At 41.5% G+C, this 72,089-nt stretch overlaps 2 protein-coding genes and 1 long non-coding RNA gene across 3 annotated transcripts; all 3 read left to right on the forward strand.

Moving 5' to 3' along the window:
• The first annotated feature begins 34,874 nt into the window (after positions 1-34,874).
• Positions 34,875-38,276, forward strand: LOC148700179 (uncharacterized). The gene is made up of 5 exons (XM_089926328.1): positions 34,875-34,966; positions 35,051-35,126; positions 35,228-37,683; positions 37,763-38,062; positions 38,152-38,276. The coding sequence occupies exons 3-5, from the start codon at positions 35,249-35,251 to the stop codon at positions 38,243-38,245; spliced, it is 2,829 nt and encodes a 942-aa protein (XP_089782454.1). The 5' UTR covers positions 34,875-34,966; positions 35,051-35,126; positions 35,228-35,248; the 3' UTR covers positions 38,246-38,276.
• A 4,186-nt stretch (positions 38,277-42,462) lies between these two features.
• Positions 42,463-43,225, forward strand: LOC120108217 (uncharacterized). Its single transcript, XR_005509678.2, has 2 exons — positions 42,463-42,738; positions 42,840-43,225. It is a non-coding gene; the product is annotated as an uncharacterized LOC120108217 (long non-coding RNA).
• A 6,047-nt stretch (positions 43,226-49,272) lies between these two features.
• On the forward strand, positions 49,273-52,769 carry LOC103719521 (tetraspanin-7-like). Its single transcript, XM_008808814.5, has 2 exons — positions 49,273-49,829; positions 52,215-52,769. Exons 1-2 carry the CDS (start codon positions 49,329-49,331, stop codon positions 52,530-52,532), a joined length of 819 nt encoding a protein of 272 aa, XP_008807036.3. The 5' UTR covers positions 49,273-49,328; the 3' UTR covers positions 52,533-52,769.
• The last annotated feature ends 19,320 nt before the right edge of the window (positions 52,770-72,089 follow it).

Below are 72,089 nucleotides of genomic sequence, written 5' to 3' on the forward strand. Positions count from 1 at the left end.
AGCCATGTAGATCTCTTCCTTTAAATCACCATGAAGAAATGCAGTTTTAACATCTAATTGCTCTAGCTCAAGGTCCAAACTAGCTGTCAAACCCAAGGCAATTCTGATAGAACTCATCTTCACAACCGGAGAAAAAATCTCATCAAAGTCAATGCCTCTCTTCTGACCAAAGCCTTTAACAACCAACCGGGCTTTGTGTTTCACTAGCTTTCCATTGCCATCCTTTTTCAACTTGAACACCCATTTGTTCTTCAATGCTTTTCTGCCTCTAGGAAGCTCCACAAGCTGATAAGTGTCATTTTTCAGCAAAGAGTTCATCTCTTCTTGCATAGCTCTTATCCAACTAACCTTATCTTCATGAGATTGTGCTTCTTGAAAACTCTCCGGCTCCCCCTCACTAGTAAACATAATGTATGCTCTCTAGCAGATCTTCTGACCTGAGGTTCTGCACTTTCTTGTTGAGTAGACTGCTCCCCCTGCTCACTAACCTCATCTTCAAGCATCTCATCATTATCCATATCCATTTCTGACATATCATTGCCACTAGTTTCCGGTACCTCATCTCTGCTAGATTCATATTGTACCTCTCTCCCATCTGCAGTATGCTGCAAAGGTGTTGGAATAGGTACAAAATCGATAGCATCTTCTACCACATCCTTAGATTTCTCGGCCATTTCAGCATCTTCAAAGGTTTGACCTTCATGAAAGACCACATTTCTACTTCTAATAATTTTTCTCTTCACTGGATCCCATAATATGTATCCAAACTCTTCATTGCCATAACCAACAAAGATACAAGAAAGTGTCTTATCATCAAGCTTCAATCTTTGCTCCCTAGGTACATGTGCAAAGGCTTTGCACCCAAATACCTTCAAATGCGAATAGGAGACATCCTTTTCACTCCATATTCTCTCTGGAATATCAAAGCCCAAAGGAACTGAGGGAGATCTATTTATTAAGTAACAAGCAATGAGAACGGTTTCACCCCAAAATGTCTTAGGTAACTTAGCCATCTTTAGCATGCATCTGACTCTCTCTACAATGGTGCAGTTCATCCTCTCTGCCACCCCATTATGTTGCGGTGTATCTGGAACAGTTTTTTCATGCCTAATACCATGCCCAGAGCAGTAACTTTTGAACTCTTTTGATGTGTACTCTCCTCCGTTATCACTACGGAGACACTTCAATGGTTTTTCTATCTCTCTTTCGACCATGACATGAAACTGTTGAAATAACTGAAGCACTTGATCTTTTGTCTTCAACAAATACACCCATACCTTCCTTGATGCATCATCAATAAATGTGACAAAATACCTATTGCCACCCAAGGACTCCACCTCAATGGGTCCACAAACATCAGAGTAAACCAACTCAAGAGGATTAGATTTCTTTGAAGAAGATTTAGCAAAAGAAACTCTATGTTGCTTACCAAAAAGACAATGATCACAAGGGTTTAGAGTTTTACCTTTGGGAAAGGGAATGAGAGACATCTTTGCTAAAATTTGCAATCCCTTCTCACTCATGTGAGCTAACCTCTTGTGCCACAAGCTTGGAGACGACTCATCTTCGGTGACATATAAATCATCTCTACACACCTTCATATGTATCTTGTAAAGAGTGCAACAACGCTTTGCTCTAGCTACCACAAGTGACCCTTTAGTAAGCTTCCATCTTCCATCACCAAAGCAATTCACATAACCTTGCCTATCCAAGACACTCACAGAAATAAGATTAAGGCGCAAATCAGGAACATGGCGTACATCCTTCAAGATCAAAGTACACTCGGCATTGGTTTTAATGCAAACATCACCAATTCCCACAATCTTCGAATAACTCTCATTGCCCATCTTCACATTTCCAAAGTCTCCTCCCTTATATGAAGTGAAGAACTTCTTATAAGGAGTAGAATGGTAGGAAGCTCCAGTATCAACAACCCACTCAACTTCTTCACCAACATGCATACATTCATCCTCTTCATAAGAAAAAACTACTACTTCTTCACTTGAGCAAGTAGCCGTTGTATTCTTGTCATCTCCTTTCTTTTGTGTATTATTCTCTTTTTGTTGTGCTTTCTATGCATAGCAATTTCTTTTCATATGCCTCACTTTACCACAATGATAACATTTACCTTTTTCACCAAACTTTCCTCTAGACTGAGATCTTCTCTTAAATTTACCGTGAGCTTTGTGTTCTCTACTCTTGCTTCTACCCCTGTTCTCCATGACAAGAGCTTGTGCATTATCTGTACCCGCTGACTTTCTTCTTGTTTCTTCATTGAACAAGCTACTAGTCACTTGATTCATTGACAATTCACCACCCAGAGCAGAGTTACTAACTGTGACAACCAAGGTCTCCCAACTATCTGGAAAAGAACTCAAAAGCAACAAAGCTTGCAACTCATCTTCAAGCACCATTTTCATTGTACTCAATTGATTCACAACACTTTGAAATTCATTCAAGTGATCAGCAACGGGGTAACCCTCTTTAAACTTCATATTCACAAGCTTTCTGATTAAAAAGGCTTTGTTCCCAGCGGTCTTTTGCTCATATCTAGCCTCTAGCTTCTTCCACAACTCATGAGCATCGGTTTTATTAGACACATGATGAAAAACACTATCATCCAACCATTGCCTAATTGTCCCAATAGCCTTTCTATGCAACTTTTGCCAAGCTTTATCATCCAAGTCTTTAGGCCTAGCCGTTTCACCCTCCACGGGCTCATACAAATCTTTGCAATAAAGAATGTCTTCCATTTTTGGTTTCCAAATCAACCAATTTATGTTTGTAAGCTTAATCATGGTACTAGAAGAACCTTCCATCTCAAACCACACAAGTCAACCACAAGCCACACAACCTGGAACTGATACCACTTGTAGAGAAAATACAATCTTGTAGGGAAAATATTCCTTCACTTTGTGAGATCACAAACACAACCAAATATCGCCAACTATGTGTAAGTTTATGAATACAAAGTCTATGAAAGCTAGTCACCACAAATACCAATGCTAGGTAAGCAAAATGTATGGACTGATTTTAAGTGGCAAAACATCAAACACATAGAAGGCATACACAAGAGACACAAGATTTAATGTGGTTCGGCATATAGCCTACATCCACGGGTCATGCTCCGATCAAACTTTCACTATAATAAACAAATTACAGTGATTTCTACTCAAGTATCAACATATATCACTTGAGCCAACACAATCCAAAAAGAGGAGAAAGACAAGGGTTACCTCATGAGCATGAACAAGCCAACTCCAACATAAAATCTTCCAAACAACTTGTTGGAAGAAACTACACCCTTGAAAATACAAGCTTCAATGAGTATCAATGGACATAGGAGTAGGACACACAAGCTCTCCCCCAAACCCTAGCCGTTTTCCCTCACCAAGAGCTCTTTTTTATTTTCGTGCTTCTATTTTTATACCCAGAAAAAACAGCACCCAGGCTTTAAAGTTGGGCTTAAAATGACTTAAGAGGTTCCATGGGCTTGGACCAAAAGAAAGGGCCCAAACCACATAACACTAAGCTTTGGTGAAGAAGCGAGACCGCACCTGCCAAGTTTACCCGTCAAGCTTCTAACAATAGGGTTTGATGCGCTACTGTTGGAGTTTGGAGTGAGACCGCGCCTGCCAAGTTTACCCGCCAAACTTCTGACAGTACAGTTTGACACGCTGCTGTTGGGGTTTGGAATGAGACCGTGCCTACCAAGTTTATCCGTCAAGCTTCTGATGGTATGGTTTGATGCGCTGTTGCTAGAGTTTGGAGTGGAACCACGCATGCCAAGTTTATCCAATAAGCTTCTAAGGGTACGGTTTAATACGCTGCTGCTAGGGTTTGGAGCGACACCGCACCTGCTAAGTTTACTTGCCAAGCTTCTGATGGTATGGTTTGACGCACTGCTGGGGTTTGGAGTTCACCGACATGGAGGAACAGGAGCACTGAAAGCGGGTGCTCAGGAAGCTTAACTCCCTCAACAAGAGCACTGGTGCTTAGGGAGCTTGGCTCCCTCATCTCCGGAGGAACAAAAACTGCTAGTCGATGACCCCAAGATCTGTCTCCAAGATCTGCATTCAGCTCCCTTTCTTCTCAACGGCCGGATCAAGATCAAACAGTCATGATAACCACTCCAACCCCAGACCCACATCAGGAAATCCCATATCCGAATCAGAGAAATCCCAAAATAGCCCCAAAAGGGAAAGGGAAAAGAAAAAAAATAGAAGATCGAGAATGTAAGGATCTGTCATTGGAGGCACCGAAGAGGAGCAGCGTCGACTGGAGAGGCACCACCACTCGTCTTCCTTAAGGAAAAGGAAGGAGCACGAAGAGGAGAGGAGGAGACGAATTCCAGTTGAGTCAGGGGTTGGTAGGGAAGCAGACAGATGGTTTGAATATAAAGAGGACAGAATAGTTCGTGAGAGAGAAAGAGGAAGAGTTTTGTATGGTTTTAATATAGAGAGGACAATTTAATGAAAGAGAGAGAGTGAATGGGTTAAAACAATTTAATAGAAGGCCACGGAACACAAAAAAAAGTTGAATAGAGAGTAAAAGCGTCCACGACAATCCAATAATTATTTATTTATTTATTTAGAGTGAAACAAAAAAATAATAGAAAAATAACAAAAAAATTATAGAAAAATAACAAAAAAATAATTAAAGAGAAAAAGGATAAAGAAACAAAGCTAAGATTTTATCAGGATCTCGATGAAAAGAAAGGAACTTTGAAAGCTGCTGAGGTCGAAACCTCAGCTATCCCCCCAAACGAGGTAGGAGAAACAGAGGATCTGCGAGTGACGAGGACGACCACAGGAAGGGCGGAAAAGAGGACAACAGTAGATTACGTGATTGGTGGCTTTGATACCATATTGAAAAAAAGAAGAATGAGAGAAGAAAGTTGTGTTTCTGCCTATCTGTTACAATATACAGGAGCAATATTTATATACACTAGGAGGCTGACAAAGTTTGGTAAGGCCGACTAAGTTTGGCACAATCAATCACAAATCAATCAAGATGAAGTTTGGTAAGGCTAGGGATGACAATCGGGTCAGGTCAGACATAAATAGATCGGGTCAGATGTAGGTCGGGTCAGAAAATCATAAATCTGAACCCAACTTGTTTATTAAACAGGTCAGAAATTACAATCTGAACCCGACCTGTTTATTAAACAGGTAACCCGACCCGACCCGTTTAACATGTTTAATAAACTGCCCAACCTGACCCCACCTACCTGACCCGACCCGACCTGTTTAACAATTGTCCTCCCTAAAATTGACCCATAGAAAGAAGAGTCAGTCAAAATACAAGCCAATTTATTTTCCTTGTTTATGGCCTCCCCTACATTTCTGTCTCTCTCTCTCTCTCTCTCTTCATTCAGTTGCAGTCTGCCTCACGTACCGCCCGTCGTCGGAGGACATGGGAGAGCGAGATGGGTCCACAGCTTCACCGATCGAAGAAAAAGAGCATGTTGAAGTTGCAACCGGCGGCCGCCATGGCTCCTCCTTCGTAGCCGTCGGGCTCCGATCGGTTCGGCAACGGCGGCATCTGGACGTAACGAATTTAAGGCAACTGTAAGCAGAGTAGAAAATCGCCTTCAAGGTTGTAAAGCTCAACTGTTAACTTTTGCTGTGTGAATCCGGCTCCGAACTCGAAGCCCCCGCGGAGATCACGCCTCGGGAACCCAGACGCCATGGCTTCGCAAAGATCACGGACTAAGGGATGATCCGGATCCTTGGAGGAGATCTAGAGTTAGGGCTTCATTATTTCATACCTCTCAGTCTTCGGATTCAGCCGTAGAGAAGCTCACGAGGAGGACGCGGCACTGCCATGGGACTGTGGGAGCGGCCGACGGCGACTTCGTGGGCGACGTACTCGTGGGTGCCGACGAAGGAGTAGAACCGGGCGGCGACCGGCTCGGTGATGAATCAGCGGGAGGGAAGGGAGGGGGCTGGCTTGCGGGGGCGGAAGAGGCGGTCGGGGAGGCAGGAGGGGTCGTCAGCACCGTCGGAGGGGTCGGAGGCGGTGGGCTCGAGGGTGGGGGAGGAGGTGGACTAGAGAGAGCCGGAGACTCGGAGAGGTCGAAGCGTCAAACCCAAAAAAAAAAAAGGAAACAGGTGCCCTAATGACCTGTGGGTTGTGGCCTGTGGGGAGATTATTTTAAACGGGTGACGGTTCTTGTGGGTTGTGGGCTGTGGCCCTTTTCCAACCCAACCCATATATTAAACAGGTTATTAAACGGGTTATACAGGTTAAACGGGTCAGATATCTTAAACCTGTATCCGACCCAATTAATAAGCAGGTTAAACGGGTTAACTTGTTTATGACCCGAACCTGTTTAGGCCAAACCCAAACCTGTTTATAGCGGGTCGAATACGGGTCGGGTCATATTTTGCCACCCTTAAGCAAGGCTGACTAAGTTTGGCATAATCAATCAATCAATGGATTCTAGTAGTACTTTTGTAAGCTCAATTAGGAAAGGACTTGTTGCCTTTTTCTAATAAATGTTTGTACGTAATAAAATCCATTATTTCAGAAAGAATTTCAACTTATAAATTAGAGATTCATCTGGTTCATTCATGTATTCATTAAAAAATAAAAATCAAAATTATAAAAATCAAAAGAGATTACTCATCAAGTTGAGTACACATGGGTCTATATATAGGGAAGCAAAATAGGCATTGTGAAATAAGGCTTGGACCTTTAGTTCTATGGTTGAAACTTTTGTGTTGCTTTGGCTATTCAATTTAGCTGTGTGATAATTTTAAGATTGGAAATGGAACGTCAAAAATCTTAACAAAAAGAAATAAAAGAAAACAATGGGTAAATAATATCATAACTCTTGGTTACAATATAAGTAACTTTGACAGCCATAATTCCTGCATAGCTCTTAGCCATGGTTCAACTAGCATATGTGGAGCATATGGTGGCATGCTATACCATCGCATAATGTGTTTTGTGACTTGCAGGTCCAAAATGTGAACAAATATTGTTGTTTTTTTCACAAAAAAAAGAACAAAAAGTATTGCAGCCTAACTTTATTTCTTGTCCATTGCATCCTAGTAGCATTAGAAACTAAATGCTTGTGATAACTCAAAAAACATGAGGCGCCACAATGTTGTGTACTTGAGGTTATTATGTGAAGAATCACATCAGTGCAACTATGACAGGGCACTACAATTGTCATGCCAACATATAGCATCAAATCAAGATTGATAAAATACCAATATTACATCAATGAAATGGTGGTTGAAAAGCTACACGCATGCTTAAGTGCTACATGAAAGCAACATAAAAGTGCCATACAAGATTAACATTATATTGTTAGGAAATTAAGATTAATATTACTTCAAATCAAGTATCCACTTGGCAATTTTTTTAGCATTTACAATCATTTAATTATGGCAAGTGGAGAGTAGATGATATAGATACCACCATTCTTCTCTATTGATGTTTATATGAATCCTTTTTCTAATGACTTTTCTATTGCATGATTTGTAAGTAGGTCTTCAACTTGCCTTTACTAGAATATAGTTAATGAGTGCCAATGAGAATAAAGAATTGTACCAACTTTTTGTGAGAAGGAAAAAGTACAAACTCAGACTTTTTTTTTTTTTTTTTTCAATTCAAAAGCTGCGGCATTCAGAATCTAATGTGATCATGCCAGTATTTTTGCACAAGATCTACTTTGAGATGTTTTTTCTTTAAAAAAAAAAATTGCCCATTCTACTTTGTTGAGAAACTACTAATCACATATAGGTGTCCTCTCAAGGTATTTCTCTTACACAAATACTCAACATCAAATAACAAATACTATAAAATAGTAAATCATGATTGGCATCATGTATTTTACTTAATAGTTATTAATTCAATGTATCATAATAAAATATGTACGCATATATATTTATATGTATATTTATATGAATATGTATGTCTAGTACATTCTATTGTGGGAAAAATTTCATCTTCTTTCACTTTAGTACATGCTCAAACATTTTTTATTTTTTTACCCAATTCACAAAACTTCAAAGAAAATATAATTCTATCTACATTGTATTGGATTTGATGAAATTATCTCTTCCAATAATTTAAACACATTTCTTTTCCAGCTGTACAAGGATGCGGGGAGCAAGCTTTTGGTCACTTGAGCAAAATGGTGAAACCTTATGACCAAGCATGTTACAGCTACGAGGATGTATGCAACAAGCTATAGAACAAGGGGCGACCCTTCCCTAAAATTTCTAAGCACCTAGATCTTGGTACTAAATTTGAATTTACTATTAATTCGATAATCTAATACTCTTAGTTCACTGATATAAATATAAATTTGTTAGGCTTTCTCGAATCAAAACTTACCTCAAGGAAAAAAAAGGTTTACGAATATCAACTGAGCTACTTTGGACTTTTCCCTATTTAGGAAAGATAAATATTTGGTATTACTTTTTTTCCTATCTTTCATTTTTAAAAGTAAAAAAATAGAAAATTCGATGCAAAAAAGATATTTAGAGTATGATCCCGGAGGCATCTTTAGAGTTGCCGACCAGAAAAAATCCTAGTGGGCTTGGTCTTCAGGAGGTCGTCGCCTTCGTTCATCTCCGAAGTATGCTTATGAAGACATCTTTAGGGTTGCCTACTAGAGAAAATCCAAGCAGGCTTGATCTTCAAGAGGTCGTCGTCTTCGTTCATATTTGGAGTATGCTTCCGGAGGCATCTCTAGGGTTGCCTACCGAGAAAATTCGAGAATGTTTGGTTTAAAGCGACCCAGGCATCCCCAGGGTGTCTCCCTTATTGGATCCCAGGTGTCCCTAGGTTGTCCCAAGTCGAGTTCGCTTGTCGTCGTCATCCGATTTGAAAGATAGAATTACAATTAAAACATTTGTTATTAGAGATAAGTTCGGGCTACAATGGACCTCACTAATAATAGGCACGAGGGTTGCCGAAGTTCCAAGCCCGTAGGATCGGGGCACCATTGAAGTGGCCTAACCTGCATGCCAAAGACCTCTAGTTGTTGGATCTCGAGCTGCTTTGAAGGCTCGGGTTCGGTGAAGAGCGTCTCGTACTTGATTTTGATGTTTGAGGTGGAGAATTTGGACCATAGAGCATGCTCTGGGATAACTCCATTAGGACTGGTGAGCATGGGATCGGTTCAGCTACCCCTAGGGCCGATGACCCATCCACGTGCAGGGTTCATGGCCGTTCGGTGGTCGTCTTTTTGAGAAGCTAAGTTATTCGAGACACTTGGGGCATCAGCAGGCCCGACATCGATGGTGTTGATGACTCTTGTTGTCAGGCGATTGTCAAACGACTCCGAAGGCAGGGGGTCAGAGACTGAAGCGGGCGCTTCTTGATCCCGCCAAGGGCGCACGTATCGGTCTAGCCGTCTGCACCGAATGAGTGCTTCTGTGGAGTGATTGATTAAAACCCTATTTGATTTTGATGAGCTCAAAGCATTTGAGTATATCTTTTGTTTACTAATGAATTCAATCGAGTGTTTCAGTGAAAATCTTGTCTAAGTGTTTCTAGATTTGGTTCAAGGTATTTTGGATAAGTTAAGAAGTCAATTTGAACCAAAGTCTGAGACTCGAGTCGACTCCAGAATATTACGAGTCGACTCCAAGCGTATCAGAAGCACTGGCACAGGCTCGAGTCGACTCTGGTACACTACGAGTCGACTCCGACTGAGAACAGACAGACGAACAGAAAGACTCAACTCAAAACCTGTCAGCGAGTCGACTCCTGAAGTGCGCGAGTCGACTCCGATGCTTACCGAGTCGACTCCGGAGTAGTATGAGTCAACTCCAGGGAGTTACAGACACAAAGTCAGAGAGCAATTTTTGACCCTGAGAGGCGAGTCGACTCCGATGGTTGGCAGGTCGACTCCAAAGAAAGCTAGAGTCGACTCTCAATGTTATACTAGGCAAAAGTCAGAGAGCAGTTTTCGGACACTGAGATCCGAGTCGACTCCCGCAATGCCCGAGTCGACTCCGAGACAGCGCGACCCCAAAAAGACAGAAGACAGAATTGGTGTCTCTGAGACGCGAGTCGACTCCAAGATAGGTCGAGTCGACTCCAAGGCAGCGCTACACCAAAAAGGCAGAAGGCTGTGTTTCGGAAACTGAGAGCCGAGTCGACTCCGGAACAGTTCGAGTCGACTCCAAGACTGGACGAGCCAAAAGACAGAAGATCGGGAGTTCAGGCTCTGAGCGCCGAGTCGACTCCCAGAATTTCCGAGTCGACTCGAGTGAGCCAAGTTGAAGAACAGCTCTATGGATTCCATGGGATGAGCCGACTCCAAAAATGCCAAGTCAGCTCCAGTTTTTGGCGAGTCGACTCCGGGTTAAGTCGAGTCGACTCCCAGTCGAGAAGCTCACTTTAATTCAAATCCGGAACAGTTGCCGAGCCGACTCCAGAAAAGCATGAGTCGACTCCTGTTACAGCCGAGTCGACTCCAGATCGCGCGAGTCGACTCCGACCCCAACGGAAACATTGTCAGAATGTGCAGAGTGTGCAGAACGGCTAGTAAAGTGAGTCTAACGGCTAGTTTCCGTGGGGGATGGCTTAAATAGTACAGAGGACTGTAGCAAAGCAGAGAAGTAATATTCCACTCAAAGAAAACAAGAATCCTTCATCTGCAAAGTGATTTTCAACGGAAAAGAAGGAAGAGAGCCATTAACTCCATTCAACCGACTCTTTCCAGCTTTAAAAAAGTCTCCTCCTGCCTTCAAGTCTTCCAGACATTCAAGAGGAGATCCAAAGTTCAAGAAGCCCTTCTCTACTCCAACTCAAACGTGTTTGAGGGCTCTTAACTTTACTCTTATTTATATCGCTGTATATCTGCTTTTTAGAAGCTCTATTTTTTGTTTGTCTTTGTTCTTTCCATCTGGTCTTTACTTGATTCAATCAGGGGATTGAATCAAGGGTGTATAGGTTTGTTGGTGAGCCTAGGTTGAAACCAACGGTGTAAGGGTTCGATTGTGATCCCGGGAAAACAATCGGAGTGGTTCTAGTCGGTGAGCCTGAAAAAACCGACCGAGTTCGTTGTGACCTCGTAAAACAACAAGTTGGGTTGTGAGCTTGTAAAACAACCGGCTGTAATCCAAGGGGTTATAGTGAATCCCCAAGTGAGGCTTGGGGAGTGGACATAGGAGCAAGGATTAGCTCCGAACTACTATAAAATCATTGTGTTTGTGATTGCTTGTGTCTCTCCCTTACTTTCATATCATTCACAGCATATAGCATCTAATTAATCAACTTGCAAAAAGTGTTAATTAGTATTTCACAAATCAAATAATTGTAAAAGTTATTTAAAACCCAATTCACCCTCCCTCTTGGGTTGTCTATCTGGGCAACAAGTGGTATCAGAGCCGGAACTCTTTTACCCTAAGAGTAAAAGATCAAAATGACAACCCAATTTGGATCTTCCCATATTGAGGGTCAGTCCACCCAAAGACCTCCATTCTTTAATGGATCCGACTACTCATATTGGAAGGCTAGGATGAGAATATTTATCCAAGCCCAAGACTATGAGATGTGGACCATTATACTAAATGGACCATACATCCCATCTATTTATGTAGAGGGTGTCACTGTACCCAAACTTGAAAGGGATTAGGATGACGATGACTTTAGGAAGGCACAACTCAATGCCAAAGCAATGAATGTGCTTTACTGTGCATTAGATAGAAATGAATTCAATAGAGTCTCTACTTGCAATTCTGCAAAAGAGATTTGGGATAGACTTGAAGTGACCCATGAGGGAACGAATCAAGTCAAAGAATCCAAAATTAATATATTAGTTCATAAGTATGAATTGTTTAAGATGGATTTTAATGAAACAATCACTTGCATGTTCACTAGATTTACTGACATTGTCAATGGCCTAAAAAGCCTTGGCAAAAACTATATTAACAGTGATCTTGTCAGGAAGATTCTTCGCTGTCTACCAAGGTCATGGGAAGCCAAAGTGACGGCAATCCAAGAAGCCAAGGACTTGAACAAGCTTCCACTTGAGGAGCTTCTTGGATCCCTAATGACGCACGAGCTCACAATGAAACAACACAGCGAAGAAGAGTCCTCTCACAAGAAAAAGGTAATAGCATTAAAATCTGTTTCAACTAACAAAGACTTATCTTGCAGCAGCAGCAGTGAAGAGGAAGACAATGAGGGAGATGATGATGAGGCTCTTCTCGTGCGTAAGTTCAGAAGATTCATCAACCGAAAGAAGTCCTCACATCAAAGGAGAGACCCCTCAAATTTCTATCACAAGGATAAAGGTAAGGAAAGAGAAAATGAGGGGATTGGATGTTATGAGTGTAAGAAGCCGGGGCACTTCAGAGCTGAGTGTCCTTTGCTGAAAAAGGGGAGCAAGTACAAGAAGAAGAAAGTGCTCGTCTCCACCCTATCGGACTCCGATACATCTTCATCATCATCGGATGAGGAACAAGAAGAAAAGGCCAACATTTGTTTTATGGCTAACGACAATGAGGTAATATCCGGAACACATTTAGATTTTACGTTTGATGAATTATATGATGCTTTCAATGAATTAATGGATGAATACAAGACAATAAATCTTAAAAACAAAGAATTAAGACTAACTAACCAAACTCACCTCCGTAAGTATGATACATTAGTTAAGGAGAAAGATATAATTATCAAAGAAAATTCAGAACTTAAGACAAGCAATCAAATCTTAATTCAAAAGAATAATACCTTAACTAAAGATAACAATAGGCTGAACAAAGAAATTTTAGAACTTAAAAACAGTAATCATATCATAAAAGAGAGTCTCACAAAAGAACTAAATAATCAGAAAACAGAAAAATAAAAATTGACACTCGAACATGAAAAGTACAAGCCTATTGTAGAAAAATTTACATATAGCTCAGAAAAATTAGAGATGATACTTAATAGTCAACGAGCTGTATTCAATAGAGCGGGTTTAGGGTATAAACCTAAAAATAAGCAAAAACTCCTTAGTAACTTCTTTGTTAAAGCAGGAGAAAGTAAAACTAAGAAAATAACCTGTTTTTGCTGTGGAATATTAGGACACAAAGCAAATGTATGCAATTATAGAAAAGAAAAAACTAAAAAAAAAATTAAAAGAGTTTGGGTTCCAAAAGGAACCAACATTACTAACCATGAAGAACTCAAGAAAACTTGGGTACCTAAGATTGTATGATTTGCTTGTGTAGGAGTGTCTTGCAGCCAAGGTCGACAAAAATTGTTGGTACTTGGATAGTGGCTGCTCAAGACACATCACGGGTGACAAGGATCAATTCTTCACCCTTGAAGCTAAGAAGGGAGGTGCTGTGACTTTTGGAGACAATAACCAAGGTCACATCATTGGTATAGGTAAAGTACAAATTATCCCTTCAACTTTTATTGATAATGTTCGATATGTTGACGGTCTTAAGCATAATCTACTAAGCATTAGTCAATTGTGTGATAGAGGTTATGATGTTATGTTCAAACCATCACTATGCATCATAACAAACTCAAATGACAATAGTTTAGTTTTTAAAGGAATAAGACGTGGGAATGTGTATGTTGTAGACCTTGAGGATCTTGCCAAACATAACCCATATTTAGTTGTTAATGAAACTAAGGATAATGATGCTAGTTGGTTATGGCACCGTAAGTTAGGTCATGCAAGCATGGACACAATATCTAAACTAGTTAAAAGAGATTCCGTAATAGGTTTGCCAAAACTAAAGTTTGAAAAGAATAAAATATGTGAAGCTTGTCAATATGGCAAACAATCTAGGAACTCCTTTAAATCCATAAAGTGTGTCTCTACCTCTAGACCTCTAGAACTACTACACATGGATCTATTTGGACCAACTAGAACCATAAGTCTAGGTAGAAATAAATTTGGTCTAGTTATTGTAGATGATTTTTCTAGATACACTTGGGTCATGTTCTTAGCTCATAAAGATCAAGCATTTTCAGTGTTTAAGAAATTTCATAAGGAAGTAACCAATGCTAGAGATACTTCAGTCATAGCTATTAGAAGTGACCATGGAACCGAATTTGAAAATCATTTATTCGATGAGTTTTGTAGTAAAAAGTGGATAACTCATAACTTTTCTGCACCTAGGACACCACAACAAAATGGAGTTGTGGAAAAGAAAAATAGAACTCTAGAGGAAATGGCTAGAACCATGTTATGTGAAAGTAACCTCCCTAAGTACTTTTGGGGAGAAGCCATCAATACCTCATGTCATATATTAAATAGAGTTTTATTGAGACCCATTATAAAGAAAATACTTTATAAACTTTGGAAAAACAGAAAACCAAAGGTAAATTATTTTCATGTCTTTGGATGTAGGTGTTTTGTTCATAATAATGGAAAAGATAATCTAGGAAAATTCGACTCTAAATCTGATGAGGGTATATTCTTGGGGTACTCTACAACTAGTAAAGCATATAGAGTCTTTAATAAAAGAACCCTAGTTATAGAAGAATCCATACATGTTGTTTTTGATGATTCTAGTGATATCTCTTCTAGTAAGAGAGTTAATCTTGATGATGATGCTGAAATTCTTGAAGAAAAGATAGATGAGATGACATTACAAGATGATAATCAAAAATTAATTGAAAATGCATCATCAAGCCAAGAGGCTATTATGGATCATGGGCTGACTAAGGCTTGGAGGTTTGCTCACGGGCATCCTAAGGAATTAATTCTAGATGATCCATCTCAACCTGTTAGGACTAGAGCATCTCTTAGGAACTTAAACAATCATCTAGCTTTCGTTTCACATTTTGAGCCCAAACACATAGAAGAAGCTGAAAAAGATGTAAATTGGATAAATGCAATGCAAGAAGAATTAAACCAATTTACTAGAAACAAGGTATGGAATCTAGTTGAAAGACCTCCTGAATATTCAATCATAGGTACCAAATGGATATATAAAAACAAACTTGATGAAAATGGAATTGTATTAAGGAATAAGGCTAGACTAGTAGCAAAGGGGTATAATCAAGAAGAAGGTATAGATTTTGATGAAATCTTTGCTCCTGTAGCTAGACTCGAGGCAATTAGATTATTATTAGCATTTGCATGCTCTAAGAATTTCAAATTATTTCAAATGGATATAAAAAGTGCATTTTTAAATGGGTATATTAGTGAGGAGTTGTATGTAGAACAACCTCCTGGTTTTGAAAATCATCAATACCCTAATCATGTGTATAAACTGAACAAAGCACTTTATGGTTTGAAACAAGCACCTAGAGCATGGTATGAGAGGCTTAGCAAATTCTTATTAGAACATGAGTTCTCTAGAGGAAATGTAGATACAACATTGTTTCTAAAGAAGAAAAACAAAGATATGTTATTAGTGCAGATTTATGTTGATGATATTATTTTCGGTGCTACTAACAATCGCCTCTGCGAAGAATTTGCTGACTTGATGCAGAGTAAGTTTGAAATGAGCATGATGGGAGAGCTGAATTATTTCTTCGGGCTTCAAATCAAACAATCTGAAGAAGGCATCTTCATCAATCAAGCCAAATACATCAAGGAGATGCTTAAGAAGTTTGATATGGAGGGAAACAAGTCAATCAGCACACCCATGAGCTCATCATGCAAATTAGACCAAGATGAATCAGGTAAATCTGTAGATCAAAAGTTATATAGAGGTATGATAGGATCTTTCTTGTATCTCACTGCAAGTAGACCTAATATCATGTTTAGTGTTTGCATGTGTGCTAGATATCAGTCTAATCCTAAGGAATCTCATCTAATTGCAGTCAAGAGAATCTTTAAATACCTAATAGGAACAAAAAATATAGGTCTATGGTATTCTAAAGAATCTAGTCTAAACTGAATAGGATACACAGATTCAGACTTTGCTGGATCTAAACTTGATAGAAAAAGCACCAGCGGGTCATGTCAATTCCTAGGAGAAAACTTAATCTCATGGTTTAGCAAGAAATAAAACTCGGTTGCATTATCTACTGCTGAAGCTGAATATGTTGCAGCCGGGAGTTATTGTGCTCAAATCATGTGGATCAAACAACAATTGAAAGATTATGGCATTAAACAAGATAAAATTTCTATTAATTGTGATAATACAAGTGCCATTAATCTAACCAAAAATCCAATTCAGCATTCAAGAACTAAACATATTGAGATAAGACATCACTTCATAAGAGATCATGTAATGAATGGTGATGTGACACTTCAATTTGTTTGCACTGATGATCAATTAGCTGATATCTTCACAAAACCCTTGAGTGAAGAGAGATTTAGTGTGCTTAGGAGAGGATTAGGAGTGATTGATCCATCCTAGTGATATTCTCTTCTAGTTCATTGATTTTGATGATTAGATTGTGCTAAATATAGAGTTACTTTTCTATGATCATCAAATCAGATCATAACTTAGTGATTTTCCCTCATTCGGCACGAAAATAGCATGATTTTTAGGTGCGTGCCAGAGTTCGAGACGACTCGAGTAAGTTTCAGAGTCGGCTCATAAGGGGGAGTCGACTCGCACATATACGGGAGTCGACTCGAGATCGATGGCAGAATAGGGGGAGTCGACTCGCATATAGTCGGGAGTCGACTCGAGGTCAATAGGCGCATAAGGAGAGTCGACTCGCGCATATTTTGGAGTCGACTCGAGGTCGAGTCGACTCGAGACTTACAGGAGTCGACTCGCGGTCGGGATCCGAGTTTTTAACCCTAATCCAAGCGTTTACTCAACACTTCTATTCACCGTCGCCACTGTTCACAAACCCTAGAGCCGACTCTGAGATCGTCTCCGGCCGCCCTTAGGGCTTTTCCCGTTGATCTTCCTCCTTTCTTTAGGTTCATTCCCCTTCCCTAGGTCAAAATGCCTCGTAAGTCGGTTGTCCGGAAGAGGCCCCAACCCGCGACCGGTGCCGAGCGACGTTCCAAGGCTCGGAACGATCCCGTGAGGCCACAACCTCCGGTTCGTTCCCCGCCGAGGGAGGTTCCCTCGCGGCCGTGCGCCGGGAAGGCGGTCTCCACCGGGAGATACGTCGATTTTGACTATCTCTCCCGGGAGGGCTTCACCATAGGAGAGAGATTGAGGGCCCAGGGTTTAGAGTTCTTTTGTTCCTTAGATCTCCCTACATATCCAGGTCTAGTTAGGGAGTTTTATGGTACTGTGCATAGGGGCAATGGTGGGATAGAGGGAACCGTAGCCGGTGTCCCATTATTTATTTCCGAGGATTTCATAGCCCAAATCCTCCACCTTCCCCAAGTAGGGGTATCTCCCACACACTCCGAGGATAGGACTGAGGCCCTTACGGCCATTTTAGGATATCCACCCCAGTCCCCCTTAGATGAGGTGTCCGCTAGCTCACTTTCTGTTGAGATGCGGCTCCTCCTGAGCATCATTTCTCGGTCATTGTTCCCTAAGACCGGCCGATTTGATTTTGTGTCTGAGAGGGACCTAGCCCTCATGTACCACATTCTCCAAGACACACCTATTAACTTCCCCAAGATGATATATAGATACCTATGTGAGCCACTAGATAGACCTAGGCTCACCCTCCCTTATGGCATGCTATTCACTCTTATTTTTAGGGAGTCCGAGATTCCTATTCCTGAGGGGGAACCCTCTCGCGCATTGCGATGGACAGATCGCATGCGTGAGGGAACCCTACACAGGATGGGGTTTCGTAAGGTAGAGGGAACTTGGGTTAGGAAATCATCTACCTCCACACATACTACCAGACATTCCCCCAGTCCTGACCCAGATTCAGATTATCCTACCTTTTCCTCCACCTCAGCTCTCACCACTTCAGCCGGACCCTCCTCCTCAGCTCCACCTACTCAGCCCATGGAGGTTCGCATTTCTCCTGAGCAGCTCCGAGAGTTGCGGCAGGAGATTGTTAGAGATCTTCGGGATGATCTTCTGGGGGAGCTCAGAGGTCCCGCCACTGCCCCCTCCTCTGCGGTGGTTCCTTCCTTATCAGCCGTGACCGAGATGACGGCTCATCTGAGGGAGGAGATCTTCAATGTCAGGAGCCTGATACAAGCCCAGTTCTCCAACATGAGCGATGTCACGAGCAACACTCGGAAGATGCGCGATGACATCCGACATGATATGGGCACCACTAGTCAGGGGGCCGAGCGCTTGGCGAATGTGCTGATCGCCAAGATGGATGCACTTCAGGAGACTCTGACCGAGCTCTCCACCACACATAGCAGGGCCACCTCGGCCATTATCTCCCAGCTAGGGAATGTTGTGGACGGGGTCGGTCTCCTCATGGAGCAAAACAGATTGAGAGGAGGAGCCACATCCTCGAGGAGACCCTAGCTGATTTTGTTTTATTTTGACATGTATTTTCTGCTTTACTTATTGTATTCACAAATGTACTTACATATACATCAATACAATGAGTAGACAAATTCTCTTCAAATTGTGCAAATTGATCTCTACTTGCGTGTGTGTTCTACTCACTTCCTTTTTGATACGATGACAAAAAGGGGGAGAAATATGTAATAGATATGTAAAAGAAATTAATGAAAATCAATAAAAAGAAAAACTATTAAAACACACAATAATTTGTTCTAAGTGGATTTGATACCTCGAGGCTCATTATCTCTCTTTTGGAGCTCCTAATGGAGTAATCTCCAGAATCTATTCAAGGGATATTAAGAGATTAGTTGAATCCTACTCAAGAACAAATTGACAGATTTTCCCTCTAAAAACCAAAAATTTTAGTTCAAAAACTACAATGCATTAAAAGAAAATTCAGAGAATCAAAACAAAGTTGAATGCATATGTTGAGGGGGAGAATCTGAATTTTTAAGAAAGCAAAATCATTAAAGACATATAAGCCAAACAATTGATTGCATGACATGAAGGCTTATACAATTCCAAATGAAAGGGGGAGCTCTAACTTCGAAATTTATTGTTTCACACCTTTCATGTTTGGATAAATTAAATAACGAGACACTTGAATTCATTTATAGATTTTATTTCCTTGTTTATTGAGCAATTCACTTTACATATACTCAATGTTTTGTCATCATCAAAAAGGGGGAGATTGTGGAGTGATTGATTAAAACCCTATTTGATTTTGATGAGCTCAAAGCATTTGAGTATATCTTTTGTTTACTAATGAATTCAATCGAGTGTTTCAGTGAAAATCTTGTCTAAGTGTTTCTAGATTTGGTTCAAAGTATTTTGGATAAGTTAAGAAGTCAATTTGAACCAAAGTCTGAGATTCGAGCCGACTCCAGAATATTACAAGTCGACTCCAAGCATATCAGAAGCACTGGCACAGGCTCGAGTCGACTCTGGTACACTACGAGTCGACTTCGACTGAGAACAGACAGACAAACAGAAAGACTTAACTCAAAACCTGTCAGCGAATCGACTCCTGAAGTGCGCGAGTCGACTCCGATGCTTACCGAGTCGACTCCGGAGTAGTATGAGTCGACTCCAGGGAGTTACAGACAAAAAGTCAGAGAGCAATTTTCGACCCTGAGAGGCGAGTCGACTCCTGAGGAATGTGAGTCGACTCCGATGGTTGGCAGGTCGACTCCAAAGAAAGCTAGAGTCGACTCTCAATGTTATACTAGGCAAAAATCAGAGAGCAGTTTTCGGACACTGAGATCCGAGTCGACTCCCGCAATGCCCGAGTCGACTCCGAGACAGCGCGACCCCAAAAAGACAGAAGACAGAATTGGTGTCTCTGAGACGCGAGTCGACTCCAAGATAGCTCGAGTCGACTCCAAGGCAGCGCTACACCAAAAAGGCAGAAGGCTGTGTTTCGGAAACTGAGAGCCGAGTCGACTCCGGAACAGTTCGAGTCGACTCCAAGACTGGACGAGCCAAAAGACAGAAGATTGGGAGTTCGGGCTCTGAGCGCCGAGTTGACTCCCAGAATTTCCGAGTCGACTCGAGTGAGCCAAGTTGAAGAACTATGGATTTCATGGGATAAGCCGACTCCAAAAATGCCAAGTCAGCTCCAGTTTTTGGCGAGTCGACTCCGGGTTAAGTCGAGTCGACTCCCAGTCGAGAAGCTCACTTTAATTCAAATTCGGAACAGTTGCCGAGCCGACTCCAGAAAAGCATGAGTCGACTCCTGTTACAGCCGAGTCGACTCCAGATCGCGCGAGTCGACTCCGACCCCAACGGAAACATTGTCAGGATGTGCAGAGTGTGCAGAACGGCTAGTAAAGTGAGTCTAACGGCTAGTTTCCATGGAGGATGGCTTAAATAGCCACAGAGGACTATAGCAAAGCAGAGAAGTAACATTCCACTCAAAGAAAACAAGAATCCTTCATCTGCAAAGTGATTTTCAACGGAAAAGAAGGAAGAGAGCCATTAACTCCATTCAACCGACTCTTCCCAGTTTTAAAGAAGTCTCCTCCTGCCTTCAAGTCTTTCAGACATTCAAGAGGAGACCCAAAGTTCAAGAAGCCCTTCTCTACTCCAACTCAAACGTGTTTGAGGGCTCTTAACTTTACTCTTATTTATATCGCTGTATATCTGCTTTTTAGAAGCTCTATTTTCTGTTTGTCTTTGTTCTTTCCATCTGGTCTTTACTTGATTCAATCAGGGGATTGAATCAAGGGTGTATAGGTTTGTTGGTGAGCCTAGGTTGAAACCAACGGTGTAAGGGTTTGATTGTGATCCCGGAAAAACAATCGGGGTGGTTCTAGTCGGTGAGCCTGGGAAAACCGACCGAGTTCGTTGTGACCTCGTAAAACAACAAGTTGGGTTGTGAGCTTGTAAAACAACCGGCTGTAATCCAAGGGGTTATAGTGAATTCCCAAGTGAGGCTTGGGGAGTGGACGTAGGAGCAAGGGTTAGCTCTGAACCACTATAAAATCATTGTGTTTGTGATTGCTTGTGTCTCTCCCTTACTTTCATATCATTCACAGCATATAGCATTTAATTAATCAACTTGCAAAAAGTGTTAATTAGTATTTCATAAATCAAATAATTGTAAAAGTTATTTAAAACCCAATTCACCCCCCCTCTTGGGTTGTCTATCTGGGCAACAGCTTCAATTTTATCCTTGAGCTAAATGCACTCCTTGGTGTCGTGGCCGCGGTCTCGATGGAAATAGTAGCACTTCTTCTAGCCTCTCTTGGTCGTTGGGCGCTTTATTTGAGGTACAGGGCGCAGGTAGCCTCGGCTCTCAATCTCTATGAGGATCTGGATCCTGGGGCAGTGAGAGGGGTGTGCCTCTTAAACCTAGGAGGATTCTCGGGTCGTTGCGAGCTCTCGTGTTAAGTTGAAGTGCTCCTCAGCTCCCTCCGGTCCTTGCGACCCCTTTTGGCTACTTGAGGGGGCGGGGCAGGGGGTCTTCCGCCAACAGATTCGCGGTGGGAGACCAGGAGGCCTCCTCCGCATTAGCGCACTTGTCCGCCTATGTCAGCATTTTGGGTAAGTCCGCTGGGAAGTGCCTTTTCAAGGAGAATAGGAAGCACGATGGCCACATGCCGTTCTTCATTGCTGACATCGCGATCGATTGATCTAGGTTGCGGACCTCTAGCGTCGCCGCATTGAAACGGCTAACATAGCCCCTAAGGGGCTCTTTCTCTCTTTGCTTAATATTAAGCATCACATCCAAGCCATGGCGTTGTCTTCGGCTGGAGACAAAGTGGGTAGCAAAGGTGCGAGTGAGCTGCTCAAAGAAGTGAACAGAATTGGGTCGAAACTTGGAGAACCAAAACCAAGCTGCTTTGCGAACGGTCGTGGGGAATGCCTTGCAAAGCATAGCGTTGGTGGCTCCATGCAGTATCATGAGAGTTGAAGCTCTCAAGGTGGTCCAAGAAATCTGAGGTACCGTTGTACGGCTCTACCTAGGGAAACTTGAACCAGGGTGGAGTCGGTTCCTCCATGATCTGCCTGGTGAAGAGGGCTCCAAGGAGAAGTTGAGGTTGTTGTTTGCCCTTGGAGCTTGTCCCCTGAGGGTCTGAATCTGTCGGCCCATTTTTTTGATTCTTTAAAAGGTTGGCATTCTGCGGATGCGGGGGCTCAATGCAGCGAGGAGGTGATAGGGTCGGAGTGGAATCCTCACCAAAAAGGGGGCTTGGAGCATGCTATTTTTCCTCCCAACCAGGACTGCTCTGCTAGGTGTGCTGACTTTGGGGCGACCGCTCCGAGTCCCAGCCTCAAGAGCAGTGGCGCACCAGATGCATGTCATGCGCGGGCGATTGAGAGTGGTGGCTGGGCTAGCCGAATTCTGGTTAGACCGGCTTCGATTGTGCCCCATCTGCTGCAGGCAATAAAACGCCGTAGTTGGCGTCTGCACCTGTTGAGTGAGCAGGTTGAACTGCTCATTATCCATAGGCACAGCGAGTTGTTTCGGCGAAGCGGGTTTTGGGCTTTGCAATGACCCTCACGAGGTCGAAGTGCGGCATTGCGAAGCATGCGATGTACCGCGGTCCCTTGTAACTCGTGCTGGTTGTCTCTCCCTCTGATGGATGTCGATGTTGCTGAGGACTAAGGCCCTTTCTCTAACGCCAATCTATTGCCATTGAATTTGGGTTGAGGTTGGAGTACAGCTTGAACGACCTCAAGGTTGTCTGAAGACGAGTTGAACAGGCTAGCTGCAGTGCAGAGACTAGATCTCCTTAGAGGTGGCCTGCAAAAAGTCTGCTTGCCGAAGAGTTTCCAGTGAAGGATCCTCCGATGCTAAGTCAGAATAACGAAGCAACAATGTAGAAGTAAGAAAATTTTAGTAGAGTATGGTTTATGTGAGTAACATTGCATGTGTACCTGAGGTCTCCCAGGTTGTCTCTTTATATAGGGGAGTCCATTTTGTTGTTACCTGGCCTGATGTGGCATGCAATGACAGCTAGGTAACGGTCGGTAGTACGATCAAGGTGTAGGTGCCAGTTTGCATGGGCAGCGGGCAGTGCCGGTGGGGCACAGGCCGCAATGCTGCCACGACTGCGAGCCGCTAGGGCTATCAGTCGTTAGGACTGGCAGTTAGGGCTAGAAGTGGGCTCGGGCCGGCCCGAAGCCCATCGGGTCGGGCCGCCTGCGGGCCGGGCTATGGGCTAGACCCAATGAATGTCGGACCGGGCTCGGGCTGCAAACTTAAGCCCAATTTTATTTCGGGCCGGGCTCGGGTTTTCCATTGGCCCGGCCCGGGCCCGGACCAAGCCCGAGCCCAATGCCAGCCCGAACCAAGCCCAAAATCAAGGCCCGAATTGCATTTGGGTAAGTTAAAGAATAAAAACTTAAGCTTGGCCCTTGGGTAACTGGGTAAGGGTAACCGGTTTAGGCATTACGGGATTTGGGGATTTTTTACGGGTTGCCGTCTTGGATCTTGCCGAATCGCGATTTGGGGATTTTTTACGGGTTGCTCGTCGACCGTCGTCGTCGTCGTCGGAGGCGATATATCTCGTCGCCGTCATCGTCTAGGGTCCGGTGGAGGCGTCGTTGGCTCGTCGTCGTCGGGTCGTTGAGTGCAAAGGCGAGACGAGAGCGGGGGAGGCTCGTCGGCGGCGGCTCGTCGAGTGCTAGGGTTTCTCCGCTCGTCGTCGTCGGCTCGTCGTCGTCGGCTCTCAGGTTAGGGTTCCTACTTCTCAGGTTAGGTTGATGTTTTCCTAGGATGATTAGCGGATTTCTCGCCCCTCACCGTCACCGATGCCCAACCGGCAACCTCCCACCTCCTGCTCCGGCGTGCCGCGTGCGGTCTTCTCTCCCGCCAACGCCTCATACTCATACACCCCCTTTCCCCCCACCCCACTCTCTCTCTATCTTTCTCTCTTCTCTCTCTCTCCCTCTTACCCGGCTCTGTAACCTCTGTTTGTTGATGCGTTAATAAAACTGAAATGAAAATGCCTCCCCTTTACATCAAAAAAAGAAACTGAAATGAAAAGTTTAATCTATTGTCAAGGTTTTAACGCTTCAAGAACTAATGCTTGGTAGAATTTTTCCTCGTGCAACTAATAATTATCTTTCATTTTTTTTTTTGAGAAAAAAATCGTCCTTTGGTTTTTAAGCTTATCAGGTAGTTTAACAAGTTGCCAAAAGTTTTCATGTTCTATAGTAGTTTATACATTTCCGTCTAGTTCTTTATATATTTCCTAACATCCTATTCTCAGGGGTCATTTGATAAAATCTTGTGAATTGATTATTCGATCTTGACATGAAGATATATTGTGTCCTATGATTACATTCAATTATGTAAATATTAGGTGACTCTAATGCAACTGGAGCACAGATTGATTCTATAGCAATAGGTAAATTGTCCACTCTCAGATATTTATCAATTTGTTTATGGTCCCCTACAGACATGGCTATAGATTGTTGCATAACAGCATAAGTGGTTATAGACTATAGTGATTTGTTATTATTTATTTGTTTATTTATTTATGGGTTCAATTTTCAAATGAGTTAGTAAATTTTTAGTTGAACTGGCAAGTTGATCATCTTTGTTATGTTATAGCAATTGGAAGTTTTCATGCTTTTAATTATGATGCCTGCTGAGGAGAATTGTTACAATAGTTGCAATTGTGGCTAGATTACAATAGTTGATCTCCAACTTTGTCAATAACAAGAGTTTTAAATTTTCGTACATATCTGATGCTATAGGTTAAATTTGTGATATTTATTTTGTTATTTGGGCAGATTATTTTTACTAATGTCTCATTCTAAAGTGGGTGAAAATGAGACTGTGGAAGATTTAAGGAATGAGGATGATAGAAATGAAGATACTGCTGAAAATATTTGTGACAATTCTTCTAGAAAAAGATCTTGGGTATGGAATCACTTTATCGAGGAAAAAAATTCTGAAGGGTCAATAGCTAAGTGCAAATATTGTAAAAAAGTTTTAAGTTGGAGCACTAAAGGAGGAACGAGTCATCTAAAACGCCATCTTGAAAATGTTTGCAAGAAGTATCAAAAGAATTCGACTAATCAGTTGCTCTTACTACCAAATTCAAAAGATCCGATAGAGTATTTCAAATTCAATCAAGAAGAGAGTAGAAAAATTCTTGCAAAATTTATCATATGTGCTGAGCTTCCATTTTGTATTGTTGAGCACACTGTTTTTCTGGATTTTATGAGATCTCTTCAGCCATTATTCAAAATTATGGGTCGTAAGACTGTAAAACATGATTGTATGGCTTTGTATCAAGAAGAGAGGAAAAAATTGCATGATGTATTCAAGAACCTAAGTTCTCGGGTTAGTTTCACTACTGATATTTGGACATCAAATCAGAAAATCGGTTACATTTCTTTCACAGCACATTATATTGATTCTGACTTTACTCTGCATAAGAAGATTATTAGTTTCAAGAAACTTCCATACCCTCACACCAGCTTTGCAATTGAAGATGCTATAAAAAAATGTCTTGTTGAATGAGAATTGGATTATAAAATATGTGCTATTACTTTGGATAATTGCAGCACAAATGATGCTGTAATGAGAAGGCTCCGAGATCACTTTTGTTATTCAATGTTGTTTAGTGGGGAGTACAGTCATATTAGATGTTGTGCACATATATTAAATATTATGGTTCAGGATGGAATGAAAATCATTCATGAAGCTATTGAATGTATAAGAGAAATTGTTAGATATGTCTCTGCATCCCCATCTCGAATGCAAGCATTTAATGAAATTCTACAGCATATGAGACTTCCTGCTAGAAAAGGACTCACTTTGGATGTTCCTACAAGATGGAATTCTACTTATGAAATGTTGCATGATGCACTTGGTTATAAAGATGCTCTTATTAGATATGCAACTGAGCATTCATGTGTATGCCCCACCAATGATGAATGAAAAAAGGCTTCTATAATTCTTAAATTTTTAGAAGCCTTTCTTGATGCCACTAAAGTATTTTCTGGTTGTAAGTATCCCACATCCAATTTATACCTAAAAAAAGTTTGGGGAATTAGGGCTTTGTTGATGGATGAAAGTATCGATACTGATGAAACAGTGAAGTAATTAACAAATGAGATGCTAAAGAAGTTTAACAAATATTGGTCTCAGTGCAATAATTTGTTGGTAATTGCTTCTATTTTGGATCCCAGATCAAAGTTGATATTTGTAGAATTTTGTTATCAAAAGGCATTTGAGTTGGAGGAGTGCAAGAAAAAGATTGATGATATTCGTGCTTGTCTTTTTCAATTGTATAATGAGTATGTAGATGCAACAAGAATGCATCCCTCTATGAGTTCAAGTGAGCGAACATCTAATTTTGGTGGACAAGGTGATATAAGTTCAGTTTCTTCCAAAAAAAAATTTGGTATGGATTTTGCTCAATTTAGAAGTCAGAGTTCTTCAAAACGCCCTAAGAGATCCGAGTTGGATAGTTATTTGGATGATGATGTACTTCTTGATTTGGAGAATAAGGAGTTTGACATCTTGGCTTAGTGGAAGAGCAATGCAGCAGTCTATCCTATACTATTAAGAATGGCTCGAGATGTTCTAGCTATTCCAGTCTCCACTGTTTCATCTGAGTCAGCATTCAGCACTGGTGGTAGAGTTGTGGATCAGTATCGAAGCTCTTTGAGTCCTTCTACTGTAGAAGCCTTAGTGTGTACCCAAGATTGGCTTCGTGAACAATATGATGAAGGTATATAAATCTTTTAAATTTATCTAATATTTTTTATTGGCTTATTGTACTTATAATTTAAACATTTATGATTGATTTGTGTGTTAACAGTTGCAAATTGCTCGAGTTCTGTAACGTTGAATGTAGATGATGACACCCTAGACTTCTGGAGTGGGCAATTTGGGAGAACTGAATGACGATACCCTCATCAGATCTAGTTCATACCTAAACTATCAAGTATGAAGTATGTTTGTTGATGGAGTATTTTCATGTGGATCATGGTTATTTGTTGCAAAATTTTATGAGAGTTGTATGTTTTTGAACTGCAGGCCTGAAGCTGACTTCAGGGGGTTTCTCTATTACATGGATATGATGAATATATTATTGTGCAAGGAACAACGACTTCAGGCTGATGATTTTTTTTATCCTCCTATTTTTGATGGAATCCTTTTGTTTGGTTTCAGTTGTATCGTTGCAGTTGGTTGCATGGAATGAATTTTTTTGCAAGTTATCTTCAAACCATCAGATGCTATTTTGTTAATGATCTGTCTGATTGCCTACTTGGTCCATCTTATATTTGATTTAAGTTGAATAGGTTGTTTGCTTGTCGACATTTTTGCTTGTATGTTTTCGTGTACTTGTATTTGCACATACACCTATGTGAAATTGTCCTCTGTGCAGCCGTGCAGGTGATCTGTCCTTTGAGCGTATTAACTTTACCTCAGCAATGCAATCCAAAGGTACGGGCTTCTTACTACAATACTACTACACATTTGTCGAAGCATGTGTATCCACGCCTCCACACATTATTTATGCTTGTGCTGAGATGTACAATGTCTACACTTTCTTGAACCAGAGCACAATAATCATTTTTCTGCTATATAAGAATAGTCTCTAATGCTCTCTCTATTTGGAAGTAATCCCTTTCCTTCTTCTTTTATCAAAATATCTGTCACTTTTAGAGTATGATCATCAGATACCAGCTTTTGAAACATGACGCCAACCTATAATTCGAATGGAGAAAGCATGTAAGACAAAAATAAATAATATATGGAACTGATAAAATTAGCATGTGAATTGCAGCAAACGAGCTGGCCCAAACGAGCTGGCCGGGCTCGGGATCGGGCTGGCCCAAACGAGCTGGCCCAAACGGGCCGGCCCAGGTTAGGGCCCAACTGGGCCGGCCCAAATGGGCTCGGGCCGGGCTCGGGCCTCGTTCCTTTAAAATTTTTCGGGCCCCGGCCCGGCCCGAAGCCCGGAAAAAAAATTCGGGCCGGGCTTGGGTAGGGGTTTGGCCCGACCCGGCCCGGCCCACTTCCAGCCCTACTGGCAGTCCTTATCAACACGTGTTGATTGTTCTCTTCGGCTGATGGCTCCTCGATCGGGACCAAAGTTGCTCACCTCGGTTGATTGGCTGCTCGTTTGATTCGAAGTTGTTGGCCTTGGTTAATGTCCAAGGTCAAGAAGGAAGGTCTAGCTTGAGGTCGAAGTGTCCAATATTTACTCTAACGATATCTATCTGGATGTTGTAGTTACAACTAAATTGACGTGAATTTGTTGTACAAGATTATAATTTTCCACATGACTAGCTTGATGTGTTGATCTAGCTGTCGAAGATCTAACCTGCATTCTGACCTGGGTTGCCTTGCTGCCAGATGTGGACTATCCGTGCAAGTCCAAATTAGGTCTCGGTGGTTCCATGTATCAATTTTTGTTAGCACGTAACATTGAACAACATGTGCTAATTGATCTGTTGGTTTCAGCAGAGTGCATCGACATTCATGGTTCAGTGTTTTCAAGAGCCTTGATGCTGTCCATCTCAGAGCCAAACGTCATGTTATTAAGAACTTATACATAAATTAGAGACATAAAGCTGTAGGATTGAGACAAAAGATGTCTGTGCTAATAACCAGCAAACAAGCCGTCCAACACACCACTCCATCTACTTTGATTATTTCTACATTGTAATTGTACATGTCAAGTTATATTTTGTATACAAATTTGACAGTGAAGCCTTGCTGCAACAAGCTTTTGAAATGCTCGATCTGAATTTCCTTCTAGGAATCACACTGCTGAGTGGGATTCATGAGCCCACCGAAAGAGCACGAGAGAATCAACTGCGAACAAACGACGCTGTCCCAACTGAAGGCCGGGGCAACTTGGCTAATACAAAAAGTCCCATCGACAAAGCTTACACTAGTTTCATACAATGAACCTACTGTGGCACAATTCCGGACACTGGTTGAACCAGAAGGAGCCGTAGATTAGGCTCCAAAATATTAGGTGAAAACCACATGAAGAATCGAATTACTTGACGTGGAAACGATCGCGACTACATACGTGCGGCCAAATCTGAGAGCTTGCGGATGTGGCACTGCAAGCTTTTCACAACACGATCACATGGTTGGAATAATTGTTGGCAAGATCCAGTGCCTATAATTACTTCACATTAGGAGCTGCCCGGTAGCATCAAAGAGCAAACATGGCATCCCACAGAGCTCTAGTTGCAGCTTTTCTTGTGCTTTACCTTTCCCTGGGCATGGCCAGAGGCCGACCAGTGAGGAAGGACTTGGGTGTGGGCTTGGGTGGTGGCTTAGGGCTCGGTGTGGGGCTTGGGCTTGACCTGGGAGGTGGCAATGGCATAACCTCTGGCTCGGGCTCGGGTTCTGGTTCTGCTTTTGCCTCCAGCTCGGGCTCTGGCTCTGGCTTTGGTGCATGGTCTGGCCCTAGCGGCGAGGGGTCTTATGTTTCCTCCGGCCACGGTGCAGGTCTTGGTTCTGGTTATGGCTCCGGCTCGACGTACGGCTCGGGCTCGAGCACTGGTTCGGGTGCATCGTCTGGTTTTGGTGGAGGGTCTTACGCTGGGGTTGGCGGAGGCTCGGCGTCTGGCTATGGCTCTGGTGCTGCTAATGGCGCGAGCTCGGGAGCAGGCTTTGGAGGAGGATCTTATACCGGACCGAGGGGGGGCTCGGCATTTGGTCATGGTTTTGGTTCTGCCACTAGCGGGTCTGGCTCTGCAGGGGGATCTTATGCCGCCCCAGGTGGGGCCACCCGTTGTGCACCCGGTGCTTCGGGCAGGGGGAGCTCGGCCTCTAGTGCTGGCTCTAGTACCAGTTCTGGTTCTACCTCCGACACAAGCTCGGGAGCAAATTCCGGTGCATGGTCTGGCTCTAATGGAGGATCTTATGATACTTCAAGCAGGGGCTCAGGTTCCAGTTCCAGCACTAGCTCCGGTTCTACCTCTAAATCCAATTCTGGCGCATGGTCCGGGTCTGGTGGGGGCTCTAATGCAGCCTCTAGTGGGAGCTCCCACTCCAGTTCTGGCTCTAGTTCTTCCTCTGGTTCGACTTCAGAAGCAGGTTCAGGTGCATCATCTATCAGTGGAGAGGGATCTTTTTCGGCTTCGGGCAATGGTGCAGGTTCTGCTTATGCCTCTGGATCAAGCTCGGGAGAAAGTAGTAGTGCAGAGTCTGGCTCTGAAGGAGGATCCTATGCTGCTTCAGGTGGAGGCTCTCACTTTGATTCTGAATCGAGGTCTGCTTCTATCTCAAATGCAGGTGCAGGATCAAGCGCATCTTCTAGTTCGGAAGGAGGATCTTATGCTGCTTCTGGAGGGGACTCGAACTTTGGTTCAACCACAGTCTCTAGATCGAACTCAGGTGCATGGTCTGGTTCTAGTGGGGGATCTTATGCCACCTCGGGAGGAGGATTGAACTCTGGTTCTTTCTCAGATTCTAGCTCTTCCTCCAACGCGGTCTCAGGAGCAGGCTCTGGTGCATGGTCTGGATCCAGTGGAGGATCCTATGCTGCTTCTAATGGGGGCCCTAATGTTGGTTCTACTTCTACCTCTGGTTCAAGCTCTAGGGCAGGGTCTGGCGTATGGACTGGCTTTGGCGGGGGCTCCAATGGTGCTATAGGTCAAGGCTATGGGTATGGATTCGGCTCTGGATCTGGTTTTGCTCAAGGTCGTGGGTATGGGAGTGGTTCTGGGTATGGCTCTGGAGTTGGCTCTGCGGAAGGGCATGCAGACATGAACTGGAGTGGATCTGGTATGGGACATGGCCAAGGATATGGTTCTGGATCTCGATTTGGGTCTAAGGGTGGGCATCTTTGATAGGAATGTGTTTGCAGGCTAAACTTCAACTATTGTATGCCCATGAATAAACCTGGAGCTCATCATCTTTGTTTGCCTTTTACCTCTGTCGCTCGTTACGTAAACTGAGATTGTCAACTAGTGGCCTGCTCTTAAGCACTCGACTTGTACTTCTTTTCATGTTTAAATATTTTGCATAATATTGGCGAGAATTATGGTTCTTGATTCGGCATGCTTGGCGGTTTCAATTAAGAATGGCCTTTTTCTTTCTATCTTGCGTTAAGACTGAGCCTCGTTATCATTGGTTCACTACAGTAAAAGTGTGAAAAGCCGACGCTTAAATGCCGACGCTAAGGGAAAGCGTCGGCATTTCCTGCTCCCGCGCCAACCTTTCCCGACGCTCTGGGTGAGCGTGGAAAATTTGAAGCATTGGACGACGCTTAAACGCGTCGTTGTAGACTTGAGGCTACAACGACGCTTATAAGCGTCGCCAAGGCCCCCTTAAAACACAGCGCCCGACCCCAAGCCCGCATTCTTGCCCTAGCTACTCCCGATACCCCTTATTTTTCTCTCCGGCGCTGCCCTTGCCTTCGTCTCCGGCGCTGCCCCCATCTCCCTCCTCTCCGGCGGCTGAAAGCCACGAATCGGACTTCCTTGACGCCAACGGCCACGTTCCAGAAGGCCTACCTCCTCTCCGGCGTCCCGAGGTAGTTTCTCCTACTCCATTCTCTCCCTCCGTCTCGCTTGTTCTCCTCCTTCTCCTCCTTCCTCAACACGCTCCTTCTCCTCTTCTTTGGTATAAGCCTTGATCGAGCTTCGTCCTCCAGAATCACACCAACTATGGCAAAAATATGTTTTAACAAGATCGGAGCAGCTCAAACTAGGTTAGTGCCTCCTTTGTAATGGAGATGAGCAACATTTGATATTAGAGACATCAATATGTGCTGTAAACGATAAGCCACCTACTAAATTTTTTCTCTGCGGAGAAGATGGATTAGGATCGACAAGATCGTGCCTACTGTCTAGACTCTTTTCAGCACTTCTGGGTTACTAATAGATTTTATTATCATGATTCTGCATCATCGACTGCTGTAGTCTCAGGTTAACTTTGGCTGCTCCATTATATTTGAGCATATGAATGAACACCAATGGCTGCAATTTGCTTAGGTTAACTTTACTGAACTGGTTTTTTTCTATGCAAGTAAATTGGCTAAACTTTTTCAATATCAATGGCACCAGTCTATTCAGTTGGAATGATCTTGAAATGCTGATCATCATTGCTAACATCAAATCTTGTCATTTTTTCCTTTGTATAATGGAAGAAACTTGCTCTGCAGTGTATGAGGTGTTGGCTAATGCTTTTCTTGGCATACCATTCATATGTTAAAATGTACTAGCATTTTGCAAGATTTAACAGGTGGAATTATCCATGCATGAGGTGTGCCAGGTGCAATTTGAGCTTGTATCATCAAGTAGTGATGTCTCTCTAATTTTAGTTCATCATCTGATGTGTATTCGTGCGACCATGCATTCTCCATGCATTCTCTCAGGTGTCTCGATTTGGTTCTCGCACAAATAATGGTTATATGGTACATTTAGAATCCAGGTAGAAAATCCTTGGTGGAATTATAAGTCTGTAGTGGACGGGTTGAGTAACGTCCATATAGTTGTGCACAAGTGTTGCTGTACTACCTCTGATTAGTTGGTCGCGCTACTAGTAGTATTATGGCTACTAGTAGGGTTACAACTTCAATTCATTTGTTGTCAAGATGTGAACCTTGGGTACCGTTATTTACTTTCAATTTAAACTAAGCTATGTTGGTCTTATTATTTTTCTCTGTTAAATGGGAGTTCTGGAACTTTTAATGGTTCTGTCAATTTTGTGGATGATGTATTATTGACCCAAATTCAGGTGCTGATAGCAACGTGCAACATGTTAGATGGTTCTGGCCGTCATGGTTGCTTTCATTTTGTGCATAACGTATTTTGTCTCATTCGAGTCATTACATCAAATGATCTGGTCTGAGTTTAGTTTAAGACCAAGGCATATTTGTGAACCTGTTGGTGTCAATGCCTGTCCTCCATACCAAATACATTCTTTCTTGAGAGTTTGGTATGACTGTTTTATTTATGGACAGGAGGTTGTTCGGATCGAAGCTTCCCTCGTGAGACAGTAAAACTGACCCTTTGATCGTGAATCCTTGTCTTATCAAGTTGGGCGAGGACTGATTGTATCAGATCTGGTAATGTTTGTGCCTGACCAAAGCCTGTACTGGTTGCAGGTTTTGGTTTTGCTTTAGGGTTGTCTGATTGTCTCTTGGTCTTATTAGGAGTACTCATGAAGTTCCGCTTTGGGGAAGTGGTTTAATGAAAACAGGGGAAAATTTGGTTGTGTATTACTATTTGGTAGGGTTTTAGAGCAATCAGTTTTCCAGAACAGGTTTTATGAAAATAACGAAGCATTTTAATAAAACTCAACTTCAAAATCACTAGGAAAAGGAGGTGCGTCCAGTTTCCTTATTTGATTTTCTAATTGTTTTTTTTTATTTTCTGTTAAAAAAGACTTCCTTTCCTTTTTCATAGGTTTGCTTGTGAGCATAAAGCATCTGTTCCGTAAGTCCTTTTTTTGGTGGAGCTGGGTTAAAATTTCTTTAAAGCAATAATTTATCTGATGTTTTTAGTGTTGGGAGTTCCTAATGTTATGAAACTAGTTGTTTCTCTTTCTTCTGTCAATTTTGTTAAATGCATAGAGATGCATGGCCTCTTTGGTGCATGGAGTTCTTTGTGATCTTGTTAATTGAATTTACAGCATGGTTAATTTATCAAGGTTTCAGAAATAATCAAGTTCTGTTTACAGATGTTTGAAATGATATTGACATCAGTTAACAATACCTGAGTTGATGACCGATTTGAATGATTAATGAAAACTTGATAGGAGATATTCTAAAAATTTGCATGGAATGTTTAGATAGGATAGGTGTCAGACCCACTGCGCGTGTAGGTCCTCCTTCCTGTTGATGGACAGCATGGAAGTTCTAAGGGCAGCTTCTAACTTTCCCTTCTTGATTTTTTTTTTATTTATTTATACACCAAGAAACATTCTGCAAGGAGCCAAAATAGGGATAGTAATCAGCTGGTCCTAAGGATCTGACATAAATCTGACTTGATCTGACCCGAATCGGCCCGTTAGAAAACCAGAAATATCCGACATGAACCGAACAACAGCCATATAAGGCCATACTTCGCTTTGCATCTAGAGGATATCATATCAGGTTAAAAGGTGTGTAACATGCAAACCCTGTACTTCTATGTTATGCCTTATTTGAGAGTTTTAGCAGTTAGACCTTTATTAATTTTCACAACCAAATATAATGAAAAACACGGTGTTTTTTTTTAAATTTTTGCATACTCAAATTTCAAACTGTGGTGCAGTGCGTTAGTGTAGCTGTTCATTATTATTTGGTTAGTGGAATTTGATCCTCCAGATTATCCTTGGTAATAAAGTAACAAGAATATTTAATTATTTGCCATTATCATAGATTTTATGATTTACTCATGAATTGCCCATGACTGATTCAAAAACTTTGATGCCTTACAAATTAATGATGCTATATGTTGTTACTGGTGGTCTTGTTTTTGCTACTATTTATGGTTAGTTCTCACCAATTCTATTTTTCTTGTGAAGAAATATAATAGATAGTTCAATAATCAAAGTTTCTTTATTTTTGTTGTTTTTCTAATCTTTGATCACCAGAAATCTTTCCAAACGTGAATTGTCCTCATTAGCTGAACTGTGCCCAAGAGCTCTAGAGTATAGAGATCAAATTGGTTTGGTATTAGAGTATCCATGTCATTCAATTGGAGCACATGTTAAACAACTGATGATCAAAAAGATTGACACAATAGAAGCTTATACATGTTAAACAACTGATAGTTCAAGCAAGCTATATGTCCTAATTAGAGTAGGATAAGTGCAAAGTTTAGACCAAAAAAGGAATCTTATATTCTAGTTGTTCAGTAGATGCAGGGAGACATTCTTGTTGTATCAATATCATCGAATATACTTTATATTATATTTAATGTAGCTTTCTTCTTGAGAACATGATTTTGAATTAAATATTCTGGCAGAACTTTTCCTGCCTGTCTAGCTACTATCTATGCTTTAACTATCATAGCTGGTATCCCAGTAGTTTAGGATACCAGCTATGAGTTTTTTTTAAGAGCTACGACATTGGCATCTCAAATAGAGCATCATGAAATACGAAAATACATGCTCTTCTGAGAAGCATTATCTTCATTCCTGACAACATATTCGGACATTTAAACATATCAACAACTTGCAAGGATAAGAAATCAAACAGTAGGTGAGTTGATGTTTCTCGAACTGGTTGTTGTTGACATTCTTAAATAAATTTCATGTGTTCATGCTTGTGTTGGTACATCCACAGGGATTGTAGGTGAAGAGCCCTCTCTTTCACCCCTTTCACCGACACTGTTATCTGCAAACTTTAAGCTTGCTGAGTGGTAACCTTTCTCATTCTCATTCTCATTCCATTCAGCTGCATAATATACTTCTTCTGTTGCATTTTACTTAATTTTGTTTATCTTTTTTTTAAAAACTGCAGTTCAATCGGTATTCTAATAGAATGGACAAAAGTTGGATAAATAAGTTAAGATCTAGTACTGAATATTTGGATGGAGTTCAGAATTTCATTAAGTTTGCTTTTGAGAAATCTAATATGAACGGGAAGATTTTATGTCCATGTCAAAAATGTGTAAATGGTTCTGCTCTTGATCCAAAAATTGTTGAAGAACATTTGGTATGGAATGGTTTTCTAAAGGGTTATACTGAATGGGTACTCCATGGAGAGTTCATACCTTCATGTAACCAACCCTCCGATCTAGAAGACACCTTCAATTTTGGATGTAGTGACACGGAACAAAATTCTGTAGAAGAAGATGATATAAGGGGCCTACTTAGAGATGCTCTTGGACATAATATCAGAACTGTAGGAGAAGATGAGCGTGCAGTTATTGATCAGTCCATGCATGTTGAGGAATCTATACATGCTGATGACACAGCTCATTATGATAACTTGGTGAAAGATTGTGATCAAGAACTGTATCCGGGTTGTAAGAATTTTACAAAGATTTCTTTTCTTCTGCATTTATTACATTTGAAATATTTGAATGGGTGGTCCAGCAAGTCTTTTACCATGCTTCTTCAATTATTAAAGGATGCATTTCCGGAAGGTGTTACTCTGCCATCATCTTCATATGAAGCCAAAAAACTGATAAAAGAGTTGGACCTTGGATATGAGAAGATACACAGTTGTCCGAATGACTGCATTTTATATCGTGGTGAAAATAGGAACCAAGAGTCGTGCCGAATATGTGGAACCCCACGATGGGGAAAACATAAAGATGACGAGAATGATTCGTTGACTGAAGTGGATGCTGAACCGACTAAGAAAAAACCGGCTAAAATTTTGAGGTATTTTCCTCTTATACCAAGATTGAAAAGGATGTTTGCATCACCGAAGACGACTTCCTCGATGAGATGGCATGACGAAGGCCGTACAAAGGATGGAATGTTACGACACCCAGCGGATAGTCCCGCATGGAAAGCATTTGATGATAGGCATCCCGAATTTGCTTCTGATGCTCGCAGTGTCAGACTGGGTTTGGCGACTGATGGGTTTAATCCCTTTCGAACTATGAGTTCTACATACAGCACTTGGCCGGTTGTTTTGGTTCCATATAATTTACCTCCATGGATGTGTATGAAACAGTCTTCACTCATTTTGTCAATGGTTATTCCAGGTGATAAGGGCCCAGGTAATGATATTGATGTTTTTTTGCAGCCTTTAATAGAGGAATTGAAACAGTTATGGGAGGGTATTGATGCATTCGATGCTTTTACTGGTCAAACATTCAAATTGCGTGCAGCTCTTATATGGACTATTAATGATTTTCCTGCATATGCTAATTTATCCGGTTGGAGCACTAAGGGGCGTATTGCATGTCCTTCTTGTGGAGATTCAACCCATTCATATTGGTTAAAAAATGGAGGAAAGTTCTGTTATATGGGCCATCGTCGATGGTTAGAACCAAACCATCCATTTCGATTTCAGAATGATCTGTTTGATAGTACCACAGAGTTGCGTTCTGCCCCTATTCCACCAACTGGTACCGAAGTTCTTAGACAAATGCATGGCACAAATTACATACCTGGTAAGGTCTCCAAATGTTTAAAGAAGAGGGGAAGGGAGGATGTTGGTAGCTCATTAAATGAAGGGTTAATATCAGAGATTTTAGAGGATGCTAACTTTTTTGAGAATGATGACAATGCATATGGACAGGAAAATGATGATGACACATTGGTTGCTTCTACACAGAAACAGTTATGGAAAAAAAGGAGTATTTTTTTTGATTTACCTTATTGGGAGTATAATCTTCTTCGACATAATCTTGATGTCATGCACATAGAAAAGAATGTTTGTGATAACTTGATTGGAACATTGTTAAATCTTGATGGAAAGACTAAAGACAACTTGAAAGCGCGTCTTGATTTGAAAGATATGGGCATACGACAAGAGCTTCATCCGACAGAGCTTGCCAATGATAAATTTTATATACCTCCTGCATGTTATACAATGTCTACTCAAGAGAAAGATCTTTTTCTAACAGTTCTGAAAAATTTGAAGGTTCCTGATGGGTACTCATCGAATATTTCACGATGCGTAAATCTCAAAGAGCGAAAACTTTCAAATCTTAAAAGTCACGATTGTCACATTTTGATGCAAGATATCTTTCCATTGGCTTTAAGATCGTCAACACCGAAACAAGTTTTTGCAATTGTTTCTCAATTGTCATCATTCTTTAAGGCATTATGTTCCAAAGTTCTTGATCCTAAGGAGCTTGATCAATTGGAGACTAATGTTGCACTTACACTATGCCATATGGAAAAGTTCTTTCCTCCTGGATTTTTTACTATTATGGTTCATCTACTCATTCACCTAGCGGCGGAAGCTAAACTTGGAGGACCGGTTCACTACCGATGGATGTATCCTATTGAGAGGTGATTTTTCTAAACTCTAATGTCCATATTTAATAATCAGTTTGATTTTGATATTTATTTTAAAAATTTATTGTTGAAGGTTTCTTATGCGCTTAAAAGATTATGTACGCAATCGAGCCTATCCCGAGGGCTCGATTGCTGAAGGATATATTGCTGAGGAGTGTTTGACATTTTGTTCGAGATATCTTGAAGGTGTTGAAACGGTTTTCAATCGACCTCAAAGGAATTGTGATATCATAGAGAATGCAGATGTTTACAAGTTCTCAACTGGCGGAAGAGTTTTGGGAAAAGTTGAAAGTGTTGTTCTTGACCAGAAATCGTTGGCACAGGCACATCGCTATGTCTTACTTCATAGTGATATAATATCCGAGTCTCGCAGGTTAGTACGGTTAATTGAAATCTAAATTTACTGTCATGTCAGGAGAATGTAATATTGGTATTTAATTAAAGATAACCTTGATCGTGCAGAGAATTTTTAATAGCTCAGCGAAGTCTCAACCATAACATTCGTCCTACACCAAGGATTGAGCAACGATGGTTGGTTGAGTTATTTCCAGAATAGCTTTTCAAACAGGTTAGATGTCTAATATATTAAGCTTTTTTTTAATTTTATAGAGAGAAATTAATCATTACTTCTATAATTCTTTATAGGTACCAATGATGATGGAGAGGAATTGTTCCGAGGAGTTAATAGTCATTGCTCGAGGTCCGAATAATATTGTCAACAGATATGGTGGGTTCATTAAAAATGGTTTTAAATTTCATCCTAAAGAGCGTGAGAAATTTAGGAAAACCCAAAATAGTGGGGTTATGGTTGAGGCGGATGGAAAAAATTATTATGGTGCTCTAACAGATATTTATGAGCTGGATTATTATGGAAATTTTAAGGTAGTATTATTTCGATGTGATTGGGTGGATATAAACTCACCTAGAGGTTTGAGGCAAGACATAAATGGATTCACACTTGTAAATTTTTCAAGGTTGATACATACAGGTGTGCTATTGAAAGATGATCCATTTGTTTTTTCATCTCAAGCTCGACAAGTATTTTTTGTGCAAGACTCAAAAGATAAAAATTGGTCTCTTGTTATTAAGACGAAACCTAGGGACTTGTATGATATGGGAAAAAGGTTGCAAGAGGAGGACGATGATAGTTATACTCAGTGTATGCCTTATAATATTGTGCCAACTGATGAAGTAAATGCGCCAATGAGTTTGATCAGGATGGATGTTGAATGAGAATGTAGTTTCATAATGGTAAGTACAATTTATCATTTAACCAAGTATTATATTCTTTTTTATTAGCCCTTTATTTAGTATAAATTTATTATTTAACCAAATATTGATTCTTTTTTGGGCATTCCAGGTAACAATATGCCCCGAGGAAGACGATTTAGAGATGTGGAGTTCCAGCATTCTCAGGTGGGATCTACTTCTGAGCAGTCCCTGCAGTCCCAGCAGCCATGTGAGCACCAGCAGCACGAGTCAGGATCTCAGCACGAGCCTCCTGCTGATTGTCCGGAGGATGAGCTCCGGATCCAGGATAATTCGATTTAAAGTTCATATTTTATGTTCATATTTGTCTTCAACTTTTTAAGACTTTTTAATTTTAATAGATGGACAAGGGACGGTGAGGACGAGACGGGGACCCACTCAAGCAAAGGATGTGTGGAAGCTTCCTCCGGGTGAGAAGATCATCATCCGATGCAATGAATTGGGGCAGCCCATCAATAGAGCTGGAAGTCTACTATCAAGCTTTTTAGGATCGGTTGCACGCAAGGGTCAGCTGTGTCCACTCAACTATACGAAGTGGAATGACATGCTTCCTTCGTATAAGGTTGAGCTTCTTAGACTTATACAGATAATGAATTGAATTTATTCTTTTTAATTCGACACCTCCTGTATATTAATTTGCTTAGTATCATAATTTTATTTTAGATGTTTAATATTATTATAACATTCTGAATCTTGTTGTAGGATAAGTTTGTACTCCCTCCAGAGAGCCATGATTGGGTGCTAAAGTCCCTCAATCGCAAATGGAAAGAATATAAAGCAAAATTGAAGACGGACTTCAAGCACGAGGGTATGACAGAGGAGGAGGTTGCTCGTGTGACTCCTCCTGATGTATACCCTCAGCAGTGGAGGGAGCTTGTTCACTACTGGTTTTCTAAAAGAGGACAGGTCACGTATATTGTTTCAATATTTTATATTATATTTATTATTAATATAGATTGCGAATATATACATTGAATCATATTATACTATGTGCTTTTATTTTGGCAGACATATTCTAATATTGGCAGAGCTGCACGAGCATCTCAAGCAGTTCCTCATACTTCAGGCTCGAAGAGTTATGCGAGACGTAGAAATGAATTTGTAAGTTCTTTTGAAACTATTTGATATTTTACTAACATATAGCACGTATCATGATATATAGTTTGCCAATATACTTTCCGTATGTGTAGATGGTAGAGCATGGAAGGGAGCCTGGTGAGGTAGAGTTTTATAAGATGACCCACACTCACCGAGATGGCAGCTTTATCCGGGACGAGTCGAGAGATATAGTTGTATGTATTCATTTTTTATTTGTTCAGAATTTTCTTATTAATTTTACTTCTTTTAAAATATTAATGTGACTGTTTTTTTTCTTGAGAGAGATATAGGAAAGAGCTACAACTCTTATTTCAGAGCGCGTCGGGGAGTCATCATCATCCGACACGGCCAGTCGCGTCGAGGCTCAGGTCTATGCTGAATTGATGGGCCCAGAACGCTTTGGTCGCGTGAGGGGTTACGGTGTCGGAGTTACCCCCACTCAGCTGTCTGCAGTGAGCCGATATACCCAAGATGCCAGACAAGGTACTAGCACTGCAGAGGTAAGTAGTTTGAAGACAGAGATGGCACAGATAAAGCAGTCATATGAGACAAGGATAGAGGAGATGAGGTAGAGTCATATGACTGATATGGCGGAGTTGAAGCAAAGCCAAGAGTTGAAGATACAATCTTTGCAGGACCAGCTTGACCATATTTCATCCTTTTTGCAGAGATTTGCTCCTCCGGTACATAACTAAATCTATTTGAATATTTTATGTAATTATAATGTATTCTTGTATGAGCGTGATGACTTTCGTATTTTTAGTTTCTAAAATATTTTTTTTTCTTGTAGGTTGATGATACTTCATCTACTCGTAGAGATGATGATGCCGACCCTTGATACATATTGTAGATTGTGCACTTAGGAATTTGACTTGTATGCTTTAAGAATGTTTTTGAAGTACAATGTAATCAAATATGATAATATGAATATTTTGAATGAAAGGTTCTTGTTTGTGAAATTAGTATGTTCTTCAAATATGAACTACTTTATCTACTTCACCTTATCTTACTTGGGGAATGGCTCTATGTTGACTTGACAGGAACATGGTTTCAGGACAGGCAGTCCGGCTGGACAACTTGACTCCCACGAACTAGATGAGGTAACTGGAATACATCTTCTTCATGCAAGTAAACTGTTCATTCTATTTATCCACGGCTTGATAAGATACTTTTTCTTTCATATAAGGTTTAATCACATTACTCTAATATAGGGTTTTTCTATTTATCCACGGCTGGATAATTGGTCGTATAAGGTTTGAATGTGGAGCATGTATGTGGAATTCTTCTTGCTTTCATATTTATGTACGAAATAAATATTGATACCAATTGACAACCTAATGATTCTCTGACTGCTGTTTGTAATTTCTCATGTCTGATGTAGTGCTGTAAGTTTAATCACATTACTCTAATATAGGGTTTTTCTATTTATTTTATGTTGTAGTATATATTCTGCTTAATTGCCTCATTGAATCCAATCTTGCAGATACTTATAAAGTTGGAAGATAACAGATTAATCGAAACTGTAGGGATACCTGTTGAGGAAGATAAAGGTTCATTTCGCCTTACTGCATGCGTATCATCACAGGTATAATTGTAAGACTTGGATCACTATTGTTGACATGAGTTTCTCTATTGCTGCTGCTGCTGTTGTTATTTCCCATGGAAAATACTGCTTCTGCTTGCATACATATCATGTGCGGTGCTTTGTGAATGTAGGTATTGGCTATAGAGGAGCTCTTCAGACATAGGGTGACAAATGTTGTCTTCATGGGCATGGGTGAACCAATGTTGAATCTGAAGTCAGTTTTGGAAGCACATAGGTGCTTGAATAAGGTTCTAAATTATTTTCCATTAAATATCTCTGGCGAAAATACGATGTAATTAGAACCTGGATCTTGAATTAAAAGTATGATTTAGATTCTTTATCTGTTTGACATTGCGACAAAAAAAAATAATCTGATATATGTGTGATTATTGCTTGGTTTTACAAACAGTATCCCAATTGCCAACAAAAAAAGATGCTAATAATTTTTTTTTCACTGATAACTTTGCTAGAGAAAATAATGACCTATAGTGTTGCATTTGCAATATATATTATTCTTATGCATTTTTATATTTTCTATTAGTTTTGTATAGCATATACACTGTAATGCATCCCTTGACGTCCTTTTTTTAATGACTAAACTTGAATCCTGCCTTATTTAAATTTTCATGTCATAGCGGCATGACTTTCCCAGTGCATATAGTGGAATATTCATATTATACTGGTGCTTACAGTATCCAGGACAGTTGCATTCGATTCTCTTCTCTTGTTTGCTTTTATACTGGTGCGAACAACTCTTAGCTATCACATGAGGCTATTATCAAGTGCCATTAGGTAACTCTGTCTGTCAGGCAGGGCCTGCACCAATCTAAGTTACCTCAGTCTAGCATTATCTTGCCCAGTGAGCTTTATCTGGATTTCAGCTCTATCTTCACGAATTTAAGTTTTTGTGTTCCTCCTGCTGATGTGTAGTTTTTTTTGGCTTTTATGGGGCTCAAGCATACATGCTCCAAACCAGGAACTTCGAAAAATGTTTGTTCCCAGTGCAAAGTCTTACCCCTTAGATGCGTTAATGGATGACTGCAAGGACTATTTCCTCCAAACTGGACGCAGAGTAACCTTTGAGTATACACTTTTAGGTAGTTGACCAGAATTTAACTTGTACCTTGTTTGATATTTTGTTTAGTAGTATGAATTTTGATGTGCTAACCATTTCTTTTCAAATCATGGATATGGGCAGCTGGTCTCAATGATAGAATAGAGCATGCAGTAGAACTTGCAGAAATGCTTCATTCGTGCGGTCGGGGTTATCATGTGAACCTGATACCTTTCAATCCTATAGAAGGTTCTGAATACCGAAGGCCATATAAGAAAGCGGTATCAACTTGATGGATTACACATTCAATTCTGTTTTTTGGTTCCTAATAGAGCAAGCAGCAGAGCTTGGTTGACTGGGCTCGCCCCAAGCTTAATGACAATATTGTAGAGATGATGATGCCGACCCTTGATACATATTGTAGATTGTGTACTTAGGAATTTGACTTGTATGTTTTTAGAATGTTTTTGAAGTACAATGTAATCAAATATGATAATATGAATGCAATCAAAGTTCTTGTTTGTGACTCATATTTTGTTATATATGTGATTCAGTGTATTTGTTTCTATTGTTTTGTAAGAATTTAATGTACACAGAGTATTTAAAAATTACTTTTTCAAAATTTTTTTTTTTAAAAAAATTTAATGCCGACGCTTATAAGCGTCGGGAAAAGCAACAGGAATTATACCTAATGGCACGTCTTTAACGACGCTTTTAAGCGTCGGCTTAAACCCGAAGTAACCAACCCTTCTCCCCGACGCTTATAAGCGTCGGAGTCTGATAGAAGAAACGACGCTTAAAAGCGTCGGAAAAATCGAGCCTTTAAAGACGCTTTTAAGCGTCAGCCTAAGCCCGTAGTAACCAAACCTTCTCCCCGGAGTCTGATAGAAGAAACGACGCTTAAAAGCGTCGAGAAAAGCAACCCTTCTCGCCGACGCTTATAAGCGTCGGCGTATGATAAAAGGAACGACGCTTAAAAGCGTCGGCATAGACCAACGACGCTTTTTTAACGCGTCGGGCTAAACCCGGCCCACGCCCACCTGTCCGACGTCTGAGCCACGCTTTGCGAAGCGCGGGCTGGGAATTCGCCGACGCTTATAAGCGTCGGTAAAGACAAAAAAAAGCGCCGGAAGTTATTCCTTCTTTTGTAGTGGTTAACGCTGTGTCATTTTGAGTCCATCTTACAGTGGTCTAAGAGGGTTAGGCTTGCTTGCTTTTCTTATCCAATTTCATGTTGCACATCATCTACCTAATTGAGAATGAGCTATAGGTTTTGGGTTTGACGTAGGATTCTCTATATATATTGCACTGCTTGCATTCTAAAGTATTGTTAACACTCGATGACTGCCATCAAAAGATGAATAACCATCAAACAAGATGCACTATATATAACATGTAAGACCGTCTTGTTTGATGGCCGTCCATCTATTTATATAGGGTACCAAATGCTAGACAACAGTGCCTTATGGGTTTACAACTTGCATATCGAGTTAGAGTCTAGTCAAGTTCATATTGGGTGGAGTGAAGGCTAGCTCCATCTTCTATCTGATACCAACCTTTTGCAAATTGCTTCCATATTCCTAATCAAGCAACCACCAAAAGAGAGGGGCCTGCTGAAAAAAAAGAAAAAATCTTAAAATACCAGCTAGTGTGGTGGAAAGCCCTTTTTCTTTATTTTTTGTTAGTTACATGACATGAACTCGTAAAAAATGAAGGAATAACCATCCAAATTATTTAAGATTTGGTAATATTCTAAGACAAAAATAAGGCAAACTTAGGAAGTGCATTCATCTCTAGTGCACAAACCATCAGCTAAATATCCAAACTGTAGCACAAAACCCATGTAAGCTTTTCATGTTGATTCCAAGAAAAAGTTGGACAACAACCCATGAAATCAGCCCAGGTTGTAGCAGCTTTCGCTTCGTTCTAAATCTTGAGCCGTGGGGATATATTGTCTCAGTAGTGAAGAGCAACTTGTCCAGGAGTCTGGGTTCATAATTGGAAAGAAAAAGAGAGAAATAGAGAAAGAGAATAATTGCAAGGCACTGGAACCCACTTCTCATTCCCAGTAGTTGAATTTATTTAGCGGAAAAATTGTCCCTTTAAGTTTGCTTCATGTATGCGAAAATATTTGTTCACAGCATACCCGTCACACATGACACACCATGGTGGCACTACCGGCCTCTTCATCATAGCCTCATTTGGAAGAGCTTTTGGAGGGCCAAAAAGTACTTTCTAGCTTTTCAAAAGCACTTTTAGATAAAATATAGGTATTTGGTAAAATATTCGAAAAGTTGTTTTAATTTTTCTATAAAGCTAAAACAGCTTTTTGGAAAAAGCTTCATTTTGAAATTTCTTCGAAAAAATACTTTTAGGAATTATCGAAAAGTTGTTTCAAGTTATAATATTTTTTTTGGACCAAAGTATTCATAATAAAATAAAATAATTACACAAAATATATTATATGATACACTACAAAAGAAAGAATATATCTCGACGCTTTTTTTAGTCTTTATCGACGATTTTAAGCGTCAGTAGATTACCCGCCAATGCCCCCCAAAGCGTGGATAAAACGTCGGGCAGGTAGGGGTCGGCATAGTTTACGCCGACGCTTCCATGAAGCGTCGGCCAAAACAGGATGTATGCCGACGCTTTTAAGCATCGTTCTTCTGCAAGTTAACCGACGTTCAAAAGCGTCGGCCAATATAATTATAATATGTTATACCATTATTATTGTATTGTACTATAAATATAATATAATATAATATTATAATATATTAATATGTTACATTAAATAATTTAATATTATGTTATATTATCCCACAGTTATCGAGAGGATGGAAAATTAATTTACGCTGATAATTATAATATTTTATACCTTTATTATTGTATTATACTATAAATATAATATTATATTACATTATATTATAATACATTGATATGTTATATTAAATAATTTAATATTATTAAATTATTATGCTATAGTATACAATATTATATTACTATATTATAATAATATAATATTATATTAATATTATACTATATCATATATTTATGTATTAATATATATTATATTTTATTATATTTTGTTGTATAATACTATATAATGTCCTTTATGGTCATTTTGTCATACCAAAAGTACTTTCTCAATTTGTTTACCAAACATATGTTAAAGTTCCCAACACTTTAGAAATATAATCAAATAGCTTTTTATAAAAGCTCTACTTCGAAAAGCACTACTTTCAAAAGTTATACTATCAACAACTCTTCTAAATGGGGCTATAGTCGTTTCAAAACTACATGCCAACACCAGTGTAGACAAAGCTTACAATGCATTATGATACATTTTAGAAAAAGACAATGGATTATGATGGAAGTAGAGAATTTATGGAAGGCGGCTAAGTTAGCATTAAAAACTAAGACTAAAATCGGATTGGATACTAGTATATTCATATTCATATTTATTTTGTTTGACAAATACAGATATTTATTCGAATGTAAAAATTCTTATGCATGTTCATTTTAAACAATTACGGATGCAAGTTGGATGCCAAAAATATAAATATAAATACGGATACAAATTGAATAATTAAAGATATTACTAAGTGGATGATAAATCAAGCTAATAGCATGTTAATATGCTCATTTATTTTTCTTAAATATTTGTGAGTGCTATATAAAATTAAATAAAACTATAAATAGAATCGAATATTTGAACACGGATTGGATAGTTTTTTATCCATATCCATATCTATTTTTAAGAACAGATATGGTTCTCTATCCATAACTATATCTATTTTTTTAACTGATATAGAAACAGATATGAATATTAGTTGAATGTTTAAATTATTGTTTATATTTAGATAGATTTGGATAGAAAAATGGATTCAAATCAAAATTATTTAATCCAAATTTATTCCTATTAGAAAGGATGCGGTTCAACACCACTCTCATCCATGTACTACTCGCATGCAAGTGGGTTCAAAAAAAAAAAAAAAAAAAAACCTACGAGATTTGTTTTATGCTAACCTTATAATTGATTTTTGCCCCCTGTATTTCCTCTTTTACCTGCCCTTTCTTCCTATTCTGTCCCTTATTCTTTTCGGCCTCCATGTTTGCTTCTTAATTTTCTTTCGCTCTCCGTGTTTCTTTCTTTTTCAAATTTTCAATCAAAATGTGTCTATTAATGTCATGTAACTTTTAATATTTTCCGAGCCCCCCTCTTCTTCTACTTAACTCACCAGTTTCAATAGCTCCAAAATTTGGTCTCGAAACCAGAGTATGCTTGCCTTGGGAATGAGCTTATTACAGGCATTTGAGGCATGCATGGGAAGACGTGCTCGCCCTGGTGGAAAGCCACAGAACACTGCATGCAGGTACTTGCCTCGTTGATCTATATATCAGGTGAAAATCTCTTACAACGAAATAGAAATTTTGTTCGAAGAAACTTGCTCACCTTGGAACTTCAGATTTCTTGGCACGACACGGAACATCTCGAGCTACACGTGTAATGTAGGAAAATTTGAACTCTTGATGCATTGTAACTTCAATGAATACATATGTATGCTCAGTGTAAGTATAACAAAAGTATCTTCGGAGGAGAGGAGTGACAATTGAGTTGCCTGAAACATCAAGCAATTTGAGCATATTAAAACACTAGCAATCAAATATCTCAAAAAATTGGTGCACAAATTTTAAGCCAAGGATGCAATTTTCACAACATTATATGGTCACTGAATTATTACTCTAAATCTTTATTTACTTTAGTTAGTTCTCAAGAGTAATCTTAACAACTCCGACTAAGTTTCTGGTTGCATTGCTCACAGAATAAGTTGCAGACTTGGAAGCATGATTTATTTATATTATCTACGCTTCAATTTTTCCTTTCGAGTAATATGGCAAGCATGGATGGAGATTGGTATCAAAAATCAAAATAATTTTCTATGTAAGCCTATGTATTTTTTTAATTGTTTTTTTTTGCATGAATGCCTTTCTAAATATCGAATTTTGCATGAATATTCTTTCAAAATTTATATTTGCATGTATAGCTTCGTAAAACACTAGTTTTTCTGTGCTATCCTTTTTTTATCCTTGTTTGTGCATATGTACTCATGCTATGTAACGCCTTTAAAAAATTAACGATTTCAAATTAAAATAACTGAAATTTTTTAATCGGTAGATGTGCAAAAAAATATATTTATAAGGCGATCGCGATGAAAAAGATAATTTTAAAATTTAATTTTATTTTTAATTAAAATAAATATAGTTTCTATTAAAGATGTTAGAAGAACAGGTATATTAGGGACATTTGTAAAAAATAATATTTTATAAGGGTACAGAAATAAATATAAATTTAAGAAGATATTTATGTAAATTTAAATTTTTAGATGGGTATTTATTAAAAAAAAAAAAACCCTAAGGGGGAGTGTCCTACCACGTTGGCGTGGGCAACCGCGCGAACCGCCGCTGAAGGTTTTGCGGTTTCCTTAACCTTCAGCGGTTTCGAAGTTCGACACCCTCCCCTCCGCCCCTTCCTTAAAATGTACCACAGAGCAGTGTATCTGAATCTGAACACTCGTCTTGGACCAATAAGCTTTCTCCATTCAATAAGCCGCGCTCTTTTAATCGGACGAATGAGTTCGATGCTTCGTCGGCCTTGATGGCATTCGTGCCATGTGTACCGCCTGGCTTAAGTTATGCCGCGTGGATACGGACCGGAGTTCCAGTACGCACCGGTCATCGGTTCTTGACTTCACCGCGACCACGATGCGTCGTACCCACCAAACCGTTAGTAGTAAGAAGGAAGGGGGCAGTTGTTCTTTTTTCTGAAGCCTTTTCGCGGCCTTGGAAAGGAAACTGTCAAGGGGGTGGATGCCGGCATCGGCAATATAGCCGTTAGGAAGAAACATGACGTGAGCAAGGCTTAACTTACCTTCATCGTAAAGGTTTTCTGAATAGGCCCCGGCCCAATTGGAGGTTTTATCAATACAACAAGCTCAATAATGCCAGATAAACCCCACAAACTAGGGAAGAAAATTGAAGTAATAGAGAAACGATTTGTTTTAGTGCAGGCATTCTAAATGGCCCTATGTTCGTTTCGGATCAAACTTGCTTAGCCAAGGAAAGGAGATATATTGAAGGCACATATTTGTTAGTAGAGGAACCACTTAAAAGAACATTAGATTAATCTATTGAATTTGCTTGCATGAAGCATTACTAGCTACAACCAAGAAAGCTACTATTTTTCAGGTATGTTCTGAAATGAGAGAGCATGCCTTAAAAGATAAAACACAAGGAAGACTAGCTAGCCTTAACAAGAGATTTATCAGTGACACTATTATACACAAGTCAATGCTTTATTTTATTATTACTATTTTTTTAAGAAAAAATTGTGGATTCACTATTCTTATAAGATTTCGTTAGAAAAAGTATTCACTCAAGTGTTAAAAACGAGAAAGAGCCCACGAGGCCCAGCATCCAGCTCTCAAGTGGGCCCCAGAGTCCAGAAAAAGGGGTTCTTTTCCATCCAACTGACCAACTCCCATAAATACACCTCCTCTCCTTATCGAATCCTAGTCTTCTCTCTCTCTCCCCCTCCCCACCAAAAGGCAGAGACAAAAAAAAGGAACAGGGATGGTGCGGGTGAGCAACAACCTGGTCGGGCTTCTCAACATCGTGACGCTCCTCCTCTCGATCCCCATCCTGGGCGCCGGCATCTGGTTGGGCCACCGCGCCCACACTGACTGCGAGAAGTTCTTGGAGCGCCCCGTCATCGCCCTCGGCGTCTTCCTCCTCCTCGTCTCCCTCGCCGGCCTCGTCGGCGCCTGCTGCAGCGTCTCATGGCTCCTATGGCTCTACCTTCTCGTCATGTTCCTCCTCATTGTCCTCCTCTTCTGCTTCACCGTCTTCGCCTTCGTCGTCACTAATCCCGGCGCCGGCGAGGTCGTTTCCGGTCGGGGATACAAGGAATACCGCCTCGGGGACTACTCCCACTGGCTCCAGAAGAGAGTCGAAGACGACGGGAACTGGCGCAAGATCCGGAGCTGCTTGCGGGAAGGCAAGGTCTGCCAGAGGTTGGAGGAGAGGAACCAGACGCTTGATGAGTTCATCAACAACCACCTCTCGCCAATCCAGGTAAAGCCTTGTTTTTGCTCTCTTCTTGTCCCTTGTCAAGGTTAAAAATTCGATCTTTGATGGTTTCAGTCCTTTTGGAACATGGATTCATCAACAAAAATCTCTCTCTATCCATCGAGATAGTATTCGATCAATGCTATTCGAGACTGAAAATTCGATTTTCTTTCCGGATTTCGTTTGCTCCCTTGCACTAATTTGATGGTTTTTGTCCTTTTGGAACATAGATTCATCAACAAGAAACTTTTCTTTTCCATGAGACTAAAAATTCGATTTTTTTTCTGATTTCGTTTGTTCGCTTGTAACAATTTGATGGTTTTCGTCCTTTTGGAACATGGGTTTATCGGAAAATGTCTCTTTTCCATTGATCATTCGATTTTGATTTATATTTTTTTCTTTTAATCTGGGTTCTTTTTTGTTTTCTGTTCTTATTTATCGGAGTATCGGATTCGTCACTCTTCTATGTATTATTGGATCAATGCTCTTATAAAATACTCTCTTTTGTTCCCTTTTTTCTCTCTCCTCCTCCTCCTCCTCCTTTTCCTTCTTCTCCTCCTCCTCCTCCTTCTTCCCTGCCCAAAGAGACTGGTTCCCTGGCCAAAGTGATGGTATTAGAAAGTGGGTTTAGTGTTTTCCGGTGCAGTCTGATGGCAACTTTCTGATGGTTTGGTGAGTTGCTTTATCTTTCTTCTCCTTTTGTCTTATTCCTGCAAGTGATTTTCTGTGGGTATTACTGAGACTCAAGGGAGTTTTGTAACTTATCGTTTTCTTTTTGGGTTTCTGTCTGGTCATTAGGAGATGTGGCCTCTCTCTTTTTCTCTTTTGTTTTTGTTTTTTGTTTTTTGTTTTTTTGTTTTTTTTTTTTGTTTTTTTTTTTTGCTTTGATTCTCTTTTGTTTTTTAATGACAATTTTTTTATGTTTTCTTTCAGAATCTCTCTCTGGCTCTGGGTTTTTCGTACTTTGTGCACCTTCTGTTTTGTAGTGGCTTTTGTTAAGGGTCCTTGCATGTTACTGGTGTTCTTCTCGATGAATTTGCTCGTTTTTTCCCCTTCCTGTGGTAAATTGTTTGGTGGATTTCCTAGGCATTCTTATGTTCCTGTGAATTTCTTTATTTGTTTCATTGATCAATATTTTTGTTGCCTTTTGTTTACTGCCTCTTGCCCTGTATTTTGCTATCTAGAATTCTAGATGATCATGATCTTTAAATTTGAATCTATTGTAGGTAATCTGCACAGGTTTCGGGTTGTATCTTTCGCGTGAAAGAACAATTCACCTTCTTTCGCAATATTGACCATTGGACGGCGGATAGAAGAAGAAGGATGGAGTGCTCTGAGATCTGTGTGAGGGTGCGAACCAATGGTTGATGTCGTGAAAGAAGATCAGTCTTTCTTCGGCACGAAAGATACAACCTGAACCTATCCGCATGTGTCATATGGGCCTTACATTTGAGATTTTTACATGTTATTATTTTATTGGAATGAATTTCCTTGTATTTGAGCTTTCGGAGTACAATATGACTTTCCATGATTCATTTTACTCTATAATCCTCAAGTCTAGATTGGTTAGCCATGTGCTTAGCTTTTGTTTTTCCGAGGCCGCCTTCATCAAGGCTTCAGTTAACGGTCACATTGTTCTGGTCATACTGCTTAACCAAGAGTTGAAGTATATTTATTTACTAATTCATTTGTACAAAAACCAAGTCGCAAAACTTCCTTTGATTGACATATAGGATATCCTTGTGGAGTCTTTGGTTGTTGCTTTTATTGCAACATCTCCCATGTGGGGTTTTTTGCAACTTAAAAAAGTTTTCAAGCTTTGTTTGCTGCTGTAATCTTGGCACACCCCACATTGATTTTTGCAACCTAAGAAGCTTTTTATACTATGCTAATGGTTCATCAACTATGCGTGCAAATTACTCGAGTAGTATTGTTATTAAAAATATGGAATTTAAACTGCATCTGAACGTTGAGAAAACTGTGTAGTTTGTCTGATGCTAGCTACTAGACGCAACTAGTATCACTATATTACATCTGCCGACAGGTTTTTTTAACATCTGTTGGTGTTTTAGTTTTATCAAACTGGAATTTAAACTTTCACGTGCTTTGGCCCTCCTCAATTCTGATTCTGTTCCTCCTTTGAACTGTGATCATATCGATCTTTCTTTAATGCCTCAAAGTTTACTTCCTTTCTGTAGCTGTCTTCCTTGGTGTTTAGATGCATAACTTTGGACTGATAGTTTGTATCCGAATTATTTTCAGGTGAATCACATCTGTGTTGAGTGGTTTCTCCATGTGTTTGAATTAGGATCTGATATTGGCACCATATAAACTTAATGAAATTTCAGTTCTTTGCTACCTGTTAAATATTTCTCTGTTGTTTTTATGCAGTCTGGATGCTGCAAGCCTCCCACTGCATGTAACTTCACCTACCGAAGTGAAACTGTTTGGGATAAACCTCCTGGCTTCCCACCTTCTAATATTTCGGACTGCAACTCTTGGCAAAACGATCCATCTATCCTCTGCTATGACTGCCAATCTTGCAAAGCAGGGGTCCTCGCCAATGTCAAGAATGACTGGAAGAAGGTTGCGGTCGTGAACATCATCTTCCTCATCTTCCTTATTGTCGTCTACTCTGTTGGATGCTGTGCCTTCAGAAACAACAGGCAGGGCAATGCGCACCCGAGATGGAAAGGAGGATTTGCTTAGCGAGTGATAGTTTCTCCTATTAGGGCTTCTCTTTATCCTTTGCTGTTCTTGTTTTCACTTTCCTCCTCTGTATATCCTGGGTGCGGCAGTTCTCCTCTTCTGAAGTGTTTAACTTAGGATATAGAGGGTTGCAGTGATCTAGGTTTTACCTTGATGTGATTACTGTAGCCTTGGATATATTAATGGTTTGTTCAGAGACCCTTTTTTACTTTCATAGTTCAGTATCATTTACTATTATGTGGTTGGCTTTGATGTCATTTGTTGTTTGATTGCTTTAACAATTCATTTATTGATACAGAAAAAAGGCCAGAGCAATATGGAATTTGTTTGTTCGTTTGGGTGAATGAGGTGAAGTTAGGGTATATATAGGGTTTGTGTATGCAAGATAGGTCTTTTAGAAGCTGGTGTTTATGGTAATATGCCTGAGATTCACAGCTCTAGGTGCTATATTTTGAAAGAGTACTTATCTTCTAAAATAATTAGTGGGCACTTTGTTAGGGCATAACATTATGGATGAGAGCAAATTATGATGTCAATGGAAATTGGAACATGGGAAGGAACAGAATGATGACTTGTTTTGGACTGACTTTCTTTTCCATTGTTGAAGCAAATATAAAGTAACAGAAGTATTTTGGCCTTAGCATGACTCTTCTCACCGTTATGTTTTAATACACGTTATCCCAACTAGCCTAGACTTTTGTTGTTATCCTTAACCAGAACTTGGGTTTTTAAAAGGCAGATAAGCACGTTGTGATCTTAATCATGCCTAATTTTAGTTATGAAGGTGTAGAGCTTGTAAATGACTCAAGTCGACAAAGAATTATTCATGGGAAACCAAAAGATTACAAAATTTAGAGAAGATATATTGTTGGATTATTCATGTCCTTTTTTTTTGTGGAAGTTAGGAGGAACTGATCCTCATTCGATAACCTATACCCATCCCACCTCATCTAGATCGAAGCTTAGGCCTCGAGGTAAACCGAGTCAAAGCTCGTAGAATGAGTTCTTTGTTAATTGAGGGCCGAGGGTTTATGCCTATTCAAAATCGAACCCCAAGTTCTTGGTGGTTGGTCAATGCATTCTTTATAAAACGAAAAGTCTAAACATTTTTGTATTAAACTCGAAGTAAAAAAGCTTGAACATGGAAATCTTAACAGGTTAGCTCAACAAGTTCTATTTGATGATTCAACCCCGAAATAAGATCAATATGTTGGTTTTATCGAGTCCTGCCTCGCAAGAGAAGCAAAAGTAGCATGGGTAAGAGACTCACTAAAGGTGGAGGTGTGCAAAATTTTTGGAAAGAATTTCTCAAAGAACTGCACAACTTGAGCAACATCATCATGTGAAATGGTGTCATACCAAGATTTTATGGTCATGCTACGCAGACATCATCATGCAAGGTGGTGTTACACCTAGATATTATACTTCTAATGTTCTAGTAGAGGTTAACAAGGGCCTCACAATGCACTAGAGAGTGAGATTCCTTGTTGATGGACTTTTATGTATTAACAATTCAAGCATGAGATATACAGCAAAATGCATGATCATCTAAAATAAGATAGCACAATTTAAAGTTAATGAGGGACTAATGCCCAACTAAAAGGCACACTCAAAGTAAAAATTTATAATTCTAGGTGTTTTATGTAATTTCTGATAGCTAATAGAGGTTCATGGATGTCAACCTGTAACAACCCAAGATCTTCCCCAAGATGGCTAGCTGAAAGATCAACGTAGCAAATAACTGATGTAAGACTAAACATACGCCCACATGGGTCCTCACATACTCTCCCGCTCTGACGTCCTCTCGTTAGGCTAAAGGTTTAAATCTATTCATATCTAATCACAAGCACAACGATCGGCTCGTGATCAACCACAATAGATCTGTGATATAGTGTTCCCTATTCCACATAGGTTATGGGTCAGGTCCGCTCTAATACGTTTTGTAAAAACATAGGGCCTCACCCAAAATGGCTAATCAGAAGCTATTGTTTAGGTTTCTTGATTCTGTATAAGTACCCAAGATCAACCCAGTGAATAACTGATGTGAGACTAAATACACGCCTACACGGATCCTCACACAACCACTGAGAAATCTTTCTAGACTCTCCTGTGTTTTTGCCTTGTTCACTCTAAATCTTTTGCTTTGCCCCACAGCACTGCATACAGGCTTCCCACCGTTGGAAAGTACCTATCAAGCTGAAAAAAGTAACAATACATCAATATGTTTCCTAATAAACTGATCTAAACCACAAATTTATCAAGAAAGAGTAATGATAATCACTCTTACATATGCATGAAAAATTTTGTTTAATATTGGAGTGAAACATATCACAGTCTATACTTGATTAATCATGTGCCATGACTTGCGGGTGGCTTCCTCTAACTGAAGGCCTGGACATCATTCTTCTTCAAAACCCCCCTTTCTTTTTGTGTGTGTGTGTGTGTGTGTGTGATAATATAGACTGGCCAAACCAGCCACCGGGTACAGCAGCAGGCCTTCCACTGCCTCAGCCCGCTGGGCCAAGCACTTGGTGGAGAAGTGCCCAAGATACCCATATCATGCAAAGAGCATGGACCAAATATAAAACTACATGGGCCAATATTTAATTCTCCAAAGACTGGACTGCAATCCCACATCTTAATCCGTTCTGATTAAACAATATATATTGAGCCTTGAGAACAATACCAACTCTTATCCTTAGGTCATCTATTATCTATTATATATTATTTAATATAGAGGCTTAGCTTGTGTGGAGTTCTCTACATCTTAATCCGTTCTGATTAAACAATATATATTGAGCCTTGAGAACAATACCAACTCTTATCCTTAGGTCATCTATTATCTATTATATATTATTTAAAATAGAGGCTCAGCTTGTGTGGAGTTCTCCATTCACCATCGAAAATGAGTTTATTGTTTAATATGCAACAAAAATTTAGCTATTTAAACCTTTTATTTATATAATTTATTATATTTTAAGAATAGTTGGAAAAAGAAGCAAGATTACATTTTATATTTTAATGGTGTATGTAATCGGTCATGTCGCTGCAGCATGCATGTATGCATTGCTAGCTGATCTGTGGAACATACCATGGGTATTGCTAACTGTTGGGGATCAAAGATGGGGAAAGAGAGATCAGTACATTGTTCGATTGTTGTCGTGTCTTTGTCTTGATTGATGTTTGTGAAGCCAAATCTGCAGACATCCTGAGAACCAATTCTTTTGTGTTCTTTGAGTTGGCTCATTCATATGACCCGCTAATCCTTCACAGATCTATGGACATGGTGGACCTCTTTTATGATATGCCATTGGTTCTTGTGAGTTGTCTACAGCAGATACTTTTCTTTCTTTGGGTAATACCGGATTTATTATACCAATCTAGTAAAAATTCATCAGTGTGAATTAAAAAATAAAATATGCAAAAAATCAGAAAAAAATCTAGTGGAGCAAACTACAAATTAGCTCCCATCTGATTCGCTGCATATCTCATCATACAGTCACCGGCACTGTTAGCTTCTCTGTAAATATGTGTCCCCTCATAAGATAGTAGACATTTTAGAATGCTCGGAATCATCTCTTTAGGGTTGGCATTATAATTTATAAATCAGAGTTCAACCCAACAAAGTTTTAACAATGTCTAACAGTTGGTTCCTCTCATCCTAGCTTGCTTCATGGCAGAGTGTGATAGAACGTCGAAAAGTCGTCGGTGCGAGGAGAAGCTTGCATTATTGTTCATACAAGTTAATCTCGTGCAACTGACGGACCCTCAAAGAGACTGCTGAATTTGGAAGGATTCAAAGAAAAAGAACAAGAAGATAAGGCGTGACACTGGAAGTACGTTCTTCTGTCAATTCACAGAAAGATACATGCCTAAAATGTAGCTAAGACTGTATGCACAAATTTTTTTTATGGGCAGCATTGTGGTAACAGGGCATGCAGTTTTTGTATTCCTACACTCCAGAGTTGATGCTCAAGTTAAAAAGCCACAAGATAGTAGTATGGTCATACTAAACATGAAGTGGAAGATAATTTTTAAAACCGTTACTATCCAGCCTTGTTCCAAAGTTTTGGGGGTCAACTTCATGGACGTTTATATGCAAAGCATTCTTATTTAGAGCCACCTCTGAGCTCTAACAATCAGAAATACTGAATTTAGATAATTAGCAAATTATTTTGGCTTGGTCTTGGGTGATTTTGGAACCTTAATTATAGATTCTGGCTGCTTTGATCAAAGATTCGCTGTTTCGGTACCTAATATCGTACTAGTGTGATAGAGATTAGAATCGTTCGTTCAGACGATCGAGCCATCAGGGTTGCTCGCTCGCGTTCATACTAGGGGTTGACATCATTATGGCTAGGAGGTGGTCTTGAGTCTCCGATTTGAGTCAGGCCCAGATTAGATCCATTTGAGTCTGTTTTATTTTTATTTTCTACATTTAAGCCAATTTGGTCATTTGTTTTTGTTTTAATGAAGTCAATTGGGTTAGCTGTTAAGTTGTGTAATTAGGTCGAGTGAATAGATCGATTTTGGTATGTAATCAATCGGTTGATTTAGTCAATTGATTGAGGATCTCAGTTTGGTATGTCATCAATTGATTGGCCTGAAGTAAGGCCTATATAAAGGCCACCCCTCTTATGAATTAGGCGATTGAATGATTGAATAAAAAACCCTAGCCTTCTTTCTGCTGCTTCTTCTTCTTCCTCCTCTTTTCTTCTTTTTGCGTCTCTATAACCTCTTCTTCCTCCTCCATCCCTTCTTCTTCCTCTTTCTCTCTTCCTTCTGCAGTCGTCCTCCATCAGCATACCGAATGTCAGTACGCCATCCGTATCAGTTATCGATATCGAACCAGTACAGTATGATGTGTTCCGTACCGTCTGGTTCAGGCCAGTACATCATACCATGCTTTGATCTATTATTAGACAGTAGTTTTGATATTGGTAATGAATAATTGGACTTGTAATAACCCCCAAAAAAAATTTTATATATAAAAAAGGATAGAATAGTCCTTTAAAATTGATATAAGGGGTAAAATTGGAAGGAATCAAAAGTTAATGACATAACAGTAGATATGTTGAAGTGTTAAGGGCAAAATAGAAATTTAATAATATTAAACAAAGGGTGAATAGTGTTTGATGTGACTTAATTGGGGGGGGTTGTGCTGTCGGTGGAATAAAATAGAGAAGAAGGGGGCTGGGTCTCAGGCGGTGGAATCAAACAGAAAAGAAAGGAAGAAGTAGAAGAAAGAAGAAGGGAAGGAGATTCAAAGTGGAAGGGAGTCCCGGTTGCGCTGTCAGCTGAAGAAAAAAGTGTAGGTCTCCTTCTCCTCTACGCAAAGTGTAAATACCCATCCATACCTAATCTTCTAATGAAATTAGGCTATACAAAGGGTGGATTTAGTCTAGAGAGGTTAGATAGAAATGTTAGAAGTGGTTAAAGAAGAGAAAATCGGATTTCGATAAGTTTTTCCAAGGCTACGGAAAAACTGTATCGAAGTTCCAACTTCGGTGAATTATTTCGGAGGTTAATCGGCCTCCGATGGCGATGCATGTTACCATTCTGGAAATCCCTATGAGTGTAGAATGTTAGGTAAAAATTTTATTAAATTTGGAGTTTGGAAAATAGATCAAAACCGGGATGAAGTAACCTGCTGTCAGTCCAGAGTACTGTTTATCCGAGATGAAGAAAGTGAGAAAAATGATGGGCGTCGCCTCAAAACGCGCCGGAGTCGACTCGAGGTCAACTGGAGTTGACTCGGGGCAGATTGGGGTCGACTCATGCCTCAGAGGGGTCGACTCACGAGGTTGGGGGTCGAGTCTCTCTGAAAGTCCAAAAAATGAAGTTTTGCGGCTCTGTGGTCGTGGTCGACTCATGAGGTTGGGGTCGACTCACGCTTCAGTGAAATTTTTAGTGAAGGAGGATTTTGACTCTTTCTCGCACCTTGACCCTATAGCAGTGGCCTAAGGTGTGTGTGTGTGTGTGATGCTTTTGCATCATAATACATATAAGGGGAAGATTAATTGATAGGAAAAAGAGAAAAAGGAAAGGATTTTAAAAAAGGAGAGAGTTGAATCAATTAAAGTTTCCTATATTTATGATTGACACGTAGATTATGGCCCTTGATACAAGACTAAATGTATTGTAAATGCATATATCAGTTGGACAAGAAGCTAGAGAACAAGAGGAAGAAGTTCCCCACTGCCTACTGTAGATTTTTGGAGGTGTATCAGGACTGTACCAGATTGACAGGTGAGTGGGAGTTTGTACTTTGCACCATGAGCACATTTCTTATTCATTTTTATGAATGTTGCCAAGTGTGACTTGATTCCACCTGAGCTTATTGACTAATTATTGTGGTAGATTCCTCTATGTTTTGTTCTCCATACTTGATTGTTTTGTACATGCATTTGAGGGAACATTGAGAGGAATTACGAGGGGTAGATGAGTAATTAAATTGGTTCCGAATTGTGAAATGACTTCTTTTGTAAATTGATTTCATTTCCTCTATTTCAAAGACTTGTAGAACCCTTCTCATGGTATATTGAGTTGCATTGCACTCCCATGATTCCTCACTCCCAACCCTGATGTAGTTTATGATTGGGTCATAGTCGAGTGAGTGGTAGTCTTGATTATACTCCTTTTTAGTAGAGTATTGGGAGGGTGCATTATAGCATTTATGCATGGCTTGGTAGTATCTACAGGACACCTATAGTCGATGGGGTTAGACATCGGCCTGTGTGCACATAGTAGCCTTCTGGGTGGGCGGAGCCCAGTCCCTTTCTAGGGGGGACACGACCCTAGACGTAGGATCGGCCGGTCCTACGACTTATATTCTACTTGCCGCCGGGCATAGTAAGACTTCGCGAGGTGCAGTATGGCTTTCTGCGGATGTAGAATTTCCGCGAGGTGCCATTTAGTATTTGTTACGGGGGAACTTAGCCACCATGCCCCACGTGACCGGCACGCGCGCCCAGGAAGACTACGGCAGCTCCTTGATCCAGCAATCCGACCCCGAGTCGGACATCTTCGGCTCCGCAGCCCGACCCCGAGTCGGCAGCCCCTTGATCCAGCAATCCGACCCCGAGTCGGACATCTTCGGCTCCGCAGCCCGACCCCGAGTCGGCAGCCCCTTGATCCAGCAATCCGACCCCGAGTCGGACATCTTCGGCTCCGCAGCCCGATCCCGAGTCGGCTGCCCCTTGATCCAGCAATCCGACCCCGAGTCGGACATCTTCGTCTCCGCAGCCCGACCCCGAGTCGGACATCTCTCGACAACGACAGGCTATTCCCCAGAGGCACGCCGCAGCCTCCTGCTCCACTACTCCCTGCAACGGTTGTGTCTGGCGCTGCTCCACGATCCCCTGTAACAGCCGTACAAGGCGGAGCTCCACTACGCCCTGTCATGGCCGTACCCAGCGCTGCCCCACGACGCCCTATAACGGCCGTGTCAGTGGCAGCTCCATCGTGCCCCACGATGACGAACCCCCCTGAAAGACCCCCCAGCCTGGTATATATGCGGCTGGGGGGAGGAGGGGGGGTAAGCGAGAACTTCCAGAGCATTCTCTTACTTGCTACTATTATCTCTCCTTCTCCTCCAATCTCCTCTGACTTGATCGTCGGAGGGCCCCCACTGCCCCAGTGGTGGTGCGAGGCTTGCTTGCAGGTTTCCCGGTGGAAGGTGGAGCGCAATCAACACCAACCAAGGCAACTCAAACGGAACCCCGTTCACACCGCTGTGCCAATCGTTCTCGGTTTGGACCACCAGCAACAGTATTCAGATGTGAGATGAGTCTCATGGTTTTCTATGGATTTCTATTCTGGATACTGGCTAGCATTTACATGATCAGTGTGGTGTCTTATCCTGCATATGCATGTGACAGTAGGAAGTTGTTGTGGTTCGCCTGTGGCGTAAGACCCACCTCCGATAGGTGTCTAGTGATGACTTCGCATATTGACACCCGATTTGTATGTTCCAGCATTATGATCTGTTGAGCATATTCATGAGTAGTATATATGTTAACTTGATTATTCAATATATGCTTCAGATGAGTGATATTGATGATTTACTCCATGTTCTTTATGTTGAGTTCATGCTCATCTTGCTATTGATCACCATTTATATGCTCTTGAGATTTCATCTCGAGCCATAATTATATTCTGTCTCATATGCATAGTATCCTCTACTCCACTCACTGAGTATTTATATACTCACTTCCCAGTTTGGTGTTTTTGATTGCAGGGCAGGTGTTGTATAGAGAGGGACAGGGTTAGAGATTGCCCGCTAGCTGTGCTGCTCCATAGTATAATGTAGATAGAGGTTTATACCTTTTGGTGTATTATAAATCTTCTGTTGTATATAGTGGATAGTTACAGTCATAGATCCTGTTGTGGATATGGATTGACCATGGATGGATTGGGAAGCAGGTATATATATATATATATGTGTGTGTGTGTGTGTGTGCAGATCAGTTGTGCGCCTATTGTTACGGGGGAACTTAGCCACCATGCCCCACGTGACCGGCACGCGCGCCCAGGAAGACTACGGCAGCCCCTTGATCCAGCAATCCGACCCCGAGTCGGACATCTTCGGCTCCGCAGCCCGACCCCGAGTCGGACATCTCTCGACAACGACAGGCTATTCCCCAGAGGCACGCCGCAGCCTCTTGCTCCACTACTCCCTGCAACGGTTGTATCTGGCGCTGCTCCACGATCCCCTGTAACAGCCGTACAAGGCGGAGCTCCACTACACCCTGTCATAGTCGTACCCAGCGCTGCCCCACGACGCCCTGTAACGGCCGTGTCAGTGGCAGCTCCATCGTGCCTCACGATGACGAACCCCCCTGAAAGACCCCCCAGCCTGGTATATATGCGGCTGGGGGGAGGAGGGGGGGTAAGCGAGAACTTATAGAGCATTCTCTTACTTGCTACTATTATCTCTCCTTCTCCTCCAATCTCCTCTGACTTGATCGTCGGAGGGCCCCCACTACCCCAGTGGTGGTGCGAGGCTTGCTTGCAGGTTCCCCGGTGGAAGGTGGAGCGCAATCAACACCAACCAAGGCAACTCAAACGGAACTCCGTTCACACCGCTGTGCCAATCGTTCTCGATTTGGACCACCAGCAACAGTTGGCGCTAGAGGAAGGGCCCGAATCTCAGAGCGATCGTAATGGCACGGCGAGGTGGTCGTGGAGCTTCCAATGCCTCCGGTCGCGGGGCCTCTCGCGCCTCCGGCCGGGAGGCCGCTGCGTCTCCAACACATTCTCAGCAACACTCCACCGCTCCACCTCCCATTCAGATGGTCGAAGCCGCTCAGTTCGACCAGTTAGCCCAGCAGGTTCGCACCCTCGCGGAGGCAGTGCAGAACCTGCAGGGTGTGGTGTCTCGGACGCCGCAGCGGGCCCAGGAGCCGCTGCTCCCTGAGCGCTCACCTGTCCTCCTCAACCCGCGCTCCTTCCTCTCCCATGAGGAGGAGCGCCGGCGCGAGGAAGATTCTCGAGCACGGTCCATTCTGCCGGGACCTTCCCATCGGAGCTGCGCGGGGTACGAGAGGCGGGCCCGGGCGCGTTCCCAGACCCCCCAGTCCTCAAGGAACCCGCGCTCCAGTCGGTCCCCCTCTCGGTGCTCCTTGTCTCCCACCCATCGGTCGCGCTCCCTGGACCGACGGGTAGACGATCTCCACCGACAACTCCAGGTCCTGAAGGGCCACTCCAAAGATCCCCTCGCCGACTTGGAGATCTCCTCCCAGCCGGCGCTTGCCTCGAGGATCCTGCGGACCCCGAATCCGCCGGGGTTTAAAATGCCGGCGATCGAGCCCTATGACGGGGCGGCGGACCCGCGGGATCACGTCGAGAGTTTCAGGACCCTTATGCTCCTCCACGGAGCATCAGATCCTCTCCTCTGCAAGGCCTTCCCGGCGACCCTCCATGGCCCGGCAAGGGCGTGGTTCGCCGGCTTGGAGGCTAACTCAATCCAGTCCTTCGACCAGTTTACTCGCCTCTTCATCACCCATTTCGCCGTCAGTAGCCGGCGGCGACTGGTCTCCGACTCCCTCTTTGATGTCCGGCAAAACGAGGGAGAAAGCTTGCGGGATTATCTTACCCGCTTCAACAAGGCTACGCTGGAAGTCCGGAACCTGAGCCAGGAGGTGGCTCTTTCAGCCCTGAAGCGTGGCTTCCGAAAGGGCAGACTCACCTTCTCCCTGGACAAACGCCTGCCGCGGAGCTTCCCGGAGCTGTTGTCCCGGGCGAACCAGTATGCGGACGCCGAGGAGGCGGCCGCCCACCGGAGCAAGGAGGCCGCCGAGATCCCTCCAAAGCTCGGGAAGAAAAGGCGAAAAGAGGCACGCCAGAGGAGGAGCCCGACGCCTCAACGTCGGCGCAGAAGCCTGTCGCCGGCAAGGAACCACGGCGCCCTACGCCCTCGTTCTCCGCCCCGACGTTTCAACCGGTACACTCCTCTCCTGACTCCCCGGGCCCAGATCCTCATGGAAATCAAGGGGCGGGAGGACCTCCCGGTCCCGAGACAGATGAAGAAGATTCCTGGGAGGAGGCCCTCTCGGGCGTACTGTGAGTACCACCGGGACCACGGCCACGACACCGAAGACTGCTTCCAGCTTCGGGACGAGATCGAGGCTCTCATCCGCCGAGGGCGTCTCGGTCGATATGTGAACGACCGACGTCCCCCCGCAGACCCGCGTCAGGCCGACCCGGCCCCTCAGGAGCCTCGGGAGCAGAATCGACCCGTCGCGGGCGTGATCCACACTATCACTGGGGGCTGCCCCCGGCCCGAGAGGAACACAGGGGGCTCGACTGAAGCGTCAGGGGCAGCCGTCGCAAAGAGGCAGAGGGTCGGTAATGTAATCACTTTTTGTGATGAAGATGTAAAGGGGGTTCAGACCCCCCACGATGACGCCATGGTGATCTCCCTCACTATGGCAAACTATGATGTAAGGCGTGTTCTTGTGGATAGTGGAAGCTCAGCTGATATTTTGTTTCACGAGGCCTTCCAAAAGATGAGCTTGTCCAGACAATTGTTGCACAAAACATCCACCCCCCTCATGGGATTCACTGGTGACGCTATCTCGGCCGAAGGTGTCGTTGAGCTGCCTGTGACTGCGGGCGTTGCACCCGCAGAAGCCACGGTGCGGTTCGGATTCTTGGTCGTCCTGTTCCCTCGGCCTACAATGCTATCATCGGACGACCCGGACTGAACGCCCTTCGCGCGGTGGTCTCTACGTACCACTTGCTCATGCGGTTCCCCACGGCGGCCGGGATTGGAGAGGTCCGAGGTGACCAACCGACCGCAAGGCAATGTTTCCTAGCAACTCTCAAAGGGAAGAAGCCCGTAGAAGCCTTAAGCGTCGAGTCCCTCGACGCCAGAGACGAGGTGGCCTTGCGGCACGGGGAGCCGGCCGAGGGTGTGATCGAAGTTCCCCTCAAGGAAGGTCGCCCGGACAGGACGATCCGGGTCGGCGCCAATCTCGACCTGGGAGCTCGGGCCCGGTTGGTGGAATTCCTCCGAGCCAATGCCGATGTGTTTGCCTGATCAGCGGCCGATGTACCTGGGATCGACCCGGAGGTCATTTCTCACGCCCTCAACGTCGACCTGACCCACCGACCGGTAAAACAGAAGAAGAGACACTGTGCCCCGGATCGGATCCGAGTGGTCGACCAGGAGGTAGACAAGCTCTTGGAGGCAGGATTCATAAGGGAGGTCAGCTACCTCGAATGGCTGGCAAATGTCGTACTTGTCCGGAAGGCGAGCGGAAAGTGGAGGATGTGCGTCGACTACACCGACCTGAACAAGGCATGCCCCAAGGATAGCTTTCCGCTTCCGCGGATAGACCAACTGGTCGACGCGACTTCCGGATATCAGCTGCTGTCTTTCATGGACGCCTTCTCCGGCTACAATCAGATAATGATGGCTCCACAGGACGAGGAGAAAACTGCTTTTATAACAGACCGGGGGCTGTACTGTTACAAGGTAATGCCCTTCGGTCTGAAGAATGCTGGCGCCACTTACCAGCGCCTCGTCAACAAAATCTTCAAAGAGCAAATCGGCCGGAACATGGAGGTGTACGTGGACGATATGCTGGTGAAGAGCCGCCATGCAGACCAGCACATCGCGGATCTGGAGGAGACTTTCGCCACCTTGCGGAAGTTTCGCATGAAGCTGAACCCAGCGAAGTGCGCCTTTGGTGAAAGTGAATCCTAGGTTCTTCGGTGTTAAGCATGCTGATTTTTTTTTTTTTTTTTTAAAAAAACCATGGCTGAACCTGATCGGGTTGCCTACGTACCCCTTCATAAGGGGGATCAAGCCATACGTAGTTCTTTTTAAGTTTTAAAACGCAGCGGAAAAATCGAATCAAACAATTTAATTCATGCATGCTTACAAGATCAAATCTAGAAATCAGCACCTTAAGAACACATAGGATTATGCCGGAATCGTTTAAACAATTATGCTAAAACTTTTATGCATGATTAACTATCAGATCTGAAATTTAAGAACTCTATTCTGATTAATCTCCGAATATCCATTGAATGGATTCTGGAGATATCTCCGTGAGGAGCCCCAAAAGAGGGTAAAACCTCGGGGAATCAGACCTAGATCTTGACACCATAATAAAAGATTAATGTAGGATTAATACCTTTTATGATGGAAGAAACTTGTGGATCTGATCCTCGACTTCGCAGCCACGCACACGAATGGCCTCTACGAGAAGTCCACGCGAAGTTCCTGAAGAGATCCAATCCTGCGGAAGTGCTAGCTTGCGCAGAATTTCTTGAAAGCTGAAATCTGCCCGTCGGGATTCAATCAACTCTTGATCAATCGTCTTGAAGCAGATGGAGATGAGGTTTGTAAGAGAAGTAGAGGACTCAGATCTGATCTTGAATCTTCTAGATATTCACCCTGAAAACCCTATCTAAAATGGAGAAGAAGAGGAAGAGGAGGCGGGTGAGGAAGAAGGCTGCAATGGATGTGTTTTTGGTGCCCATGTTTGACCCCTTTTAATGGCCTCCGAATTTTCATTCAAAATTCGAAATTTATTTTCAGAAAACCTCTTTTAGTTGGCACATGCAAAGGAATAGGAACAACCCAAATCAGATCTCAACCAAATCTGATTTAAATTCAAATTTTAAACACATGTGCAAGAGGGAAGGAATTTGAAATCCATGCGGCAAGGTAAAACACTTCATAATTTCGAAATCACCTCTTGAAATTCGAATTTAATCCATTCAAAAACTCATACGCCACCTTAGCTGATGGTTTGAGTGATTAAAATCATTTAACACATTGCTTAATGTTTGAATTTAAATTCAAATAACAAACAATGTCGCCATGTGTCAAGCAATGGGTCCATGTGCCATGCAATAATTTTGGTTTATTTAAAATTCATGAAATCCAATTCCATGTCACCAATAATTGCCACATCATCTGAGCCTAATCCTCTTGGGTTGCACCTAATCAAATTTGGTCAAACCCAAATTAAAACAAAGCAATTTGGTTGAACCCAATCTAATCAGGTCAGACCCTGATTGAGCTCAAATTGAATCCAATTCAATTTTGGCTCATGCAAACTCAATCAAATTGAATTAATTACTTTGTGTTGGACCTAATCCAATTAGGTCAATCCCCAATTAAGAACAAATTAATTTAAAATTAATTTGATCAGCTTAAGTCCTTTTTGGTTCTAACCTAATCCAATCAGGTCAAAATCCTGATTGAGCCCAAACTTGAATCCAATTCAATTTGGCTCATCCTTAGCACAATTACTCAATCAAATTGAGTTTATTAGTAATTTAATTACTAATTAATCCTTCAATAATTACTTTAATTATTTTATAAGATAATTTGCCAATCAAATTGACCAAATTATCCCTGAATGATTCTTAATCATTCATCAGCTTTCTTGATCAATCAGGAATCTTCTATGCGTGTGACCTCATAGGTTCGAACCTAAGCCGGTAGTATAGGAACAATTTCCTACACTAATTGATGTGACCATCTAGCAATGGTACCCAACGTCCGGATAGGCCGAATATATGCGAAGCAAATATTCTGGAACCCTGAACTATGGTTACTGTATAATTCAATCCCTTTGACTCCTAATGCCAGGATGACTTAGAGCTCACTGTCAACCCTATAATTAGTACATCCATTATATGATTAACTTTAGATATCCCGTGACTCCTCACTGGGATTACCCTGGCCAAGGTTTTGCTAAATTAATCACAAGACATTATCTCCTGTTTTCAGGAGGGGTCAATTCCATCTTGACTCACAACTGACTACGCAAGTACTTGACTGCACCCAGTGACCTTCCGTCACTGAATTAGAAATTCAGATAGTCCGGTACCAAAGTACAGTGAGTTGCTTCTAGTCACAGGTTGCGGTCTCAGGTCAGAGGGCCAAACTTATACCCATATCCACTCGGAACATCTCTCGACAGTAGAGCATTCCGGAATTGGTCACGTTCAGTGAAATGTACTCCTACACTTCACCTGTGTGGCATACCAGTGTCTCCACACTCCTTGGTTAAGAGGACAACCAACGTATATGTCACATAACGACCTAATCTCGATAATGCTGTCGTCCTAGTAACAACATATCATTTGGTCGCGAACAAGTTTAAGGACTCAAAGATAAATCCTCCTTTATCATAACATAAGTCCTAAGGACTTCATCATATAAGAGTTCATTTGAAGATGAAATGATGAATAATGCCAAATAACACTTTATTAATTTGTCAATTCATTTACAAAATTCAATCATCAATATGCTGACGATTGACATTTAGGATACAAATCCCAACAACTCCCACTTAGCCTAATGCCAATCGGCACAGTATCTAATACCCATCTTCGACTTGTGTTCGTCGAACTCTTTGATGCCGAGGACTTTGGTAAATGGGTCAGCCAGATTTTCTTTTGTGTCGATCTTCTGAAGATCAATATCACCTCGTTCGACGATCTCTCGAACCAAGTGGTAGCGACGTAGAATATGTTTGGTCCGCTGATGTGCTTTGGGTTCTCTTGCTTGAGCTATGGCTCCAGTATTGTCACAAAATACAGGTACTGGACCATCAATTGAGGGTGTCACTCCAAGCTCGGTGATGAACTTTCGCAACCATACAGCTTCCTTGGCGGCATCAGATGCTGCGATATATTCTGCTTCACATGTAGAATCTGCCACTGTATGCTGCTTGGAACTCTTCCAGCAGATGGCCCCACCCTTAAGAGTGAAGATATATCCCGACACGCTCTTGCTATCATCTTGATCTGACTGAAAACTTGAATCGGTATATCCTTCAAGTTTTAAGTCAGAATCACCGTAGACAAGCCACTGATCTTTAGTATTTCTCAAATACTTAAGGATGGTTTTGACAACCTTCCAGTGGTTGCTACCTGGATCAGACTGGTATCTACTCACTACTCCTAGTGAGTATGCCACGTCTGGTCTAGTACATGTCATGGCATACATTATAGATCCCACTGCCGAAGCATATGGAATTCTATCCATACTCTCTCTTTCTTGAGAGGTTGTCGGACAATCCCTTTTAGAGAGGTTAATTCCATGGCCCATTGGAAGATAGCCTTTCTTGGAATTAATCATACTGAACCTTTTCAGTATAGTATCAATGTATGTGGATTGGGATAATCCAAGCAATCTTCTAGATCTATCTCTATAGATCTTCATCCCTAGGATGTAAGATGCTTCTCCCAAATCCTTCATGGCAAATTGAGATGATAGCCAAACCTTTATTCCTTGTAATGCAGGAATGTCATTCCCGATTAAAAGAATGTCATCCACATACAAAACAAGAAATATAATAACTGAACCATTTGCCCATTTATAAATGCAAGGTTCCTCTTCATTCTTAATGAAGCCATATGATTTGATCACCTTATCAAATCGTATGTTCCAACTCCGTGAAGCTTGCTTTAATCCATAAATGGATTTTTGAAGCTTGCACACCTTAGACTCATCTGCAGATATAAAACCTTCAGGTTGCATCATATACACCTCTTCTTCTAAATCTCCATTTAGAAAAGCAGTTTTAACATCCATCTGCCAGATCTCATAATCTAAGTGTGTTGCTATCGCAAGCATAATCCGAATGGATTTGAGCATTGCCACAGGAGAAAACGTCTCGTCATAGTCAATACCATAACGTTGACGATATCCCTTGGCAACCAGACGGGCTTTATAGGTCTCTACTTTTCCGTCTGCGCCCCGTTTCCTTTTGAATATCCACTTACACCCTATGGGTTTAATTCCTTCGGGTGGGTCAACTAATGTCCAAACATCATTGACCTTCATGGATTCCATTTCGGATTGCATGGCTCCAAGCCATTTATCAGAGTCATACCTCTGCATTGCATCCATATATGTGATCGGATCCTCATCGTTTTCATCAAGTTCGATAGGATCCCCATCCCGGACCAAGAAACCGTAGTATCTGTCCGGCTGACGTGGTACTCTACCCGATCGCCTTAATGGTACATCTAATATGGGTTCTGGATCTGATCTAATCAAATCCGACTCAACTGGTTCAGTAGATGGTGTCGGATCTTCTACATGTTGAACTTCTCTAAGCTCAACATTAGAGCTATTTGTTCCTTCACCAAGGAATTCCTTTTCTAAGAAAATTGCTCTATTGCTTACGAACAACTTTTGTTCTTCAGCAAAGTAGAAGTAATATCCTTTAGTTTCTTTAGGGTAACCAACAAAGAAACATTTGTCAGACTTGGGTTCAAGTTTGTCTGTCTTCAAACGTTTGACGTACGCCGGACACCCCCAAATCCTAAGGTGAGAGAGCATCGGCTTACGTCCAGTCCACATCTCATGTGGTGTTTTATTTACAGACTTACTTGGAACCTTATTTAGAATATAGCAGGCTGACTCAAGAGCATATCCCCAAAAGGATATGGGCAGATTAGCAAACCCCATCATGGATCGAACCATGTCTAACAGAGTTCGATTTCTCCTTTCTGACACACCATTATATTGTGGTGTACCAGGAGGAGTCCATTGAGAGAGAATCCCATTTTCTCCTAGATATGTCAAAAATTCACTGGAGAGGTATTCACCTCCTCGATCTGATCGAAGAGTTTTAATACACTTTCCAGTTTGTTTTTCTACTTCATTACGATATAATTTGAACATTTCAAATGATTCAGATTTATGTCTCATTAAATAGACATAACCATACCTAGAAAGGTCGTCTGTAAACGTAATGAAATATGAATACCCACCTCTAGCATCTGTGCTCATTGGCCCACATACATCAGAATGTACAAGGGTCAATAAATCACTGGCTCGTTCACCTTTTCCGGTAAAAGGTGATTTGGTCATTTTACCAAGAAGACATGATTCACAGGTTGTCAATGATTCACAATCATTAAAATCAAGGATTCCCTCTTTACTTAACCTGTTCATCCTGTTCTTGTTAATATGACCTAGCCTATGATGCCAAAGGTAGACATCCGTGACATTATCTATTCTAGGGCGCTTATTGGATTTATACATTACATGAACAGGCTGTGACAAAATGTAAATGCCATTACTCAGAATTCCATTCATTACAACAACACCATTCCAAATGACATTGCAATAATCCTTTTTTATTGATATTTCATAACCATTTTTGGCCAAAAGGCCTACAGAAATGATATTCAATAGAAAACTTGGACAATAGTGACAATCACTAAGGACATTTACATGAGAGCTGAATTTAAGTTTAAGAATTCCTAAAGCTAGAACTGGAACTGGTCTTCCATCTCCAACATTCAGGAACCTTTCTCCTTCTTCAAATCTCTTACTGACTTGTAGCCCCTGCAACAAATTGCAAATATTAAAAGGACTACCGGTATCCAATACCCAGGTCGAATTATCACAAATAGAAAAATTGCAAGGTGTTATCATATAAGTACCTTGATTGGCAACTGATTGCCCATTTTTCTTAGGCCGGTTCGGATCGAGGGATGCAATGTAAAGAGGACAGTTCCTCTTCCAATGTCCTTGCTTCTTGCAGAAGAAGCACTCCGCCTTTCTCTGATCAGCCTTTTTATTCTTTTTCTGACTAGGCTGAGCATGGTGCACCTGTTTCTTTTGGATTTTATTTTTCTTTTTTCCTTTCTTAAAGGAGCGACCCTTGGATGAACCTCCCACTAAGTTCACCGTCTTCTTAAGAAGTTGGTGATCATTCTCAAACGTTTGTAGTAACCCCAACAATTGGTGATAATTCACTACAGGTTTCGTCATACGAAAATGAGTGAGAAAAGGACGGTATGATCCAGGCAATGAGTTTAGTATGGCATCCTTCCCCAATTGATCATGAAGGGGAAAGCCAAGAGAGCTTAGACGCTCGATCAACTCAATCATGTACAGTACATGATCAGTTATCGAGGTCCCATCTTTCATTCGGGCGCTGAAGATGGCACAACTAGTTTTGTGCCTCTCAACGTCGTCAGGAACGCCGAATGATTCATTCAACACTTGAATGATATCTTCCGGCTGCGTATTCTCAAAACGCCTACTAAACTCATCACTCATTGCTGCCAACATGATGCATCGAACAGTGATCCGGTCACTGAGCCACTTCTGATAAGTGTCTCTGGCCGATCTTGATGCATTAGCAGCGGGCTGCTCAGGTGCTTGATCCGTTATCACATAAAGGATCCTCTCATGCTCTAGCACTATTTTCAGTTTCCTATGCCAATTATTGAAATTTGGACCAGTCAACTTGTCATTGTCCAACAATGAGCGAAGTGACAAATTAGTGGCCATTTCTGCATAAAAAGAAAATTTGGCTATTAGTATATGAATTGACTAAACTCAATAGACTTGGACTTTAGTCTAAAGGTATTCCCACTATTTTATACAAATTGGTAGCCTCTACCTCTAATTCGAAAAATTACTCCTAATTCTTTAGTGGGCACTAGAACCCAATAGATCACATATAGGCCCGAGTGTGGCTCGGCCAACCCATATGCACCTATTGGTAGGTTCTTAACCAATTGCTTCACCAAGCAACTTCTAGTGATGATTTTGCCCTAGGTTTTCCGGCAGGCGTGTGGCGCCTCCACCGAATACCCTAGTCAGGTCCAACCATTAAATGATAGGGTTAAGTCTAATCAACTAATAGACGACCAAGCCCGAGTGTGGCTCGGCTCACCTGATCGCCTATTGAAGGTACACTTAACTCATCATATATTGAATGACAATTCCAATGCTTGATAAGTACCAGGCGTGTCGCGCCTCCAATAATTATCAAAACATTGGACCCATTATCACCCAACTTAATGGGAGGCTATGACCTAGTTATCTCCATAACCATTTCATTTTAAGGACCTAATAATTTTAGAGGATTTCATAATTAGGATAGATGAGAAGATCCGGTTAGTCTAATTTCTCCCACTGACTTCACCAAATCAGATTAGACTCAAACCGGTTAAGGAGACACCTAAATCAGTCAAACTGATTTTCCTTATAGGCATGGGCTAACTCGAATCATTAAGTGATCCAATCAAAATGTGATTGACCATGTCGGCCAGGTA

Source organism: Phoenix dactylifera, chromosome 11, assembly GCF_051530095.1.
Source record: "Phoenix dactylifera cultivar Ajwa chromosome 11, Ajwa_hap1_PhDact_Kaust_v1.1, whole genome shotgun sequence".
Classification (NCBI taxonomy): domain Eukaryota; kingdom Viridiplantae; phylum Streptophyta; class Magnoliopsida; order Arecales; family Arecaceae; genus Phoenix; species Phoenix dactylifera.

Excerpts from the sequence above, each read along its gene's own strand:
- LOC148700179 (XM_089926328.1), top strand. The coding sequence starts at position 35,249 with ATGGACAAAAGTTGGATAAATAAGTTAAGATCTAGTACTGAATATTTG. Across the intron at positions 37,684-37,762 it reads TGGATGTATCCTATTGAGAG|GTTTCTTATGCGCTTAAAAG; the intron begins GTGATTTTTCTA and ends TTATTGTTGAAG. Across the intron at positions 38,063-38,151 it reads ATAATATCCGAGTCTCGCAG|AGAATTTTTAATAGCTCAGC; the intron begins GTTAGTACGGTT and ends TTGATCGTGCAG.
- LOC103719521 (XM_008808814.5), top strand. The coding sequence starts at position 49,329 with ATGGTGCGGGTGAGCAACAACCTGGTCGGGCTTCTCAACATCGTGACG. Across the intron at positions 49,830-52,214 it reads ACCACCTCTCGCCAATCCAG|TCTGGATGCTGCAAGCCTCC; the intron begins GTAAAGCCTTGT and ends GTTTTTATGCAG.